Source organism: Lactuca virosa, chromosome 2, assembly GCF_052849685.1.
Source record: "Lactuca virosa cultivar CGN04683 chromosome 2, Lactuca_virosa_CGN04683_v6, whole genome shotgun sequence".
NCBI lineage: Eukaryota > Viridiplantae > Streptophyta > Magnoliopsida > Asterales > Asteraceae > Lactuca > Lactuca virosa.
The window spans coordinates 36,076,153-36,145,968 of record NC_136427.1 but is presented as its reverse complement, the minus strand read 5'-3'; the positions used below and the strand labels follow the sequence as shown (position 1 = coordinate 36,145,968).

The 69,816-nt window shown below is 37.6% G+C and overlaps 3 protein-coding genes and 1 non-coding gene across 5 annotated transcripts in view; all 4 read left to right on the top strand.

Moving 5' to 3' along the window:
* Window positions 1-9,514: 9,514 nt before the first annotated feature.
* LOC145157369 (TMV resistance protein N-like) lies at window positions 9,515-16,456 on the top strand. Its single transcript, XM_079076418.1, has 6 exons — window positions 9,515-10,088; window positions 11,915-11,925; window positions 13,450-14,524; window positions 14,628-14,918; window positions 14,997-15,883; window positions 16,303-16,456. The coding sequence occupies exons 1-6, from the start codon at window positions 9,600-9,602 to the stop codon at window positions 16,454-16,456; spliced, it is 2,907 nt and encodes a 968-aa protein (XP_078932544.1). The 5' UTR covers window positions 9,515-9,599.
* Window positions 16,457-31,107: 14,651 nt separating this feature from the next.
* Window positions 31,108-32,297, top strand: LOC145157368 (uncharacterized). The gene is made up of 3 exons (XM_079076417.1): window positions 31,108-31,187; window positions 31,313-31,848; window positions 31,898-32,297. Exons 1-3 carry the CDS (start codon window positions 31,122-31,124, stop codon window positions 32,295-32,297), a joined length of 1,002 nt encoding a protein of 333 aa, XP_078932543.1. The 5' UTR covers window positions 31,108-31,121.
* Window positions 32,298-54,199: 21,902 nt separating this feature from the next.
* On the top strand, window positions 54,200-54,306 carry LOC145161984 (small nucleolar RNA R71). Its single transcript, XR_013738837.1, has one exon. It is a non-coding gene; the product is annotated as a small nucleolar RNA R71 (small nucleolar RNA).
* Window positions 54,307-65,628: 11,322 nt separating this feature from the next.
* Window positions 65,629-69,816, top strand: part of LOC145159023 (TMV resistance protein N-like) — a 5,951-nt gene continuing 1,763 nt past the window's right edge. For both annotated transcript variants that reach the window (XR_013737440.1, XM_079077914.1), the window contains exons 1-4: window positions 65,629-66,193; window positions 66,738-67,830; window positions 67,921-68,211; window positions 68,325-69,305. Coding sequence is in view for 1 of the 2 variants with exons in the window: in XM_079077914.1 (XP_078934040.1) it covers window positions 65,694-66,193; window positions 66,738-67,830; window positions 67,921-68,211; window positions 68,325-69,305 (2,865 nt within the window). In the remaining variant the exon portion in view is untranslated. The remainder of the gene's footprint in view (window positions 66,194-66,737; window positions 67,831-67,920; window positions 68,212-68,324; window positions 69,306-69,816) is intronic.

Below are 69,816 nucleotides of genomic sequence, written 5' to 3'. Positions count from 1 at the left end.
CGTCGTATTAAGTACCACTTCGGTACTCCCCATGACTCTCTGCCCAACCTCACCCCAACAAATCGGGGTCCTGCACTTCCTCCCGTATAACATTTCGAAGGGAGGACGATCGATACTCGCATGATAGATGTTGTTGTAGGAGAACTCGGCTGATGGAAGGTAGGTATCCCAGATACCACCGAAGTCTAGAACGCATGCCCGCATCATATCCTCCAGAGTCTGGATAGTTCGCTCGCTCTGGCCATCCGTCTGTGGGTGAAAAGCGGTGCTAAAGTGTAGACGAGTACCAAACTCGTCATGGAATTTCTTCCAGAATCTGGATGTAAACCGCACATCTCTGTCAGAAATCACTGAGATTGGCACTCCATGTCGGGCCACAACCTCCCGAATGTAGATGTCGGCCAGCTTCTCGGTCGATATGCTCTCCGGGATCGGTATGAAATGGGCACTCTTGGTCAATCGATCCACGATGACCCATATGGAATCCACTCCCCGCGCGGTCCTGGGAAGTTTGGTGATGAAATCCATAGTAATATCTTCTCATTTCCACATGGGAATACCTAGTGGCTGCATCTTTCCGTGTGGCCTCTGGTGCTCTGCCTTGACCTTCCTGCAGGTCAAGCACCGCTCTACATACCATACTACATCCCGCTTCATGCAGGGCAACCAGTAATCTAGACGAAGATCCTTGTACATCTTTGTCGCCCCGGGATGGATAGACACCTCCAAGATATGGGATCCACTCCCTCCGGTGAAGAGTCAACAATCCACGACTGTCATAGTCGAAGGAGGAAACCTGACCCACAATATGCTCTCTCTTGCGATGTTCCTCTTTCATGGCCTCCTGTTGGGCCTCCCGAATCTGCTCCAACAGTGGAGTCACAACCGTCATCCTCATATAGATATCCCCGATCGGCGCTTCCTTGCGGCTATGCGCGTCGGCCACGACATTGGCCTTCCCCGGGTGGTAGAGGATCTCACAATCATAATCCTTTACCACATCAAGCCACCGACGCTGCCTCATATTCAGATTTAATTGATCCATGAGGTACCTCAGGCTCTTGTGGTCCGTGTAAATGGTACAATGAACCCCACAGAGGTAATGACGCCAAATCTTGAGGGCAAAGACAACCGCCCCAGCTCCAAATCATGCGTCGGATAGTTCGCCTCGTGAGGCTTCAACTACCTCGAAGCGTAGGAAATAACATGGCCTCTCTGCATCAGTACCGCGCCCAAACCCGAGATGGATGCATCGCAATATACTACAAAATCATCCATGCCCTCTGGCAGGGCTAAGATTGGCGCCTCGCACAATCTCTGTCTCAATGTCTCAAATACGGCCTGCTGCTCAGCCCCCCAGCGAAAGACTACGACTTTCCTCGTCAACCGGGTCAGGGGTACGACTATCTTGGAGAAGTCCTGAATGAATCTCCGATAATAACCTGCCAGTCCCTGAAAGCTCCAATCTCAGATGGAGACCTCGGAACCTCCCACCTCATCACGGCCTCCACTTTGGCCGGTCGACTGAAATCCCATTCGGGTTGACAAGGTGCCCAAGGAACTGCACCTCGCGCAACCAGAACTCGCACTTGGAGAAATTAGCATACAAGCTCTCCCTCTTCAAGGTATCCAGAACGTCCCGCAAGTGCTCCTCATGCTGCTCCTACGTCTTGGAGTAAACCAAGATGTCATCGATGAAAACTATCACAGAACGATCTAACATCGGTCTGCACACGTGGTTCATGAGATCCATGAACGCGGCAGGAGCATTTATGAGCGCGAAAGGCATCACCACAAACTCATAGTGACCATAATGCGTCCGAAAAGCAGTCTTCTGCACATCCTCCTCTCTGACCCTCATCTGATGATAACCCGATCGCAAGTCAATCTTGGAGAACCACGATGCTCCCTGTAGCTGGTCAAAGAGGTCATCAATCCTCGAGAGTGGGTAACGGTTCTTCACCGTTACCATATTTAGCTTCCGATAATCTATACACATCCATGCGACCCGTCCTTCTTCTTCACAAATAAAATCGGGGCTCCCCCGGGTGAACTACTTAGTCTAACGAATCCCTTGTCTAACAACTCCTGCAGCTGTGTAGACAACTCCTGCATCTCAGGAGGAGCCAACCGATACGGTGCCTTGGCTATCGGAGGCGCACCAGGAACTAGGTCGATCCTAAACTCTACCTGCCTCTCCAGAGGTACCCCAGGCAGCTCCTCGGGGAATACATCCGCGAAATCTCGTACCACTGGCATATTGCCCACCGCCGCCTTACCCGCCTCCCGGGTATCAATAACATAGGCGACATATCCTGCGCAAACCCTGCTGGAGGTAGCGCCTAGCTCTCGGTGCTGAACATAAAGTTGGTCCCTGCTGTGGCCTCTCGCCCTGAATTACCAGCTCTCCCCCACTTGGGGTCCTGATCCGCACCAACTGCTGCGCGCAGTCGATCACTGCCCCATTGGGGCTCAACCAATCCATCCCCATGATAACCTTGTTCCCCCGCAAAGGTATGGGAACCAAATCTACTAAGTAGCGCTCTTCGTACAACCTCAAAACACAATCTCTGAAAACCTCTGACGCCCGCACTGATCGATCGTCTGCAATCTCAACCTCTAGGGGGCACTCCAACATGCCCGAACACTCAGGGAACCTCTTGCTGAGTGCAAGAGAAACAAATGATCGAGTGGCACCTGAATCGAACAACAACTGTACTGGGATACCGTTCACATGGAACGATCCTAAACAAACATACAACATGACATATCAATATCATAAACAACATATAATAAAAGTTAGAAAGAAGAAATTATACCCGTCACCACATCGGGTGCGGTGCGTGCCTCCTCAGTAGTCAGCTAGAAGGCTCGGCTCCTCACCACTGGAGCCTCTGCCTTGCCCTTCCGGCCATCAGTAATCCGCAGGGTCGCTGGAGTCGGCGCCATCACTGGCGCTGCTGCTGCTGTCAACTGAGGGCAATTGGCCTTTTTATGGCCTCGCTTGTTGCAGTGGAAACACAACAACTCAGATGTCTGAAAAGTGGACGCAGGGGTGGTACAATCCTTGCTGAAGTGCCCCGTATTGCCGCACTTGTAGCAGCCCGATGATCCCATCTTACAAACCCCCCCATGAGTCTTGCCACACCTTCCGCAGCGGCCCCGGCCCTGCTGGCCCCTCGACCTGGAGTCGGATCCCTTGGGCTTCTTTCCCGAAGCCCCAGTCACATGCCCCTCCTCCGCCTTCCTCTTCCTGATGTGCTCTAAGTCAATCTCCTTCTCCCTTGCCCTGGCAATCATGGAATCCAGGGTCGGGCATGCTGACAAGCTGACATGCTCCCGGATGTCAGCTCTCAACATGTCATGGTAGCAGGTCCTCCGCATCTCCTCGTCCCCCGTATACTGGGTCACCAACAATGCCCTCTCCCGGAATTTGGCGGTGATCTCCGCCACCGACTCCGTCGTCTGCCTCATGTCGAGAAACTCCTGGCCAGCTGCTAAAGCTCCACACCCGGCACAAACTCCACCCTAAACATGGTCAGAAAGTCAGACCAGGTCATAGCCTCAATGGTTGCGGCTCCCAAGGAATCACCAACTGACTCCCACCAGTCTCTAGCTCTGTCCCTCAAATATCCCGTAGCGTAACGAACCTTCGACCCCTTAGGGTAGAAGCTCGTCAACTGTGCAGACTCCATGTCTGCAATCCATTGTCTGGCAGCAATGGGGTCCTTCGCCCCATGGAAATCTGGCGCACCACTGCCCCTGAAGTCCTTGAAGGACAGTGTGCGTGATCCTGATTGGCTGAGTGCCATGACGCTCCTAAACGCCCTGAGGCGATCCTCCACCAGCTCTATGATCCCTTCCTTGATCGACCCGAAAATCACCGGGATCGACTCGAGGATGCCTCTCGTGATCTCGGACGCGATGAACTCGCGTAGTCCCTCATCCGCAGGCTCGGAACCTGCACCCGAACCTGATCCTGAACCGGATCCTGACCCTGAACCTCCCCCTCCATGACGTGTGATCATCACCATTCTGAAACAGAACACATAATCGTCAGAATCATACATAAATATCGGGAAGTCTCACACCCTCTACAATTTACCAATTCCATCTTAGCCTTCCTTGACTCGAGTACGGATCCTCTGCTTCCAGTAGTATGGGCCCATACTACCTTCCACATCTATCCGTACTTTCCTCAAGGATTGCTTCGACTTCACCAAGTCCCTTCTACTACTGCTGCAATCTTTTCAAATCCCATCCTAGGCTTACCCTAGGGCAACTCTCAACTCACCCTCCGCCATCAGCTGCATAATAAGTCCGTGCTACCTTCACTCAACTAACTTGCGAATACCATCGCATATCGCTAAGACCAGATAATTCTTCGAACGAGAGGTTCTGCCCTACAACGGTTGGACTCAAACAAGAGCTGCGAAATAGGGCTAAACCTAACCTTCTGAAATTATTTAATCCTCATAATACGTAATGTAATGTATCTACTTATTAGTTAAGTAAAGATAACTAGAACTCCTATTAGCACAAAGCAAGCAACATTCAGGCGTTAAGAAATCCTATCAAACGTACTCTATCCAAGCCATCATATATCTGGCTAATCAGTATTATCTTGTAGCTCAATAAACATATATAGCAGGCATATCAGACATCTTCCTAGATCCTTATCCCACTGGAAACCTTCTTTTTGATAAAACGGTAATCTATACGCACTGGTACTCAACCACGGGGGTTGAGATTCCAACATTATCTATCGCAAACAACATCGGGTTGTTTGGAATCATTCTCTTTCTATTTTTGCAAACATTAACATACATGCATTAATATAAGATCAGACACAAATATTTCAAACCATTTCTTTTTAGAAAATATCGGATTTCTGAAAGCACTATGAAAACTATTCTAAACAAGTACAAAAACCATTTTTATACAAAACTGCTTATGAACTCACCAAATTTTTAGTTGACGCTTTTCAAAACAACTTGTATTCTCAGGAATTCCAGTAGCAGGTAATAAGCTCGGCTATGAGATCAAGTGGTGCGACTTCAAGAAATTTTACTTTCTTACTTTTGTGTAACTGATGAAAATTTTCAATATGTAAACTATGTAAGTGTGTATTTCCAATGTATGATGTTTGGTTGCTATGTTTCATTCATATTCAATTGTTATGATACTGCACAATGACGTCAACCGCTCCCGGACGTTTCCCCCATCTCGGTTCGGGGGTGTGTCACCAAGCCCAATCGATTGTCATAAATCCTAATCCACGATCATATGGAAGAATCATCTTACCTGATGAATCGTTTAGAACAATGGTATGACTACATAATTAGGGGATTCCTTGGCCAGTGTAAGACATAATGGCAACCCAAGCCATCATAGTATTTGATAAATATGGTTTCCCATTTCATATATATCTATTGGTTATAAGTCCATACTAGTAACGTAATTCACAAGATTGTCTAGATTAATCAAGTGTTGTCATCTTACTTTGATAGATGACCAGACATACCCCCGGTTGGCTGATACATACATATAATTTATGGCTGTCTAGAAAGAGGATGTATAACTTTATAATTGAAGATGCTTTATCAGGGATTTTATTTATAACTTATTTACTATTAACTTTTATTTATTTATTGACCACTAAATCTCATGGTTGCAGAAAACGTTAGACGTTAGCTCGTCGGTAGACTGGGGTCTAGGGATTAATCGGCTAGGCGGAGATTAATCGGGGGATTAATCGAGGACCATTAAATATTAAGGAAATGATTAAAAAATTTATAAATCTAACTTTAATCGTAAGCATATAAATAAATAACCATAAAAGTTTAATAATAAGTTTAACAAGCACAACAATTTATCATCCAATAAATAAGAAAAATTATTCAAATTTTAATATAGCTTAAGAAAAAAAGTAAATTTGGGTATTTGTATATTTGAAAACATAGAAATTTTGATTGGAGATAAAATTTAAAATTTAATTTTTAAAATATTTTTTATATATTTGTTGAACATTGAAATACTATGAACTTTTGAAATTTTAAAAATTTTGGTTTAATATTTAAAAACTTAAAAATCTGAAAATTTGGCCGATCAGGCCGCCTAGGACCGATTAGAACCATCTAGCTCCGACTTTGACCACCTTTGACCATAACCGATTAAGTCGACCGATTAGCCTTAATCCTATTCGGTTGAAGACTGCCTAACGATTAATCCCCGATTAATCGGCCGCCTAGGCCGATTTTTACATCGCTGCTAAATCTCATTAAAGCATATAACTTATATGTTTTTTTTATTGACGAATGATCATTCAATATAATATATAAACTTTTATATTATGTACAATTAACCCTCTATCTTTAAATCATATTTCATTTGAGTCCTTCAAATGTATTTTATTTTATATATGTTTTATTTATTTACTAATAAACTATTTATATCAAATAGTTAATGACATTTTATATATGTATATAATATTTTCATGCGTTTTTTACAATTATATCGTATTAATTTTTCCAAACGATGTATTGTAATATATTTATTTTGAAATAATATATTGTAATAATTCTAATTATTTAAACAATACTGTGTGTTTAAAAACTATTAATTAAATGAGGGGACTAGATATATAGAGATAAATTAATTATTACTAAAAAAGGTAAATGGAACAAGTCAACGATTGAAAATGTTATTTAATTAAATCTTAAAGTTAGAGGAATGATGATGTGATAATAGTTTTAACTCTTGAGATAAATTTATCATTGAAGATACTCTAAAAAGGAGTTTATTTATAACATACTAGTTTATAACATGTGGAAACCATGGTTACAAAATTAATTAAAATTCCATAGTGAAAACTCAAAATTATTAATTAATTATTTTAAAATAAATTATTAATTAAGAGATATTTTTAATATATATAATTATAATCGTTGGTTCAAATAAGTACGTGAGATTATATCACCTTATAACATTTATTAATTTTATTTTAATGTTATTAATTTAATATAATTAGAGTGATAAATTTAAAATTTGAAATTTGAAATAGAAAATCAATAGATTGATAAGTGACATGACATTAATTAGGAGACCTAATAGGATAACATATGACAAAAGAACTACTCTTTTATTAGTATAATGGTTTACTATTAACTTTTTTTTATTGACCACTAAATCTCATTGAAATATAACTTATTTGTTTTTTATAGACCAATGACCATACAATATAATATATTTTGAGTGACCAAATATACTTTTATGTTATGAGCAATTAAACTGTTATTTATTAATCATATTTCATTTTAGCCCTTTAATTATATTTTATTTTAAATATGTTTTATTTATTTACTAATCAACTATTTCTATCAAATACATAATGACATTTTATTTATGAAACATAAATTTATAACGATTGTATATTACTTTTAAATCTATTTTATAACTATGACGTATTAATTACTTCATATTAATTTTTCCGAACGATGTATTGTAAAATATTCCTTCGAAACAATATATTGTAATATTTCTAATTATTGATGTGTTTAAAAAATAACTAATTAAAATGATGAGAATTTTGTAAAACATTTTAAATATATATGAATAAATTAGTAAGGTATTGTGGTTAAAAAGCTAAAAAGTTTCAAAAAAAAATAGATTTTATATTTTTTAAAATATTCTTTTTGAATCTAATAAAAAACTATTTTGAGTTTGCTGAATATTTTTTCACTAGTTGGTTTTTTAGTTTGAAAAATACTTTTATTTTTACAAAATTGCAAGAATGGTCCCTATGGTATGTCAAAACTACCAAGTTTGGTCCAAAATGGGTTTGGCTTGCAAAGATGGTCCAATAGTTTCGTTTTGTTGCGAGTTTGGTTCAATTTGATTTGAACTTTTTTGTAAAAACGATTTTACCCCTTATTATTTTATTTTTCATTTTTGTTTTATTACCAACAATTAAAAAATAATTAAAAATAAAACAAAAAGAAAATATCTCTCTCTCTCTCTCTCTCTCTCTCTCTCTTAATGACGATCCCCATTCCAAATCCTGCATCCACGATCTTCCAGATCGTGGATTCAAGAGGTAAGAACAAAAGTTCTAAAATTTCATCAATTTCTGTTATCAGATCATCAAGGGTTTGGCAGTATGTTTCTTATGATTCAAAACTTGACGTGAATTCATCCACGCAATTCTCGATCCCGCCCTAACGCCTCCGATTTTACCGACGAAGGAGACAGAAGAATAAACGAATCGAGTTCAGAGCTCCGTTGTGGATCGCGTTTTCGATCGTTGCGTGATGGGTTGAGGAGTTTGGGAGAATAGATTTGACCTACTTCACCTCAAGAACATGTGTTCATTATCCCTCGTCCTGACATAATCATCAGCATCACAACACCCAAACCATCACCATATCATCCCGAAACCATCACGTGCTTTACCTCAAGAACATGTGTGTATGTGTGTCTTGAATCGATTTTTTGGTGAATAGATTTTCTGGTGGATTTGAGAGGCAGCGGTTAGGGCTGAGCTAAAAGTTTGCTCAATTTTAACTCTGACCGATATGCATATCCTTCTCCTTGATCGATATGCAGTGAAACAAGAACATGGCTTCTTTTCTTTTTCTTTTTTTATTTTTTTGCTGGTGTAGTAAACAACAACAGGGGATGTCGATTATTGAAGTTTATGGAGGTGGGTGAAGAAGACGATGACTGGATGGAGCAATAAAGGTGTTCTTCCATGAGTGGCCAGCATCTATGAGGTGATGAACTTGAAAAACCAGGTGTTCTTCCATCTGATAATTAGGGATTTAACGACCTTGGTGTTTAGAATAACATATTAGCGATTTGGGGCTAGGATTTACAATAAGGGAGTTGGTAAGATCATGAGGATAAAGCAGATTCATAGCAAGACTGGAGATGAATATGATTGTGAATCGATTGTATGTGAGTTTACAAAAGATTAATGTGAATCTAAATGTGCATTTATCTACTTTTAGGGTTTTTTTTTCTGTTTTTCTGAGAGAGAGAGAGAGAGAGAGAGAGAGATTTGTTTTTGTTTTATTTTTAATTGTTGGTAATAAAACAAAAATGAAAAATAAAATAATAAGGGGTAAAATCGTCTTTACAAAAAAGTTAAAACGAAATTGGACCAAGCTCGCAACAAAATGAAACTATTGGACCATCCTTGCGAGCCAAACCTATTTTGGACCAAACTTGCTAGTTTTGACATACCACAGAGACCATTCTTGCAATTTTGTCTTTTTTTTACTAAGTGGACTTATTGGTTTTTCAAAATAATAAGTTTTTTAAAACGGAGATGCTCTTTAAAGCATTAGTCGACAATGACTTGACAACTCACATGCACAAACAAGAAGGATCGTACGCATTCTTTGTAGCGAATCCACACTCCTACACACATCCACTCCTACACACACCCACACTCAATTTTTACATATAATCATGCATCAGATAATGTTTCTCCATCACAGCATACTCTAAAGTCTAAAGGTACGTAACAGTTCGATGACAGTAGCTCTTTTTGTTCTTTCGACTAGCAGCACTATACCTTCAATTTCCTGAAACCTTCAATGGCGTCTTCATCTTCATCATCTGCTATACCAACTAGAATATGGACACATGATGTATTCCTAAGCTTTAGGGGAGAAGAAACTCGCAACAGCTTTGTAGATCATCTTTATACGGCTCTAGATCAAAGAGGAATAAACGTGTTCAAAGACGATTCGACGCTCGATAAAGGGAAACCGATCTCCAGGGAGCTGCTGAAAGCCATTGAAGAATCGAGATTTGCTGTGGTTGTTTTCTCTAAAAACTATGCGGACTCTTCATGGTGTTTGGATGAGCTTGTCAAAATCATGGAATGCCAAGATCAGATGGGACAGATGGTGTTACCCGTGTTCTATCACACAGATCCATCCGATGTGCGTGGAGTGAAACAAGACTTCGATACTGCCTTTCAGAAACACCAGGGCAGGTTTAAGGGAGAGATGGAGAAAGTGAACAAGTGGAGGAAAGCTTTAGCTGAAGCTGCTGGTTTATCTGGCTGGCATATCAAGGAAACAGGCAATGATTGTTAGGATCGAGACACTTAACACACGACTCTAAACACACACACAGCTCACGAAAAACAAGAACACAAGGATGAACATGAGGGATTTAACGTGGTTCGGTCCTTCTCTGACCTACGTCCACCGGTAACTAGGAATTTACATTTCTTGGTGCTAATCTGCACTCTTTCTGTGTTACACTAGATACAAGTTTTACAAATACAGAATAATCTCTTATATAGAGATGGAAATCAGAAGTAGTCAAAAAACACAACTGGGTCTTCATTCAACAATTGTGGCTTCACAACTTCACATTGTTCCTGCCATTTTTGACCAGCTTTTCTGTGGATTCACACTCAACATTTCTGTGGATTCACACTCAACATTTCTGTGGATTCATACTCAACAATCTCCCACTTGAAGCCACGGAACAATCTTCACCTGTGCTTCAACTCTGCATCTGTATTTGATGTTAACTCCTTCCTAGTTACCCTGGCCTTCTCTTTAATTAACCTGAAGGCCAGTTGAAGCTTTCGTTAGCTCCAACACATCAGTCATGGCTAAGTCTGCCACTGACCTGTTCTCTGTCTCCATCGGCTCCCACTGAAATGAACTGCCCGATCCTGGAACATCCTGAGAACAAACGACACTCTCCATGTGAAGCAGATAATCTGGAGAGACTTTTACAGATGGAATACTGGTTCTCTTAACCCACTGTGTTCTGGGTATTCTAGCTGAAACAAAGCCCATGCTCCCACTGCTATGAATGCCCTTGACTGGTTTTTCTGAACCGTTCCAAACACGTTCAACCTGAATCTGACCTGTGACTCTGGGTTTGCCATCTGCAAAGCAAACCTTCTTCTGTCCACGAGACTCTATGAACCGGATTTTGTTTTTCTTCTGAACTGGGACGGTTACTCCCTCAGACGGTAAACTGACCATATATAATGAACCCCTCTTATGTCCACGAGCTATCACAAGATTTCCTTTGACAACCTTCCACTGCCCACTTAACCTCGTGTCCATGTTCATCCAATTGCCCAACAGAAATCAACTGTTTCTTCAGACTTGGAATTACTCGGACATCCTTCAAAGTCCATGGACCGACTGGAGTCTTCAGATCTAAGTCACCTATGCTCGTCACATCAAGAACCTCATCGTTCGCCAGTCTTACCTTACCAAAATCCCCTTCTTTCAGATTCCGCAGTGCTTCACGGCTGTGGGTAGCGTGAAATGAAGCACCCGAATCCATAACCCAGGAATCCACATTGCTCTCCACACTACAGATCAAAACATCATCATCTGAATGGTCTACTGCAACGTTAACTTCTTTCTTGTCTTTTGGACATTGATTCCTAAAATGTCCAACCTCTTTACAGTTCCAACAAGTCACATCATTTCGAGTCCTCGACTGACTCCTTCTCCTGTTCCTGCTCCCACTACCTCTGTTATTTCTTCTACCTCTGACCGCATTCAATTGTTCACTTGATGATTCCCCGGAATTTCTTCGTCTGACGTCTTCGCCTAGAATTAAATCCCGAATTCCCTCAAAAGTGAGCTCTTTCGATCCTGCGGAACTAGTAACGGCTGTAACTGTTCCGGACCAACTGTCAGGTAATGATGATAACAGTAGTAAAGCTTGAACTTCGTCCTCAAATTTTATTCCCACTGACCCAAGTCTGGATAAAATCGAGTTCAAATTGTTGATGTGTACTGTAACTGAACTTCCTTCCCTCATCCTCGTGTTGACTAGTTCCCGAATCAGGAAGACTTTATTTGCTGCCGACGGCTTCTCGTACATATTAGACAATGCCTCCATGATTCCCTTTGCCGAGGTCTCCTTCAAAATGTTGAAGGCAACATCCTTTGACAACGTCAGTCTAATAAATGCCTTGGCCTTCTTATCCAAAGTCTCCCAGTTTGCCTGTGTCATCGCCTCCGGTTTTTCACCTAAAACTGCGTCCAAGTCTTTATGCACTAGCAAATCTTCAATTTGCATCTTCCACCAACCAAAATCTTTCCCATCAAACTTCTCAATCTGAAGCTTATTGCTTTCTTCCATTTTCTGAAAGAACAATGACCTATTTTGCAAGTTTCTGGAAATTCAGGGGCCAAATTGCAAATTTTCAAATCTGCTACAGTTTTGCTACAGTGCCTGCTACAGTGTCTGATGACGTCACCGCTGACGGCGTGCTACAGTGTCTGCTGACGTCACCGCTGACGTCGTGCTACAGTGTCTGCTGACGTCACCGCTGACGTTGTGCTACAGTACATCTGCAGTACTGCTACAGTGTCGTCTTCTCGGGCAGAACTTCGGTGCTACAGTGTCGTCTTCTCCGGCAAGTTCAGGCGCTACAGTGTCGTCTTCTCCGGCGGAACTGGTTTTTCCGGTCAGTATTCTGGCAAACCTTTGACCGGCGATTTGGACGTCTTCCGGTGGTCAAAAAATTCAGAAAAAAATATTTTCGGAATCTTCGGAACGAGACCTTTCCAACGGTATACACCAAAATCGTTTTTGACGAAAAAAAATTTCGACCAAAAAACTGAAAATCACCTTCTGGAGCTAAAACCTTGCTCTGATACCATTTGTTAGGATCGAGACACTTAACACACGACTCTAAACACACACACAGCTCACGAAAAACAAGAACACAAGGATGAACATGATGGATTTAACGTGGTTCGGTCCTTCTCTGACCTACGTCCACCGGTAACTAGGAATTTACATTTCTTGGTGCTAATCTGCACTCTTTCTGTGTTACACTAGATACAAGTTTTACAAATACAGAATAATCTCTTATAGAGATGGAAATCAGAAGTAGTCAAAAAACACAACTGGGTCTTCATTCAACAATTGTGGCTTCACAACTTCACATTGTTCCTGCCATTTTTGACCAGCTTTTCTGTGGATTCACACTCAACATTTCTGTGGATTCACACTCAACATTTCTGTGGATTCATACTCAACAATGATCAGTAAGTTTTCCTTGATCCGTTGCTTCAATTACTCACAGAACTTATGAACACAGTATCTATTGTTTTACCAGGTTATTGTGCTACCAATGATAAGGATCTTGTGCAAAACCATTTGTTATCCCACTGTAGTATGTGCTAATTTCTGTCAACCGATTACGATTTCATATATTTACAATTCAAATCTTTCTGTAAGGGCGAATCTTGCTAGATCTGCAGCTTCAGTTACATACATGGCCTGTGGACATAGTTTATTATGTTCTATTAGAATATTGTGTCAAAAACGATAAGGATTTTGTTCAAAACCATTTGTTATCCAGCTGTAGGATGGACTAATTTTTAGTAACCAATTTAGTTCGTTTTCATCTATTTAGCATGCTAACCTTTCAAACCCGTATAGGGGAGAATCTGCCATCATCATCGAGATTGTGGAAAAGATCTTATATGGTATACGACCATGTGATATGGAGAAAAATTTAATTGGTATCGCGTCTCCTATAGATGAATTATATTCACTATTGTGTATGGAAGCAACAGAAGAGGTGCGCATGGTAGGGATATTGGGAATGGGAGGAATTGGTAAGACAACTATCGCCCAAGCTTTATTTCGAAGAATTGCTCACAAATTTGAGATTTGTAGCTTTGTTGAAGATGTCAGAGAAAATAGTTCTGGTAAAAAAGGTGTACGTGACTTACAAGAACAGATTCTAAGAGATACTCTAGTGACAGATCGCCATGATTTTCTGGAGGGTCCTGAGCATGGAGCCGATGTGATACGAAGACGACTTTGCAGTAAAAAGGTTCTTCTAGTTCTTGATGACGTAGACGATGTTGAGCAGTTAGAGTTCCTAGCTGCAACACGTGTGTGGTTTGGTGCTGGAAGTAGAATCATTATAACCACTAGAAACGAGCATTTGCTATCAGATGCAGATGTCATTTACAAACCTGATTTTTTACGTAAGAGTGAAGCTGTAGAGCTCTTCTGTAGGCATGCTTTTCGGAAAAGTAGCCCTCATGAAGGGTATGAGGAGCTCTCAGAACGTGTAATACAGTATGCCGGCTGCCTTCCTTTAGCCCTGAAAGTTTTAGGCGCATTCTTCCGTGGAGGACAAGTAAGTGTGTGGGAAAGTGCTTTAGATAGATTAGCCGAAGCACCGGATGGTAAGATTCATGACAAACTGAAGTTAAGTTTTGATGGGCTGCATGATCTTGAGAAAAAAATATTCCTAGACATTGCATGTTTCTTCAAGGGGAAAGAAGTAGAACATGTAACTAGAGTACTTGATAGCTTTGGTTTTCACCCAGTGAAAGGGATTAGTGTTCTTATTGAAAAATGTCTTATAACCGTTTATAATAAAAAGCTAGATATGCATGATCTCATACAGGAAATGGGTTGGCAAATAGTTCTTGAGAGTTTCCTGGATAGCAGGCTATGGAAACTTGATCAGATCCATGATTTCATCAAGGGAAAGAAGGTGAAATTAATTACTGTCTTTAAAAGTTGCTTTCTTCGTTTCTATTCATTTATGTTTCTAGAATGGGTACACGAATTTGATCATAGCTAGTTCTCTGTAGCAGAAGCGAAAAGCAATTGAAGCGATAATGATGATGGACAATGAATACCTTGTTGATGACTATGATGCGAACTTGGCTACTCGTGCTGATGTTTTTACAAACATGGAAAATCTTCGGCTACTTGATATTGATGGGAAATTCACTTCTACCATACCTACCTTTCTCCCCGACGAGTTGCGATGGCTTCGTTGGACTGAGTACCCATTCATGACTCTGCCATTAGCTGATAAGTGTAAGCTTGTTGGGCTTGAAATAGCCAATGGAAGCATCAACCATTTATGGAAGGGGCAAAAGGTATTTAGCTTTCTATTTGTATTGATTATGAAACGACCTCAATATTAAGTTTTTTTCAATTTCTGTTTTACTTGTCAGATTCTACCAAACTTGAAATTCGTTCACCTCGAATTGTTGGACAGCCTCACATCATTTCCACATGTAACTGGGGCCCCAAATATAGAGAGGTTAATCTTGTCACACTGTTGGAAATTGGAGGAGGTTCACGAGTCTCTTGGATCTCACAGAAGGCTTGTTTACTTGGACATGAATGGTTGCAGTAGGCTCATGCGTCTTCCATCCAGGCTTGAGATGGAATCCTTGGAGACTCTAATTCTCTCTGGATGCAAGAGTCTTGAAAGATTCCCGGAAGTCTCCCCATGTGTGGTTAAACTATCAGAAATAAATCTTGATTCTTGCTCTAACATAATAGAGTTGCCGTCATCAATAAGACATTTGTCTGGATTAAGATTCTTAAGTCTCGCAAACTGTGTGAAGCTTAGCAACATACAAAACTCAATTTGTGGCTTAAAATATCTCAAGTGCCTTCGTCTTCACAACTGCGTGAAATTGAAAAATCTTCCAAAGAAGCTTCGAAACATGAAATTGTTAGAAGAGCTTTGGTTAGGATTTGATGAGTTTAAAAGTCCAGAGATGTATGTAGAGATGTCTATTGGTTTTCATAGTTTCATAGGTTTGTCGTCCTTAAGAAAATTAAATCTTAGTCGGAGACAAATTGGAGAGGAAAGTTTCCCTGAAAATCCCGATGCATTTTCCTCCTTGGAAGAATTATATTTAAGTCGCAACTCTAAATTAGTCCGGTTACCATCATTCATTAGCCATCTTTCTTGTCTTAAACGCCTGGAGTTGAATGAGTGCTGCAGACTTGAAAGTTTGTGTATGCTTCCATCAAGCATACAAGTGTTGAAGGCAAATGGTTGTACCTCATTGAGAAAGATTGGAGATCTATCAACGGAGGGTAAATGGTTGTACAAGATATGGCTAATTAATTGCCAGCAACTCTTAGAGGATGAAGAAAATCAAAGATACCTTCATAAGATGTTCCAACTATCTTTCATTAAGGTCTCTCTCTCTCTCTCTCTCTCTATATATATATATATATATATATATATATATATATATAATAGAAAAACATAAATATAATACTGTTGTTTTCCAAAATAGAGTACGGGCTACCATCCCGTACTATAATGAGGGTGTATTAGATTAGTGCCACAATAAAGTACGGTTAAACAACAACTGTACTCTATCTCCACAAGACCTCCACATGTGATCCACACATAATACACACTTTATTAGCCGTATTGTATTTTATTTAACCGTACTCTATTCCAAAATAATAGCCCCTTTTCCACAATTAACCACAATATTAATCGTGCTCCAGCAACATTAAACAAACCAACAACAATTACATTGTTAATGAGACATCCATTGCATTAATGAGGAAGCAAAAATATAAATTGAAAGGTAGCACTCAAGAAGCCAACAAAGGCAAATTGCTAGAACTTATTCAACATGCACAAAACTCTCTTCAATAGCAAATCAAATACTAGTTCTCTAAACACATCAAGCCTCAAATCCTTTTAGGCATCGGTTCCTAGGAAAAAAAGTCAAAAACTAATTTTAAAAAATTGAATGATATAATAGAAAAACTAAACAGTTAATTGGGAGTACATTTTGTTAATTTAATTTGTATATTTTTCAAAGAATAATGCTATAATAGGTAAAAGGGAAAGTACAGACTATAATAAACAAATCATAGTTCATTGTTATTTCTTGCATAACAACATTAACGCTTTATAAAATAAATCAAAGTTCTTTTTTTGGACATGATTTGTTCTTTGTAGAACATGATTTATATAACATGGAAATTAAGTAATTGCATGCAACATATGAGATATAAGATGTATTAAATGCATTGCTTATTGCTTAGTACAGTCTACACCACAAGGCTTTAAAAGTTAGACATCAACAAAATACCATTGATCAAATGATATCTTTAAGTTGTAACTATTTAGCCCAAGACTTGGAATTGAATGGTTAAATAATAGTACTGTAACATCCGGATTTCTAGGTATAATATTTTAAATTGAGAAACTAGGAGGGACTCGACGAGTTTAGTGCCTAAACTCGTCGAGTCGCGTAGCGACTGGTGACGTGGATAAATGAGTGGACTCGCCGACTCAATGAACCGACTCGACGAGTCAGCGCTGTGGACATAAACCCTAATTTTCTCGGGCTTGGGCCTATTTAAAGGCCCTTATAGCCTCCTTGACACCTCCCATCAGTGCCATTCATCCCTTGAGAGAAACCCTAGAGTCCTTTGTGAGCAAGAGAGAGATAAAAGCTAATTTGAGGTCATTTCCTTGAAGAGAAGATCAAGAGTGTTGCAAGGATCAAGGAGGAGAGTTGGTGGATCAGTTTCATCTTCATTTCAAGCTTCAGATCTGGTATAAACTCATGCCTTCCTTTTGATTGAGTAGATTTCCTTTGATTGTGAAGTTAGGGCTTGTTTCACCATTTTGTTGGGGTTTTGGGTGCATCCAAACCCTTTTTCGAGTTATTCTCTAGATCTGGACCTTGTGAGGTCCAGATGATCAGAAAGTAGGAAGCCATGATTGAGTAACCTTGGAGCTTTGAAGCTATGAAGCTTTAATGGAGACCTAATGGTATATAGAGCAATATTGTTGGATAAGGTGTCTAAGTCCATAACTATTTCTGGTATGTACTTGACCCGACCCGGCATGGTCCATTTGAGTTGCATGGCACCATGCAATTGGATAAACTAAAATGAGAGAAATAACACTTATGGTTTATTAATATATTATAAGTTCTAATATATTAATAATATTATTTAATTAGTTTGATCAAGAATTAATTTAGAATTAATTAAGTGATCAAAAGATAACTAATTAAATATATGGGTAGATTATGTAAATCTTCCATATCTTATATAGTGGGCTAAGAGGCTCCATGGATTATCAAGTTGGGTTCCACCCATAGGATGCTCCATGGGAGTTACAAACCCATGGGTCATGGAAATGAAGAGTCATGACACATTAGGGATTACATGGTGTAACCCTAGATGTGTCAACACTATATAAGAAACCCATTCTCCACCAAAATTGGCGACACATAAGAAACAAGAGGGCTAGAGCTGATTTTGCAAGTGTAAGATTCTCTCAAAGTTTACTCCTTTGCATTTGGTGTTGTGTGAAGCATTTGAGGCATCACACTTGGGGTGCTAGGCTCACAAGGTTTCAAGGATCATAATCAACAACAAGACAAACATAGATCCAAGGTTATTAGGGTTGCATGTACACTTAGGAAGTGTTAGAATGCTCAAAACCCATTAGTGGTGTCAGAGCCTAGGTTTTATTGTTGTTTTTTTTTTGTGTGCATACAGCTTGAAAAAAAAATCGTTTTTCTGTTTTCTGCTCGTATGAAAGTTTGCACATTTGTTGCTGGAAATGGACTAGAAACATTACCCTAAACTGTTTTGATGTTTTAAAACTTGTTTTAGATGGTGTAATGTTTATGCTAATCCATTTACAATGACAATTATTAAAATTACAAGTTTTTTTTTTAAGTGTAATTTTTGATTCTTGAAAGTGTTCATATTCATGTTCTTGAACTTATGAAGATTAGATGATCATAGGAATTGTTTGTAACCTTCATGGTAGTTTAATTCATGATCATAATGTGTTTTAATGGAGTCCATAACTTGTCCTCAAGTTATGGAAAACCAAAAGTCTCACTTTTATTAAAGCAATTAAAAGAACACAAGAGTTATAAAAATGAAGAGTCTTCATTTTTATTACTTAATTAATTCATAAGTTATAAGAAATGAGAAGTTTTGGAAGTTTACAAAAACTTGCCCTCAAGTTTTGAAACATGTAAAGTCTTGATTAAAACTTTAGTTCCAACCCTTAGAATTTTAAAAGTTAAAATTCAACCCTTATACTTTATAATATTATAAGTTACTAATATATATATGTATAACAACAAGTCGTCTTACCGCTAGTACGCCTCATTCACGAAGCCGGTCTATAAGGGGGGGTATAAGGTTGTTGCCTATAAAATGGCAACTTAATGGGTGTCCACTCTCACCCACCGCTTCCTTGATCGGTGGAGGGTCGTTAGCCGAACGGGTAAGACAAGGACTTATAAATTCTCATTAAAAGTATGATGAATATTATAAAGTAACTAAATGCTTTTATTAAATTCCCAATCTTAGTTACTTTAGGAAAATGTGAATAAGGTGCTAATCCATGAAATTACACTTTACACTTTGTTTAAGTCGTTGGTGGAGCGTGTGTGGTTAACCGACACACTAACTTGGACTTAACAAGGTAGGTAAAGGGTGACTTAAGGTTACCATAGCATCGGTGGAGCGTGTGTGGTTTACCGGCACATCGATTGAGTGATAAACCTTGAGGGTACCAAGTGATTTGCATGGTTACTTCACACCTCGTTTTGTGATCCTCGGTATCCCAGTCACAAAACTTGGAGGGCACACTCGAGATTAAAACATGCCTTTGAAAAGTTCATTGAATCTCAAAAGAATCTAGGAATTTCTAAGAACCAATTAAAAACCTAATATTTATATTTCGTTTTTCATGGTGGAAATTGGTGAATCGTCATTCACCTACCTTTCAAATATGTTATAGCTTGGATTACGGCATACCTCTTCTAAGTTATAATATATTGTGATTGGATCCTAGCCTTAATATTACATTTGGGTGTTTTATTAAGGACTCTCTTAATATCTAAACTAATCGTGTTCTCTTCTTTCAGATGTCTTCAAACAATGCTGCTTCTGGCTCTAATCCTAATGGCTCCTTTACCCTTATGAACTTGTGTGGGAAAGTCACTTTTGATGGATCCAACTTCAATGAATGGATCATAAACATCAGGATGATTACCCGCTACGAGGACAAAGAATATGTCCTTGACAAGGAGCTTAAGGAGATTGATGAGACCACTGCAACTCCCCAGGAGATCGCTGACTTCCGGGCACATGAAAGGGATGCTACAAAAGTGGCATGCATCATGTTGGCCACCATGACAGTGGAACTCCAAAAGTCCTATGAGCACTTCTACCCTTTTGAAATGCACCAAGATCTGATGGAAAGATACCATCAAAGTGCACGACAAGAGAGGTATGAAATCATATGCTCTATCATAACAACCATGATGAAGGACGGGGAATCCGTCACGAGCCACATGCAGAAAATGCAAAGGTATGTGGATCGGTTGCTGAAGCTTAATGTGAACTTCCCTGAGGAGCTTGCAATAGATATCATTTTGCACTCCTTACCATCGTGCTATGATCAATTCCGCATGACATATCACATGAATAAGGAAGAGGTCACACTCAGCAAACTTCAGGGACGCCTCAAGACCGCAGAAACAGATCTTAAGGGTAAGTCGGTTGTTAACACTCCTACTCCAAACTCCGCCCTGGTTTTGGTAATCGGGAAAGGTAGAGGGAAGAAGAGGAAGAGCTCTTCGAAGGGTACCAAGGCTAGGACCCTTGATGGCTCTTCTTCAAGTGGAACCAAGAAAGGTTTCGTCACTCCTTCTTCTGACCCAAAAGAGGCTGAATGCTTCTATTTCCATGAAAAGTCACATTGGAAGCGGAACTGCCCAAAATACCAGCAAGATATGAAGGATGGGAAAGTTAAACCCAACCATGCATGTATTTAAACTATCTTATCTAATAACTCACCCCATTCTAACTCTTGGGTCCTTGATACCGGTTGTGGTATTCATATCTGTTCTGATTTGCAGGGACTAAGAAGAAGTGAGAATGTGGAGCATGGAAGAATAAACTTAATCATGGGGAATAGGAAAGCTTTACCTGTCGCCAAGATTGAAGTTTATACTTTATTGCTAAGTAGTGGGTTTAATTTAGATTTGAATAAGTGTTGTTATTCGCCAGAAATGGCAAGAAATATTATTTCCTTTCATGCATTGTATAAACAAGGTTTCACCTTTTCATTTGATAATGAAGTTGGTGTTGGATTAATGTCTAAGTCCATAACTATAATTGGTAAGACTTGACCCGACCCGGCATGGTCCATTTGGGTTGCATGGCATCATGCATTTGGATAGACTATAATGAGAGAAATAACACTTAAGGTTGGTTAATATATTATAAGTTCTAATATATTAATAAGGTTATTTAATTAGTATTGATCAAGAATTAATTTGGAACTAATTAAGTGATCAAAAGGAGACTAATTAAATATATGGGTTGATTGTGTAAATCATTCATTCTTATATATGTGGGCTTGTGATCCAAGATTCCTTATGTTGGACTAAGTCCATGGGGTGACCCATGGATACTCCATGGAGGTTAAAATCCATGGAGCATAAGGAATGGGTAAAGTTATGTGTTACATGGTGTAACCCTAATAGCCACCATATAAAAGAATCCCATGGCTAAAGAAATCGTGCACTAATGTGTGAGTGTGAGGGCTAGACGATTTCAAGGAGTGTTCAAGTTTCTCTCAAGTTATTCCAAGTGTATTTGGTGTTGTGTGAACCATTTGAGGTGTCACACTTGGGGCACTAGGCACTCAAGCTTCATGGAGACATTCTACATCAAAGAGGTATGTATTCTATCTTGTTATATTTATTATTTTGTATGCTAGATTAGGATAATACCTTGGATGTTCATAATTGTATGTATAATAGAGAAAACATAGATCCAATGTATTTAGGGTTGCATGTACACTTAGGAGTGTTAGAATGCTCATAACCCAACAATTGGTTCGATTAATGCTTTCTTTAATAATGTTCTTTATTTTAAAGCATTACCTTGTGATGGTGTGTATGAAACTGTATCTGTGGTTGATAACTTAGGAAATAATGTATTGTGTATTGATTCTGTTAATGATAATAACTTGGATAAAGCATCATTATGGCATTGTCGTCTTGGACATATAAGCAAGAAACGCAAGGCCAACTCCAAAAGGATGGAGTATTGGAGTCATTTGACCTAAAGTCAGATGATAGTTGCGAATCATGCTTACTTGGAAAAATGACAAAGTCACCCTTCACAGGTTCTTGTGAGAGGGGTGAAGGTTTGTTGGATCTTATACACACGGATGTGTGTGGGCCCTTTAAACATGCCACAAGGGATGCTAATCGTTATTATTTGACTTTTACTGATGATTACAGTAGATATGGATATGTATACTTAATCAAGCATAAGTCAGAGACTTTTGAGAGGTTTAAAGAGTTTAAACAGGAAGTCGAGAATCAATTGGGCAGGAACATTAAGATGCTTCGATCCGATCGAGGTGGTGAGTATCTTAGTTCAGAGTTCCTCGACTATCTTAGGGAATGTGGGATTGTCTCACAATTGACACCTCCCAGGACACCGCAGTTGAATGGTGTAGCTGAGAGGCGTAATCGAACCTTGTTGGATATGGTTCGTTCCATGATAAGTCGAGCTTCGCTACCAATCTCATTTTGGGGGTATGCCTTAGAGACTGCCGCCCATATCCTTAATCTAGTTCCCACAAAGAAAGTTGCCAAAACTCCTCATGAGATGTGGACTGGTAAAGTACCCAAACTAGACCACATTAAGATTTGGGGTTTCGAGGCTTTCGTGAGACGCGAGACTCATGATAAGCTCGAACCTCGAAGTGAGAGGTGTATTTTCATCGGCTACCCACAGAAATCCTTTGGTTACCTCTTCTACAGACCTAGTGAGAATGTGGTCTTTGTAGCTAGGAGGGCTTTCTTTCGAGAGAGAGAGTTCATAAGCCAAGGAGACAGTGGGAGGCAAGTTGACCTTGAAGAAATTCAAGAGTCAAGTGGTGAAGGAACTTCAAACCCTAGCACTCAACTTGAGGAGGAAACTTCTGTTGAGCCAATTGACAAGTCTGTACCTCTGAGGCGTTCCACAAGGGTTAGGAATGCACCTGAGCATTACTATGGATTCCATATTACTGCGGAAGGTGATACACTTATCAGTGATGAGACACTGATAGGTCTGGATGAACCTAACAGTTATGCGGAAGCCATGGCAGGCCTTGAGTCAGCCAAGTGGAAAGAGGCAATGGACAACGAGATACAGTCCATCTATGAAGGACCTAGGAGAAGCTGCCTATATTCTAGGGATAAGGATCTTGAGAGACCGGAGTAAAAGACTAATTGGAATTAGTCAGAGTACCTACTTGGATAAGGTACTGAAGAGATTCAGCATGCAGGACTCCAAGAAAGGAGAGTTACCCATCCAGAGTAACGCCAGATTGAGTAAGACACAAAGCCCTAGTACTGAGGCTGAGATAGCAGAAATGAGTCGAATACCTTATGCTTCGGCTGTAGGATCGATCATGTATGCTATGACGTGTACTCGACCTGATGTAGCCTTTGCTTTGAGCATGGTTAGCAGGTATCAGGAGAACCCTGGCAAGGCACACTGGACTGCGGTAAAGAATATCCTCAAGTACCTACGGAGGACTAAGGACTGGGTCCTTACCCTCGGTGGGAGTGAAGACTTGAGAGTTGTAGGGTATAGTGTTGCTAGCTTTCAGACTGATAGGGATAATTTCCGCTCTCAGTCAGGCTGGGTCTTTACCTTAAATGGAGGAGCAATTTCTTGGAAGAGTTCCAAGCAAGAGACAGTGGCTGATTCAACTTGCGAATCAGAGTATATAGCAGCTAGCGAGGCAGCAAAGGAAGCGATATGGCTGAAGAACTTCATTGGAGACCTTGGAGTTATACCAGCTATTAAAGAGCCAATGGAAATTTTCTGTGATAGTGAAAGTGCAGTTGCCTTAGCCAAGGAACCAAGGGATCACGGGAGATCCAGACACATCGACAGAAAATACCATTTCATCAGACATCGAATAGAAGAAGGACTCCTCGTGGCAAAGAGGGTATCATCGGATGAGAATCCAGCAGATCCCCACACGAAGGGACTGACTCGGGTTAAGCATCTCCAGCATGCTCGGAGCATAGGGCTGAAGGATGATATTAGATTTAGTAGTTAGATAACCTTGAAATTTGTAAAGTGTAATTGACATTAGATGATGAATAAAAGGTGTTTTATTTATGAGTAAAGTGTTGCTATCTCTTGTCGATCGTTTACTATATTTCTTTTGCATGTTTTGACTTCCAGAATAATTATGTTTGGTATATCATATTATTCGAACCTCCACAGTCGGTCATATGTCGGAAGTAGGTATGAATCAAGACTGTCATGATTGGTTGCAGAGGTCTAAGTTGTTGGACATGGCTACAACACTCATGAGTGCTCATAAGTTCTGAGCATTGGACTCAACCCACGCTCACTGGAATCACTTCATGGAATTTATCTCGAGTGATCGTGAGACGGTAATATCATATAAGTCTTCAAACCTAGAGATATGATTTGTTACTTATGAGTTGGTTATGCATTGATTGTATGTTAACGCATTGGTAACTCGATGTTATAAAACGTGCTTTTGTGTATAATTCAATGAGTGGTAGAACAAACATATGAGTCAAAGTTTATCTGTTCCTTCTTGGATTAGAAGCTGATATCTGGGCCCCTCGATGATTTTGTTTTGACCTATGTACCGGGCCCGGTCAGAACTAAGTTGATGTGTTCAATTAAGTTCTTTGTCAAACAAATCGAAAATCGGGAAACAAACTGCTGGACAATAAGTAAGACATTGTTCCATGTATTTGTCTGGCTGATATCTAGAACAGAGGATTATATGATCACTTATCTTAAATGGCGTATCATCATCTTCTCAGTTCCGAGAGACCTTGAAAGAGCTACGATTGCCGATCGGTTCCTGAAGTATTGCAGTTATAGTTATTAGACTTATCCAAGTGGGAGACTGTTGGATAAGGTGTCTAAGTCCATAACTATTTCTGGTATGTACTTGACCCGACCCGGCATGGTCCATTTGGGTTGCAAAGCACCATGCAATTGGATAAACTAAAATGAGAGAAATAACACTTATGGTTTATTAATATATTATAAGTTCTAATATATTAATAATATTATTTAATTAGTTTGATCAAGAATTAATTTAGAATTAATTAAGTGATCAAAAGATAACTAATTAAATATATGGGTAGATTATGTAAATCTTCCATATCTTATATAGTGGGCTAAGAGGCTCCATGGATTATCAAGTTGGGTTCCACCCATAGGATGCTCCATGGGAGTTACAAACCCATGGGTCATGGAAATGAAGAGTCATGACACATTAGGGTTTACATGGTGTAACCCTAGATGTGTCAACACTATATAAGAAACCCATTCTCCACCAAAATTAGCGACACATAAGAAACAAGAGGGCTAGAGCCGATTTTGCAAGTGTAAGATTCTCTCAAAGTTTACTCCTTTGCATTTGGTGTTGTGTGAAGCATTTGAGGCATCACACTTGGGGTGCTAGGCTCAAAAGGTTTCAAGGATCATAATCAACAACAAGACAAACATAGATCCAAGGTTATTAGGGTTGCATGTACACTTAGGAAGTGTTAGAATGCTGAAAACCCATCAAATATACACCATGCATGAACCCCAAGATTAGACCTTTACGTGACTTTTGGATGCTAGAAGGCTAGATCTATGGGTTAGAGTTCCAAATCTGATCTCAGGAGTCCATATGAGTGATGCAATGGAGATAACTCGCCGAGTCTATGAGATGACTCGACGAGTCGGATCGGGTTCGACCCAGTACCATTGACCCAGAGATAACTCGTCGACTTGGGGGTCAACTCGACGAGCTGAGTGAATCCTCGTGAGAACAGTGAAGAAATACGATTAGACTCGGCGAGTCACATGGGTGAACTCGGCGAGTCAGGTCAACCTTGTCTGTTGACTTCGTGAGTGGGTCAGTTAGATACTTCTGAAAATAGGGAAGGGTAAAAAGGATCTTCTACTTATCCCAAGGGTTAGAGAATGAGCAAAGAGGACTATAGTTGGAAAGGGTAAAATAGTGATATTAATTGAGATGTTCGTTTATTGTGTTAGGTGAAGGCTAGTCCGGATTACCAAGTATGCATCTATTTCCTACTAGTCACGAGGTGAGTCTTCTCACTATACATACCTTGAGTGGTACCCTACGTGTGACCGGAGGGTCTTATATGCATAATCTGTGTTTGAGATGCCGTGTTATATGTGTACTGTGATATTCTGTTTATTACTTTGTGATATGTATGATATATTTATTTGAGTATTGTGCAGAGGGATCAAAGGATCCAATCTGAGTTGTGGACTGGAGGGTCCCACTGAGACACATTGACCAGAAGGTCTTATTGAATTACAGCCTCGAGTGGCTAATGAGCTGTGTATGGTATTTTGGGGAACTCACTAAGCATTTATGCTTACCGTGTTATGTGTTATGTGTTTCAGGTACTTCCGAGGACCGCGGGAAAGCTCCGGCATGATTGTACACCTGCATCGAGAAGGAGTGATGATCCTGGATTTAGAATAAATGTTTTTGGAAAACTTTGTGAACACTTTTTGGAATTATGATATGACTTATGTTTTATGAATCTAAAAGCGAAAATTTGGTTGAAAATTTTTGGTTGTTACAAGTACTAACATGTTGTTAATGTTGGGGAAGGGACTATATGGTACTAGATTTGTCTGAATCATCATCATCATTATCACCTGCAACCTACGTTCATGCAGCAAGCTCAAAGTTAATCAAACAAAACTACGATATATTAATGATTAAAAGATGACTTCTGAAAAATATTTCACAAGTTTTTTGTTGTAGGATTCCAAGCTCTTATCATATTCCTTCTTCCTTTTGTTAGATTTATCTATAAAAGGTGTTGTGTCCTACATTCACATCACAAAAAAAAAAAAAAAAACAGGTAAATACTACATCAATTTTCTATATATTCTTATAAGTTTTAATTCTAAATGTTAAAAGTTAAAACCTTTATTCAACGAACCTACAAATGTTATTCTATATGGTTATTCTTATTCTACCTTTTATTGCGCATTATGATTTTGCCTCAAAAACTAAACATATAATACTTACTGAACCTGCCATTGACTTCCATTTTGCCACACCAGCTTACCAACTTGATAATACGCAAGTGAAATTCAAATCCAAAGGTAAAAATTGAAAGCATAAACTCAACTCAATTTAGATAGAGAATACTTGAACAAAGCTTAATAAATTTCGAGGCAAATAGCAAAAAGGAAGATCACTCATAGCAACAACAGAGTTGTGTTCAAAGTTATCTTCTTTGAACTGCTTTCTAAAGTCCTCCCTTCACAACACATTAGCAAAAGGAAAAATATCTAAATATTGGAAATTAAAGTAAAAGTTAAAGCTAAAAGATAAACTAAAAACAATTACTAACATGAATACAAAGAAAGTGCTAGCAGAGTAGCAGGTCCCTTGGGTTTATTGGGATCCTTAGCAGCTTCCCCTTGGCTGCAGTTTTCTTTACAGCCAACCTAAAATTCTAACAAAAAAATTGTTAAAAAAATACCAAAATCATGATCATGGGGAAGAACAAAAACCTCATTTCATTGAAGGTAAAAAAAGCAACATAAACCCTAACAGATGGCACTATGAAACATAATATAGATTAAATCGTACTTGGTATCAACTTTCCTCGTAGCATGGCTTGATTTGCCTCCTTTCGTCGTTTGATCCTGAATGAAACAACCAAAATAACAAACTAGGTAAAAAATCAAGACGAAATTGGTTGTAAGTGACAAAAATTAGAGCCGACATTGTGGAAAAAGATAGATAACCGAATAAAAACAAAGATCGAGAGACAATAAAACAACAACCCTATCTCCGATCCGATCTTCCATACATATGATATGATATGCGGTACATATGATCCTTTTTGCCTCACAAATTCGAGCGTATTCCAATAATCGATCATACATCCCGAATTCCCGAACTGATATCCAAAAAAAATGAAAGCCTTTCTGTTTGGTTAAAAAGAGGGAGGAGACGATGCTCCGGTGGTCGTCGGGATGAGGAGAGATGACGGTTTAGTGATTGTATGGAGGAGAAGAGATGGTGGTGAGACGGTCGTAAGGAGGAGGAGAGGATCAAGTGGCAGCTTGGCGGTGAGATGAAAAGACGAGGGCTCTGTTCCTTTCACCTTTTTTTTTTTTTTGAACGGCGGGACCGAAAAATAAAATATTTGAAAACCTAATTAAATATGTATAATGGTATATGAATCGTATAATACATGTTTAATAAGAGCCGTACATCTCTTTCTAATACGGATTTCTTACAGCCGTATTATATTATGGTGTATTGTATTAACCATTTTCCAGTAGTGTCTCCAAATGTCAATGGTCGTTGGACTTAACACATTTAGAAAACAACATTTTAATCACACATATTACATGTCATAAAAGGGTACAAATAACACGCAAATGCATGTCATTAAAGTCCCTATCATAAGGAAAGATGACACATAATTGCGTGTCACAAGCAAACGACACACATTGGGTTGTAAAGAAAGACGACATTTATTATTGTGTGTCATAATTTTGAATGTTTAAAAAGATATATTTATTATAATTTTCCAATTAAATAACAATTAATGTCTCATAATACAAAATAACATATCATACACAAAAAACAAAAAAAAAAAGTCAATTCATTTCACAATATATAGTATGTCAAATACAAATAATCATTCTAATGCTAAATAAATTGAATGCATTTTTTTTCATGAAATCATATCAATTCCCTTGACAAAACACCATCCCCAATTAATACATATGTTTAGACCAATTACATAACACAAGTAGACCTATTTACGTAACACAAATACAACAGTTACAACACGAGACCCAAAAGATCTACGAAGATCCTTTTCTAGTAATGTGATTAACTAATAAAAAACATATTCTAATATATGATCACCTCTTATCTTGAAGGTGCTTTGGTTAAAAGGAGAATGAGACCCCATTCTTTCCTTAATCGCAGCAAGCTATGACTGTGTAGGTTGCTAAAAATGTAATTTGTAAAATTAAATGAAAAAAAATAGTATGAAATCTCATCTAAACCATCATATTAATTCAAGTTAAAAGCTAAACCTCGTATTCATGTTTGTCAAGATCAACATTGTCTTCACAAACCTGTACACCATGACTAAAGGCATGTTTTCAAGTAGTGATTTCATCCACCAAGTCCTGTGCGCCCATATTTCATTAAGATTCACAATACTAGTAAGAAAAAGTGAAAGAGTACTAATGTTGACATAATTATAGCCCAAATTAGCCAAGGCAGATGAGATAAGTGCATCATTTTCATGTATGTCAGCTAATTGGTTCCGTAAAAGAAATAGTTAACACTATAATTTTGATAAATGTTGTGAAATAAGAAAGTTAATATTGAAATGACAGAATTGACCTTAATTTGATATGATAAGATTGTAAAAGCTCTTCATTTAAATTTACATTCTCTCGCAGAAAACATGCTAACCTTTTTCTCAAATCATCTACTTCGTTCTCTAAACTAGCTTTCCTAATTGGGTATTAATATCAAAATTAAAGATAGTAAGAATGGGACAATGTGTTCATAGTTCTTGAATAATGACGTACCTTTGAAAATGCATTTTGGTAGCATCAGCAGTATAACTAGCTCTAGAATGTTGCATACACATGTGCTGAATATCATTACAATGTTCATTGCCCACTACAAAGGAATATTTACAAAATAGAAGTTCATAAAACATACAAGAGTCACTCAATGAATTGTATCATGTAGAAATTCTTATCAGTTTGTATTTGATTTCAGATGAAGTGAAAACTAACGTCTTGAAGTGGTTTACTCTTGGTTGGTGATATTATGTTGAATATTTGTAAGATGTTAGAAAAAGATATATGATAATTATGTATTTTTAATCATATAAATTAGCATATATGTATGTTTAGTGTATGTATATGACGTTGAAGATAGAGTATGCATGTGAGGTTGAGATAGAGTACGTATGTGTGGTTAGATATAAATGGTATTGTGTTATATTACCATCATAGATGGAAATATATATCAAAGTTGCAGAAAACGTTAAACGTAAACTAGTCGGTGGACTGGGGTCTAGGGATTAATCGGTTAGGCGGAGATTAATCGGGGGATTAATTGGGGACCATTAATTATTAAAAAAATTATTAAAAAATTTATAAATCTAACTTTAATCATAAGAATATAAATAAATAAGCATAAAAGTTTAATAATAAGTTTAACAAGCACAACAATTTATCATGCAATTAATAAGAAAAGTTATTCAAATTTTAATATATCTTAAGAAAAGAAGTAAATTTGGGTATTTGTATATTTGAAAACATAAAAATTTTGAAAATTTTGGTGAAAAACTTTAAAATTTAATTTTTTTTTAATTTTTTATATGTTAGTTGAACATTGAAATACTATAAACTTCTGAAATTTTGAAAATTTTGGTTTAATATTTAAAAATTAGAAAATTAGAAAATTTGGCCGCTTAGACTGCCTAGGACCGATTAGGACCACCTAGGACCGATTAGAACCGTCTAGTTCCGACTATGACCCCTTTAGACCAAAACCGATTAAGCCGACCGATTAGCCTTAATCCTATTTGGTTGAAGACCGCCTAGCGATTAATCGGCCTCCTAGACTAATTTTTACAACATTGATATATATATATATATATATATATATATATATATATATATATATATATATATATATATATATATATATATAGAGAGAGAGAGAGAGCTAGGTTCAAATGTGGATTGACATCTATTGTGTGGACGTGTGGATAATGCTATTCTGTGAGAATGACAAAGAAAATATGTTGGTTGATAATATGAATAGGTTCAATCTTATATAATTATTGTAATTATTACGCATTTTCACTAATTAAATTGTCTATAAGGTTATTATAGACTTTTTTTAATTATTCTCATTCTGTCAGAATGTTATCAGGATGTTTATTGAGACGTATTCTGTAAGATTTAAAATAAATAAAAAACGATGCATGAGAACAAAAATTAATTAGAATTAGTGAGAATCCATTAAAATAACAATAGTTCTGTGAGACTGAACGTATTCACATTATTAAACAACATATTCTCTTAGTAATTCTTATAAAATAACATTATCCACACATCCACACAATAGTTGTTCATCCACATGACCAGGGTTGGATGACTTGTTAGATGCAACTTCATTTTAGCTTGTTCCAAAGTTGACTTTGCCTTTAACAGATATGTGTAAGCTTGTTGGGCTTGAAATAGCCAGTGGAGGCATGAAACAATTATGGAAGGGACGAAAGGTATTTAGCTGATGAAGTCAGTTTCTTTCTTTTTGTCCATTATGGCATTATAGTTATTTACATTGATAAGCAAAGGTTTTTACTTGATATTAGTTTTTTTAATCAATTTCTGTTTTACTTGTCAGATTCTACCGAACTTGAAATTTATCCACCTCGAAGGCATGGACAAGCTCACATCATTTCCAGATGTCTCTGAGTCTCCGAATATCGAGAGGTTAATTTTGTCAGGTTGTAGGAGTTTAGTGGAGGTTCATGAGTCTCTTGGATCTCATAGACGGCTGGTCTACCTGGACATGAATGGTTGCAGTCAGCTCAAGTGTCTACCATCCAGGCTTGAAATGGAATCCTTGGAAACTCTAATTCTCTATCATTGCAAGAGTCTTGAAAGATTCCCAGAAGTCTCCCCATGCATGGTTAAACTATCACAATTAGATCTTTCTTTTTGCCCTACAATAAAGGAACTTCCATCATCAATCATAAATTTGTCTAGCCTAAGCTTCTTGAATCTCGAATACTGTTCAAATCTTGAGAACATACCAAACTCTATATGTGAGTTAAAGTATCTTAAATGCCTTCACCTTCACAACTGCAAGAAACTGAGAAGTTTTCCAAAGGAGCTTGGAAGCATGAAAATGTTAGAAGAGCTTTGGCTAGGATTTAGGTACGAAAATTTTGCAGGGCCACATATATATGTCTGTTGGCTTTCATAGTTTGACAAGTTTGTCTTCTTTGAAAAACCTAAATCTATGTTGGAGACAAATTGAAGAGAAAAGTTTCCCCCAAAATCTTGATGCATTGTCCTCCTTGGAAGAATTATATTTAAGTGGCAACTCTCAGTTAGTCGAGTTACCTTCAAGCATCTGCCATCTTTCTCGTCTTAAATGCCTAGAAGTGAATGAATGCTCCCGACTTCAACGACTATGTGGGCTTCCATCAAGCATACAAGTAATGAAAGCAAATAATTGTATCTCACTGGAAAAGATTGGAGATCTATCAAAAGAGTGCGACTGGTTGTATAAGATATGGCTGAGTTATAACCAGAAACTCTTAGAGGATGAAGAGAATGAAAGATACCTTGATAACATGCTGAACTATCTTTCATTAAGGTAGTTCGTCTCTATGTGTTTAATATCATTTAATTTATTTAGGACTGGACGGTGACCGGAATAGAGAAGCTTTTTTTTTATCAGTCATAGTGTGGTCCCAAACAACATGTTTTGTTATGTCCTGTGTAGCAAATCTCCCCATATCTTGGAAGCAACTTTTATATTGTTTAAGAAAGCTTGATTGATTTGGTTAATTACAGAAATGTGCTGCTGTAAATCATCGATTAAGTATTACTATCCCTGGAAGTATGATTCCAAGCTGGTTCCAAAAACAAATGGATGGGTGCAGAATAGGACTTAATTTATCTCACAAATGGCATACTGAGATCATGGGTTTCGTGGTATGTGGCGTGTTTACTCACTGGTTGGCAAGGATGGAGCAGCCATTCCTAAGCCGGAGGTTAATGCAACTGAAACAGCCGAGAATACGAATCTGTGGATTAGCTATATCCCGTTGGGTTTCATTCAGCAGATGTACCATGATATTCCACCTGAAGACTGGTCTCATATTCAAGGTAATCTTGACATGACGGTAGCATTAGGACTTGTATCTCTGATTACGTTGCAGTTTCCAAAAAGAGTATCTCTGATTACGTCAACGTTGTGCATACTGATGATATGCAATACAATTATCCCAAGACCATGATGCCATTTAGCAGTACAACCTCAACAAAGTGCAGCACGAAGCACGTATTTGCTTTCTCACCTCTTCCTTAGATGGTGGTATCTGGTCCTTTTATTCCAAGGTTACCTCTTTTTTCACTATCAGATGTTTTGCCCCTGTCTTTCAATATACTCTTTTTTTTACTAGTTGGATTGGAAATGGTAACTTCCTAATTGTGTTAACTGATATTCTGAATCATGAGAATCCTGCTTTGGAAATTAGGAATGCTAATTTGAGAAAGAAAAGAAAAAAGAGGGTAGATTAGTGGTTTTGAATTTACAATATCTATATACTATTAATTAGTATCTAATACATATATAATAGTGCGTCCTAATGATTTTAAGACCAAAGTCATAAACCCAGGAAATGAAAAAGATTAAACTTACAACATCTAGAAGCAACTTCTACAACTCTTTAAGCATTAGGAAACACAACTTTAGTGAAAACCAAAAAACACGCACACGGTTCAGTTATTGTATTTGTATTGATTTTTCTTGATCAAATATTTAATGTGTTTCATGTAAAATTGTTGTTGCAAAAATGTTTATTCCTCTTCAACTTACATGCCATCCGTTGATTTCCAGGCCAAGAATTTTTTGTTGTCTACTATTCGAAGAAAATGATACAAATAACAATTACAGTCTCCAAAAGCAACAACTGCGATTCCTTGAGGCTGAAAGCCAACATGAAGACAACTGTCCGTATATTTAACTTGTTCAGTCCAAATCCAGTGAGTACATAGGAGAACCCCAAAAGTATACTTAAGAAATTATTCTATATACAATTCAAAGTAAATCTATATTCCTGGAATTTTCAGTTGTTTTTTTTTAATATAGATGTTAAAGTAGATACGGCTGTTCTTGGAATCCCAATTTGTTTCTTTATTATGTTTAACAGAATCTATCTAATGAAGATGATATATGCTTTGTTTGAAAGAAGCTATATATGTAATAATGAATATCGTTTTTGCTTTGTTTGAAATAAATTATGGAATTTCCTTTGTTTTTTTATACGGGGTAGTATATATGCTTTGTTTTGGAGTTATTAATTGTTGCTGAGATTAATTTGATTAAACAGAAAGCAACTGTTGAGATGTAATAAGGCAAAACACGTTTCATACTCCCTCCGTTCCAAAATTATTGTCCACAGATAAAAAACACACAGATTAAGAAAAAATTAATTACCATTAACTTTATTAAATGAAAAGACAGTTTTACCCCTTTGTTGCATTTAATTCCATTGTAGTTGCATTTAATTCCATTGTAGTTTAACTAATAAATTGAGGGGTGTTTTGGTAATAAAGATATTTATTTTTAGAAATATAGTATTATTTTGGAACAAACCAAAAAAGAAACATAGATTATTAATATAGGACGGAAGAAGTATCACTTTTCATGACTTTCTTTTGATAATAGTCTAACTTTATTATGCTTTTTCTTACTTCTGATATAAATTCTCGGTATCATTTATATTCTATAGTTAAATGTTCAAAAAACCTTTGAAGGGTATTTTTTATTCTAATAAAAGAGTATAACTTGTGCCCCATGACGTTATATCCTTCGTTTTTTTTCCCGCTCAAATATCTTATACTCCATCTATACTCTATTCGATTATGATGAATCCCGTAGAATCAACAATCAATTATCAACGTAACCCAAATAAATCAGAAACTATTTTCTTTCATATCTAAATTGGATATTGTACGTATGTGGACTTCATATAAATGTTTTTCAGTTTGGTATGTTTTTCAATTCTTTTGTTGCTTCTATCTTTCAAAAAATGTTTGCACAATTTATTCTCAAAGAAACAAAAATGCTAGTAGAATTACAATCATTCTTGATTCTTATTTGTAGGGTTTTTAATTTTTCCTTGTGTATCTTTTTATTCGGTTTCTTTTTTTTGTGTTTTGGTACTATTTATGTATGTTGCCATGTATGGGTTTGTATGTGTCTAGTGATGCGAACTCGAAATCTGGTCATCGGGTCTTGGTGTTGGATTTGGATAGTGGATCGGGATAAGCGTTGTTAGTAGGTTCCTGACTAGATTCCTAGATGCAATCAGCTAACAAGATTATTAGAACTGGCCAAGGGATGAATGAGGAGATGGTTTCTCTAGGCTCCGACGATCAAGTTAGATCGGTATGTATGAGGAGACGGTTTCTCTAGGCGGGAGGGAATCATCTTGGTGATGCAATGTGTGTATGTACTGAGGGTTGATCTAGCCATCAGAGAGAGATCTATCTCAGGAAAAGCCGCCCACACAGATGAGGAAGTGTTCTATTTATTGGGGACAATTAGGTCAAGAAGAATTACGCCTTGGGCCATCTCAATTAAGGCCTAGCTAGTTGGAAGCTATGCAAGCCAGTTGGGCAGTCACGTGATGGTGCTAGGCAGTCATGATGATGCAGTCAAGCAATGCTGACCAAGCAGTGTTGGCCATCATTGCTGGTAGGCAGCCAGGTCGTCATGCTATTGGGCCTTGCCAATTGACCCAATATCATCAAGTTCCCTTAGTCTAATGTGATTGGTTTGCATTAAATTACATTAGATCGAGTAAAAAATATGCATCGACGTAATAAGAACAATAGACCGCGCTCATAATAGGAACAACAGACCGCACCCATAAGAGGTTGTAGCCCTGTTTCGTTGATGATTCCGGGACGTAATCATCCTAAGGGTGAGATAATTGTAACGTCCGCAGATCCGGGCTAGTCAATTTAGAGACGATGAGCATCAAAAGTGAGTTTTTGATGGAAGATTATTTAGAGGAGTAATCTTAACCAAGTTATAGTATATGTTACAAGGGTTCCGTACATATAAAGAATGCCGAAATCCGAGTTATAACGAAGAAGTTATGGCCCGTCGAAGTTTCACGATAAAACCGGCACAACACTGCGAGACGTAAGTAGTGAATTTACGATAGAGTGATTTTTAGCCTTAATAAACTAAACGAAAGTTGTAGTATACATTAAACCGAGAGCATGCATAAAAAGAACGCCCAAATCTGACTTCGTATGAGGAACTTATGATTTTTCTAAGATTTGGCTTAGCAGTGCACAGACCGAAACTCGAATTTTAGATCGAGCGATTTTTAGCCAACGCAACCTAAATGAGAATTGAAGATCTCATTAATAGGGACTCAACGATAAAAATACAGACGAAAACGGAGTCCGTACGTAGAAGATATGAATTTTTCGCAATCATTTAACAGTATAATCTCCTCGTACTGTTAAATTTAAAATCGGTCGAGAATTAGCCGACATAGTCAAAATGAAAGTTGAAGATCTTATTTTTACCTACGCGTGGATATAAAGAACGTCACAAACGGAGCTCGTACACGAAAGTTATGAATTTTTTAAATCGGCTAATTTACACCCTGTGTGTGATGCCACGTGTCAGCGCCAGGCTCAACCTTGATGTCTCCAGCTGGCTCACGACGTGAGCATCATTGGTTCACAACGTGAGTGACCCTCCAGCCCCCTATAAATAAGAGGTGAGGCTTCCACTCTTCCTCACACCTTCCAACTTTTTTTTCTCTCTCTAGAACCTCTCTCTCTAGCCCTTAAACCCCCCAAAAGTCCTAGGGAACCTCCGTAGCACGAGGCGGAAGCCCCGGAGCGCCCGACGGCTCCGAGAAGAAGAGGCTTCGGTTCAGAAACTATGTTTCGGCGGAGCTCGGTTTAGAGAAAACCCCACTGTAAGTGAGCTACGCCTAACCTATCTTTAGTATAGCTTATGTGTTAATATAGTAATGTTATTAGGACCTTATAATGAGTATTTGGGCTATTATTATGAGTTATATAAGTGTCGTTATAATATCTTTTTAACCACTCGTGGTACGAGGAATCTGGTTTGGAGGGCCGTCGGGGTTGCTGGATTCAGAAGTGTTATATGCCAAAATGATCCAACCCTCCGGTGTTTTATGTCTGACCCCTATCTGTACATAGTGGGTGAAGAGTATTGTGTTAACGCTTATATAATAGTAATAATAGTTAGACTATGAATTAGTCTCGTTGAACCTTAGACTAAACTCTAGTAGTAATGATACTAGGTTTTGTCGAAAGAAGCTGTTTTGAGTAAACGAAGCGCTGTCCGAGTACCGAATCACCACCTTATCAGGTGAGTGCATAGTCTCTTTCATGAACATGATTTTAATACAAGTATTGATTGAAGTATTAATTATATGTTTATATGTGAGTTAATTGATGTTGCCTGAAATACGTGTTAAAGAACATACCTGATTATACATGATGATTTAGGATAAAGAGTAAACCTAAATTAATTATGAGGAATATTGGGTAGTATTTTCTTATGAGTACGAGTGAGTTATACTCAGAGAATAGAACTTTAGTATATGTCATTGATCCGGGAGCATGGATTAGACATAGTCATTGTCCCTAGTCCGAGAGTATGGATCGGTCATAGTCAACTGTCATTAATCCGGGAGTATGGATTAAGACATAGTCAGTTGTCCTTAGTCCGGGAGTATGGATTAAGACATAGTCAGTTGTCCTTAGTCCGAGAGTATGGATTAAGACATAGTCAGTCGTCCTCAGCCCGGGAGTATGGATAGGACATAGTTATTCGTCGTTAATCCAGGAGAATGGATTTACACATAGACACTTGTCCCTAATCCGAGAGTATGGAATGGGCACAATTATTGATCCGAGAGCATGAATTAGATCCGAGAGCATGAATTAGATCCGACAGTATGGGTTAAGTAAGAGGTAAAATTTAAGGTCCGAGAGTATGGATAGTCTCGTTGTAAGGATTAACGGGGTGGGATAAGACTTGTTTATATATATATATATATATATATATATATATATATATATATATATATATATATATATATATATATATATATATATGGTGAAATTGTATATTTTGTGAGTTCTAAATTATATATATATGATATAACATTGTGGGATTGAAATCCCTATGTACTCACCAGGTTTCCCAACCTGACCCACTCAAGCTTATTTGTATCACAAATGTCGATATGAAGTTACTTTACACTGAGAGATTTAAAAGAGACGTAGATCACTAGTGTAAATGAATCTAAGTTATGTTTATGCTTATGTTTCTATATTGACGATGACATCCCAATGTTTTGAAAATGAATAAAAATACATTTCCTCGGAAATGCTTTGATAACGTATTTATCATGTTTTTCTTGGAACAAATTCCGCAACATTTTATTTAAAAGAGGTACTCTGATTTTTATAAAGCATAAACAAAATCGGTCTTTTCTGGCCGTGAAAATGGGGATGCCACAGTTGGTATCAGAGCATTAGTTAAAGCGAACTAGGAATAAGGATTTATTTCTAGACTTAAACTTAGAATGCTAAGCAATGATCATGAGGAGTGTGTCTAATAAATTTTAGGTAATACACCTGAATAGACACAAGCACTATCTTATTTAGGGAAAATGCCTAACATACTTTTATGTGCTAAATGATTAATGATATGCGTTATATGATCGGATCTATGGTCTGTTGCCAACCGGATCTGGAAACTTTATGTGTTCAGGTTTCTAAACGTTTAATTACGGTATTAGAACTGGCATATAAGTTTTCGGAGTGATAAGAAGATTTATACGTCAGTCGTAAATAAAAATTTTCCTATCTTAATTCTTGTCATTACACACCAAAATGTCTAATTCGGTGTATAAGATCAAAATGGAAAGAACCCGAAGTGGAGTTGGGAACGCGAACGAAAACAGGAATCAACCTCCAGTGATTGAGAACATACCTGTTGTGGTAGCCACCCCTGAGCCAATCATGATGGCCGGAGTACAGGCGATGATCCAAATGATGTTGGATCGTCAAATGGAGGAAACCATACGTTTAATTCAATAGAATCGAGAGGAAGATACAATACCGATCGAACAGCCCGAACTGAATGATGGGCAGTCGGAAGGAGGGAACTACAGTGGGACCGTTGGTTAAGCCAACCCACCAATAGTTCGACGAAACAACCAAGATGACGGAGACGAGAGGAACGGATGCAAGTACAATGATTTTCTAACTTGCAAGCCATCGACTTTCACGGGAAAGGAAGATCCGATCGGAGTTATGGATTGGATCTCGGAGATTGAGTTGTCCTTCATGACATGTGGTTGCAAGGGTAAGCTACAAACCATGTTTGCAGTGCGTCAGTTCAGAGGAGGCGTTGTTCGCTGGTGGAACACCCTGGGGAAGAATCTAAGCCCCAATGAGCCCCTACAACTGACTTGGGCAGAGTTTTTGGTGCATTTCAAGTGCAAGTATTGCTCAGCTCAAAATCTGCTCGAGCTAGAGAACCAATTCCTAACTTTAAAGAAAGGAAGCATGTCCATCGATGAGTACACCAACAACTTCATGGAAAAAAATGGAGTTTGCTTTGCGTCTTGTCCCAGACGAGCTGACAAAAATTGACAAGTACGCAAAGGGGCTTCCATGGGAGTACGCGGTGCCAATACGCCAGGCACCTACTCTTGAGGCAGCTATCTGGGCTGCTAAGTCTGTTGAAGAGATGATCAAAAGTAGAGCCACCAACAAGGTCGAAGTTGGCGATAAGAGAAAGTTTGAAGGATCCACAAGGTCTGACGAGAAGAGAAAATTCTCGATGTCTGGAGAAGGAGCACAATGGTGTGACAAGTGCAGAAGGAAGCACATTGGAAAATGCTCTAAAGAGATGACCTGCTTCAAATGCAGGAAGACTGGTCATTATGCCAACGAATACACAACCAAGAGAGAAGTCTGCTTTAGGTGTGGTGAAGAAGGACACTACAAGCAAAGTTGCCCAAGGAGAGAAGAAGCCGCAAATCCAAATGTGCCGCCAAAACCAAAGGCAAAAGCATTTCAAATGATCCTTAACGAAGCAGATGAAAATGCAAGGAATTAGGAGTGAGAACTCATATCCGAAGATCAAGTTATGAAATAGCCATGCGGATAGTATCAGGAGGTGTATCCTATTAGAGGCATAGTCTAGGGTGAACTTGAACACCTATGTAACCGTTTCAAGGAATAATATAAAACCTTCGTTTCGCTATCTGATGTGTTAAGTTGTTGTGTGATTTTCTTGTATGGTGACTTGAAAACTACGAGACAATACTTGGAACGAGTATGAGTAGGTGTGAATGGTAGTAGAGGCATATACTACCAGAAGCACAGGACTCGCACTTGGATCAGGGAAAGTCATAAGGTTACTAAGAAGCTAGTAATTGATTCCGTTTTATTCAAGTATGTCGTTACCATTGTTTCGGTAATGATTAAGAAGATGGTTGTTATTTCGACCCTAGAGGTCATATCAAATCGAGTCCGACTAAGACGAGCATGTTACATGGATCAGAGAACCAAGTTCGATGTAGCATCTGACTTAAGCCAAAAGATTTAAGTGAAATCGAAGCGATTAATAGAAATATCGTGAGTCGCCGTTAAAGTAAGAAACTTGTAGCTAGAAGTGCTACATGCTATAATGTGATTATATCACATTAGAACATGAAGGAAAGTACATTCCATTCCGGAATTTGACTCTAAGAGACCCGAGTCTAAGCGTTACGACACACGATGAAAGGTCATTAGAACGTGACCCAGTGGTCTATTGTGGAAATCAAAACAACTTATCTTAGGTTTGTTAAGAAGAAGAAGGAGTCTCCAGCAAGGATTGAGATTGTGACTTGAAGGTCATAATTTGGAGTCTAACGTGAGATAGGGAGCAGGTGCAAGATCGAACACTGCATGCGGTCAAGAAGACCAGGAGTTAGATACGCATTAGAAGAAACATATAAGTTACGATTATTACCTAGGATGAAGAGATAACGTATGGAGTCATTATACAGCCCTGTTTCGTTGATGATTCCGAGACGTAATCATCGTAAGGGGGAGATAATTGTAACGCCCGCAAATCCGGGCTAGTCAATTTAGAGACGATGAGCATCAAAAATGAGTTTTGATGAAAGATATTTAGAAGGAGTAATCTTAACCAAGTTATAGTATATGTTACAAGGGTTCCGTACATATAAAGAACGCCGAAATCCGAGTTATAACGAAGAACTTATGGCGCGTCGAAGTTTTGCGACAAAACCGACACGGCACTGCGCGACGTAAATAGTGAATTTACGATAGAGTGCTTTTTAGCTTTAGTAATCTACACGAAAGTTGTAGTATACATTAAATCGAGAGCGTGCATAAAAAGAACGCCCAAATCTGACTTCGTATGAGAAAGTTATGATTTTTCTAAGATTTGGCTTAGAAGTGCACAACTCGAAACTCGAATTTTAGATCGGGCGGTTTTTGGCCAACATGACCTAAATGAGAATTTAAGATCTCATTAATAGGGACTCAACGATAAAAAGACAGACGAAAACGGAGTCTGTATGTAGAAGATATGAATTTTTCACAGTCATTTAACAGTATAATCTCCTCGTACTGTTAAATTTAAAACCGGTCGAGAATTAGCCAACGGAGTCAAAATGAAAGTTGAAGATCTTATTTTTACCTACGTGTGGATATAAAGAACTTCAAAACGAAGCTCGCACACGAAAGTTATGAGTTTTTGAAATCGACTAATTTACACCTTGTGTGTGATGCCACGTGTCAGCGCCAGGCTCAGCCTTGGTGTCTCCAGCTGGCTCACGACGTGAGCATCATTGGTTCACAACGTGAGTGACCCTCCAGCCCCCTATAAATAAGAGGTGAGGCTTCCACTCTTCCTCACACCTTCCAACTTCTCTCTCTCTCTCTCTAGAACCTCTCTGTAGCCCTTAAACCCCCCAAAAAGCCTAGGGAACCTCCCTAGCACGAGGCGGAAGCCCCGGAGCACCTGACGGCTCCGAGAAGAAGAGCCTTCGGCTCAGAAACTCTGCTTCGGCGGAGCCCGGTTTTGAAAAAAACCCGTTGTAAGTGAGCTACGCCTAACCTATCTTTAGTATAGATTATGTGTTAATATAGTAATGTTATTAGGACCTTATAATGAGTATTTGGGCTATTATTATGAGTTATATAAGTGTCGTTATAATATGTTTTTAACAACTCGCAGTACGGGGAATCTGGTTTGGAGGGCCGCTTAGGTTGCTGGATTCAGAAGTGTTATATGCCAAAATAATCCTGCCCTCCGGTGTTTCATGTCTGCCCCTGTCTGTACATAGGGGGTGAAGAGTATTGTGTTAACGCTTATATAATAGTAATAATAGTTAGACTATTAATTAGTCTCGTCGAACCTTAGACTAAACTCTAGTAGTAATGATACTAGGTTTTGTCGAAAGAAGTTGTTTTGAGTAAACGAAGCGCTGTCCGAGTACCGAATCACCACCTTATCAGGTGAGTGCATAGTCCCTTTCATGAACATGAGTTTAATACAAGTATTGATTGAAGTATTAATTATATGTTTATGTGCGAGTTAATTGATGTTGACTGAAATACGTGTTAAAGAACATACCTGATTATATATGATGATTTAGGATAAAGAGTAAACCTAATTAATTATGAGGAATATTAGGTAGTATTTTCTTATGAGTACGAGTGATTTATACTCAGAGAATATAACTTTAGTATATGTCATTGATCCGGGAGCATGGATTAGACATAGTCATTGTCCCTAGTCCGAGAGTATGGATTGGACATAATCAACTGTCATTAATCCGGGAGTATGGATTAAGACATAGTCAGTTGTCCTTAGTCCGAGAGTATGGATTAAGACATAGTCAGTTGTCCTTAGTCTGGGAGTATGGATTAAGACATAGTTAGTCATCCTCAGTCCGGGAGTATGGATAGGACATAGTTATTCGTCGTTAATCCGGGAGAATGGATTTAAACATAGACACTTGTCCCTAATCTGAGAGTATGGAATGGGCACAATTATTGATTCGAGAGAATGAATTAGATCCGAGAGTATGGGTTAAGTAAAAGGTAAAATTTAAGGTCCGAGAGTGTGGATAGTCTCGTTGTAAGGATTAACGGGGTGGGGTAAGAGTTGTTTATATATATATATATATATATATATATATATATATATATATATATATATATATATATATGTATATATATATATATATGGTGAAATTGTATATTTTGTGAGTTCTAAATTATATATATATGATATAACATTGTGGGATTTAAATCCCTATGTACTCACCAGGTTTCCCAACCTGACCCACTCAAGCTTATTTGTATCACAGGTGTTGATATGATGTTACTTTACACTGAGAGATTTAAAAGAGACGTAGATCACTAGTGTAAATGAATGTAAGTTCTGTTTATGCGTATGTTCTGTATTGACGATGACATCCCAATGTTTTGAAAATGAATAAAAATACATTTCCTCGGAAATTATTTGATAACATATTTATCATGTTTTTCTGGGAACAAATTCCGAAACATTTTATTTAAAAGAGGTACTCTGATTTTTATAAAGCATAAACAAAATCGATCTTTTCTGGCCGTGAAAATGGGGATGTCACATTATCTGGGAGGGGATCTCAAGAGGACGGTATGATGATCAAGTAAATATATTTTGGGAGGGATGTAGTGTGCGTATTAGTCTTAGGGAACTTAATGTTGAGAGTGTGGCTGTTGGCCTTATATAGTAAGGCCGGAGCGATGATTCCTCTTATAGGAGACAAGAGAGTTAGTCCTGATGCGGGACAGTGATTCCCATTGGTGGAGGTATCCTTTGCTTCGTACCATGGACTACGATTGGTTCAGGGAAGATGTTAGTAGTGGTGCGTATACCACTAAGGTTGTTGGATAATACCATTTTCTCTCTAGACGACTTTCCAGCCGTCTATTGGTTGGGGGAAGGTGTTGAAAATTTGCCCCCGTGGGATTTGCTTTCCAGGCTGGCACACGATCGCTCCCTCCCAGTCTCTAGAGTGTGTTTCGAGGCGTCACCGCCTGGCATAGTTTGGCGTACCCCAAGAGGCCGTTATCAAGTCTCCGTAATCTTAGCCATTATGATGTAGGCTTGCTTAGTCATAATGGTTGGACTAGTCTATAAAGATTTCATCAGTCAGTTGAGTATCCGTCTGCCGGCTTTCAAAGACGTCACCTTTTTCAAGGTCACATTGGTTTTTTCATAATTTAGGGTTTTTCCGCCTCCTTTTTGAATCCTTTATATTTTTCTGTGTTTTCTTCTATCGTACTCTTTCATTCATCTTCTTTCATTCGTTTACCCATTTCTTATTTGTTATTTTCGTTAATGTTCTTATGGGGTCTCTAGCCGGTATCCTTCTTACCCTTGATTAGCGGAATGTTCTTTAGAAGCGCTATGAATTTTAGCTTGAGGATGGGGTCATGATTCTGGTGGAGGGTTTATTCATTACTGCTCTTCCGGTCGGTAAAGTTGGGATTTACATCAAGCATTTTGATGCGGGTTATCGGTTGTCGTCTTCAGGATTTCTATCGCAGCTTCTAGATCATAATAAGATCCATATCGATGAGCTTGTTCCTATCGGTTGTAAACAAAATTGTTTTTAGGGCATCATGTCTTGTCTAACTTAGAGCACTTAGGATCCACATGGACCACTTGGAGTTGGAGTGGAGCATCCAGAAGGAGAATGGAGCATTAGTGATGTGCCATTACAAAGAAGATGTGCCACTTTGGAATCTTGATATGCCACCATGTTATATGATATGCCACCAAGTGACAGGATATACCACGAAGTGATAGGAGATGCCACAAAGTGACATGATATGCCACCAAGTGATATGAGATGCCACCAAATGACAGGATATGCCACAAAGTGACAGGAGATGTCACCAAGTGACAAGATATGCCATACAGTGACAGGATATGTGTGACATACCTAATTTTTATGGTCATTTTAAAACTTTTTATTTATGCTTATTTAGAAAATAGTTTATTTATAAATTCGGAATTTGTCCCATAAAAGTATTTTTGAATAAATGTTTTTCATTGATAATTAAAAACTTTGAGATGTCATAACTGATACAAGAAACATAAGCATAAATAGGTCTTATTGTATCTTAGATTAACAGTCTACATCTCCTTGAACTCTCATCATTCATGTACCTTTGTATCGCTACCTATGATACAAAGAAGCTGAGTAGGTCAGGTTGGGAAACCTGATGAGTACATAGAGTTTTCAACCCATAATAATATAATTAGTATGTTTAATTATCTATCAAACAATTAACCCAATTACCCATACCCATTTTCTTCTATATTCAATTATGTGGAACTATCCTAAAGATCATCGCCAACATTGCATTTTCTTATATATTCATCACTCATGAATTCTCATAAGTTTCATTGCCTAACATCACATTTTATATTATCATCGATAAGGAATTCTCCAAATATTTATCACCCATCATGACATTGACAATACTACTTTGGGGATTCCTCCGCAATACATGCCAGTAGAGTACATCACATGAATACGTAGTTCGTATATCGACTAAACTCGTAATTCATCACCTACATGTTGCAAACTTGTCTGTGTTCCACTGGACTATTTAGATTAGTCTTTCGTCGTCATCTATACTCTGTTAGATGACTACATCGCAAACATCGCAATCATTGCAAGTACAAGTCATGTCATCTCCTATATTTTTATTGTTAAGGACCTTTCCTAATCATTTTTCATCTCTCATCACCCATCACTACCCTATATATATATATATATATATATATATATATATATATATATATATATATAGGGTTAGGATCAAATGTGAATCATAAGTATTGTGTGAATGTGTGACAAAATTCTGGTCATTAGATTCAAAAGAATGAATGAATGTGATCTTAAGATACATGTTATTAACACGGACTATCATGTGCCATATAATTTCTATTATAAATTAAAAAGGCAACTAAAGAGAGAGAATTGAACATTATCTATATTTTAAGCAACTAAGTAAAATTAATTAATAAAAATCAAATCTCACATTTTATTAAAACATATTTTTTGAGAATACGTATTCATTCAACACGTATGAACATGTATTTTGATTCCTTTATTCTTAAAGAATGTGAGTTCATTCAATAGTTTTTTTATTGTTTCATTCTATAAGAATGCAATTTTTTGAGATTCAATAGTTTTTTTATTGTTTCATTCTATAAGAATACAATTTTTTGAGAAGTAACATTCTTAAAAAATACACATCATATATTAGACAATAACATATTATTCTTTAATATAATCAAGAACACGTACTTTACAAAAAAGAACAATTCTTATAACATAAACTACCATTTTTATAACATAAAACAAGAATATATACAACATTTTGAAGAATATAGAAAACTTTATATACTAAATTCTTTAAGAATTTTTCATTATTCTTGAAGAATATACAAAAATTTATAATATATACTATATATTTTTTGTCAAAAGGCTAAAGTAAAAAAACAAAAAACCGTACATTCTTATGCTGTGTTCGTCATTTTTATCATCTTTCTTCATCTCCGACGAGTCCACACTATCTGCAACATTCTTGAGCCATTCTTGAACCATCAGTCCTCCTCATTTAGCCTTTCATTCTTAAAGAACACACCGTTTTTAGTATTCAATTCTTAAAGAATACCCTACATTACAACCAACATATTTTTTTCCTGTTTTTATCATGTACAGATGTGAAAAAAAAAGACATAAATATCTAAAGATGCAATTGCATGGTACTTAAATGTCAATGAAAACAAGCTCAAATAACATAATAAAGCAAAATACTTAGTAGATTCAGTTTAGAAACAATGCCTCTTGATGCGTGCAAATAGCTACACCTAATTTTATATTTATAACCTAACTAACTTAACTAACTAAATTGCAACTAGGGAAATTATAGAATAGTCGGGTAAGTCGGGTGTCGATCACAGGGAACGGTGACTAATTAATCTATCTACTACTAAATTAACCTAATTACTAATAAAGAAAGGGGATTTATCTAATTTTGCAAATTTAGATGAACTTAATTCTTTAACACAAATTCAATCAATAAACAAAACACTTCTATTAGTTCGAATCCACTTTCCCTCAATGGTTTATAAATTAGCTATGACAATTACTGTTGGTTGCCAATTAAGATATTATTAGCAATTTAGTTCTAAATCTACTAACATTAATTAATTCATGTAAATCTATGTATGGTCACACAATAGCTAACACAAAATCAATTATTAAATAGAATTGGAGCAATTTAAGATTGATTTGACAAACACACTTATGGTCATAATATGAGTTCTCTAGCACAACCTAATCTTAATAATTAAATTACTTATCTAAGAATTGTTTGATCTTAGCTCTAATAACGTAGTGTTCACTGAATTATTAGGTATTCAAATTCATGCAGATTCATATTCACTAACTACACTGAACAAGAATTTAAAGCAATCAAATATTAAATCAAACATGCTAGGTTCAATCAATCAAACACAAGTCATAACCAACAAGTAAATTAAAACAAAGTTATTGAAACCTTGAGTTCCAGCTTCATCTAGCTAACAGAAGCAGCTAGATTTAGCTGCACATACTAGCAAATAAACTCAAATAACTCATACTAAAAAACATAATTAAAGTACCGAAACTAGAATCCGATTATGAACTTCTCTTCTCCTTTGGTGTTGAAAGCCAATTCCAGACCTTTTCTCCCTCTGAATTTCGTCTCCAGGAACCCTCCAAGTTGGCCAAAAATCCCCCAAGTCGTAATGAGCAAGAGTATATATAGTTTCTGATTTTTCCGCACTCACGTTGTGAATAGATATGTCTCACGACGTGAATATGAGATATATGTGTTGGACAAGGACTCCTCTTCGCGTTGTTTATCTTCTGGAAGATTCGTTCTTACGTCGTGAATCCATAAACCTCACGACATGAATACGAGTTGAAACGTAAGCATCTTCTTCTTTTAATCTCCAAGCCTCCAAAGTTCCATGTTTTGTCATTTTTAGTCCTTTTCTCCAAAAATGCTTCTATTTGGCTGCAAAGAACAATTCAAGCTTATAAGTACCATTATTCTATGCTAATAACCAAGGTATTAATAAAAATGTAAATATATATTGCCTAAAAACATGTATAAATATGACAAGATCAAAATACCCCACACTTATTCTTTGCTTGCCCTCAAGCAAATCTAATTTTTAAACTCAAACCTTCATCACCAACACCACATAGAACAATCCAACTCAAGCTCAGCAATTATGCGAAGACCTCAACGCGTGCATTTGTGTCTAAAATTTTCCTAAAGACCCCCCCCCCCCTCCCTAATTCTAAATACTCACAATCCTCATAAACACTCGCCCACTTCTCTTGAACAACGCTCATTTTATGCATCCCTCCGAATCCATCCTCAGAAAACTTACTTAACCTCAAGATATTTTTGCAAAGCTACCCAAGCATACATAATCCAGAGAATTACAACTTTTAGATACCACAATATGGTGCTCTTGAATTCTTTACTTCTTTGACATTTAATCTTCAATTTCTCTGAATTCACCACCTTTTTGTGTGATTTTTGGTATCTTCAGCTTTTTGAATTTCTTCAGAATTTTTGATCTTTTGATCTTCATACTTTGATTGATCCAAAAATTCTTTCAACTTTTCGGTAATTTCTCTCTCTTTTTTAACATGTACTCACTTTTTTCACTCAAAAACCTACATGCTTAAGCAGGGGCGCTTAACTTCAACCCTTATTGGTTAAGGCATTAGTCTATGTGCAATGACTACATAAGATTTCCTGGATACATTTCAGGTACAGGCTGCTAAACATATTGCATCCCTCAAACTAAGCGAGGTTGTGCTTTTGTCCCATGATTTCACTAGAATAAAGGGGGCCACAAATGCACTATAACGTATATTGGCTCAACTAAACATTTGAGCTGTCATCGGATCATCCCATACAACACTAGCAACTTAAGTTCAAATTATTATTATTACTAGATCTAATTATTAGATTATTATTTCAAACCTATGTATTTATTTCTAACTTTTTTAATTTTCTAAATTTTCTAGGAATTTACTTTTTTCTTTACTTTTTCGACCCCCTACCCCACACTTATTACATACAATGCCCTCATTATATGCATAAAACTAATTAAAAGGAAGAAAAGGGAGAAAAAAGAACAGACTTCCATGGGATAGCAGTGGCGTGATCGAACTCCAATCATGTGGTTGAAATGTGCATCTTGAAAATGGACTTCTTCTAAATAGGAACTTGGATCTTGAACTCGCGGAATATGTAGATGTGCCATGGAATCGAAACTTCAATCATCAACAAATGTGGTGGAAATCGCATGATGGTAAAGAACAATGTGGGAAAGCATACGCCACATTGCATAATAGACAAAACGAGCCATAATTGTTGTCATGATAACTCCAAAAAGAATGGTGGTGAAGCATGTAGTAAATGTGAATGAAAAGGCTTCATTTTTGTGAAATTATACGATTCACGACGTGAGTAATAATGATCACAACGTGAAATCGCTAAAACATGAATTCTGAAAACCCATTGTAACTGAGCTCACGACGTGAGGAATAAAGCCTCACGACGTGAAAACTGGGCGACAGAAAATTGAAACTGCCCATTCTTCCTTATTGATTTTGGCATTTCACCTCAATATCTTAATGGATTAAGACTCGTCTAAATGCAAAATATAAATGACCCTTCTCTAACTCTATCCTTCCTCTCGACTCTCCCCACACTTATTTCGAATTATGGGTCTCGACTCTCGACTCTAAACTCTAAATGACGCTTTGCTAAACGTAAATGCCCTCATCTCGACTTTCCTTTCCCGTGACTCCTCTAGCAAATCTGGAAATAACCACCAAAGAAAAGAGAAAAGTAACATAATAATCTAAAGAGTTTTACAAACCAAAACAAATTTCAAAAATAAAAGAAAAAAAAACAAATCAAACTAAATCGAACTAAAAACTAAAAATAAACAAAATAAAATGATCAATCGTTATCTTCATCGTCTTGAGCTGCACTCGTCCCGGCTCCATCGCCACCACGATTCTGGTACTCACTCCACCTTGGGAAAATTGGGTAATGGTAAACCAAGTGTGGTGGTTGCTAAATATTAAAATGCCGCACCATGTTCTCCATCGTTCCACCAACCCAATTAACACTCAATGACAACTGATCAAAATAACCCACCATGTCTCCTCCAAAATGGGATCCTCCCAATGGTACATTTTGTTGCACCGGTTGTCCTCTATCGTCTCTTCCTCTAACATTCCTTCGTCCTCTTGGTCTTGGTTGAGGAGCGGGTTGGTCATGTTGCTCGGTTGGTTGCTCATCATCCTCTTCACCATCGGAATGCACAATCCCCTAATGCGTCCCATAGTTGGTCACCACCTTCATTGTCTCCAAATACCCCAAGGAAAACTCACTCCTATTCATGCAAGTCAAGGTCCTCGTGATGTCGGGAATTATTACACCATAGGACCGAGCCAAACGGGTCACAAAATGTCCCCCACATAGCGAGCTCCCAGGTCAGGAACTCACTGCAGACTCCGCCAAGTAACGAGCCAAAAAGTACGGGAGGTTGCAACACATGCCCGGCTGCAAAATAGACCATAAAAAACAAATTTATCTTTGTAACCTTGTCTCCATGGCGCCTATGGTTGATGGAAAAAGTGATGAGCCGGTGAATGAGACAGTGAATTGGCGACTTAATACTACTTTTCGGTGACACCCCGGAATTGAACACCCCCGATGCGATGTTGCTCGAGAACTCGGACCCAGAAACTCCTCCCTCATATCCACAAACAGCCTCTCTTAAGATCAAAGCAAACTCCAAGGACATAGCCTCATGTGTCTCATACAATCCCATCCTCCATGAAAATTCAACCAGGCTACACTCCCGGTATTCTCCTCCTACGCGAAAAACCAAGGCCTGCGGATAATTGGGGTCTTGAACATTCTCATGAAATGTTACAGTTGAGAAAAACTCCACACATAATTCCTTATAGACCCGTTCTTGAATAGCAAACAAGTTGTTCCACCCTTTGCATGTGAAAGAGTAGCCATTCCCCAAAAATAACTTTGTAAGAAATGGGTTTAACCGATCAACCAATCCAACCTCCCTCAACCTTTGCCAATTAACAGTCGGGGAAACAGCGAACTCATGGTTGTGTAGCCACCCCAAACGGTTATTCCATCATGTAAGAACATCTCGTGACACCGTTGTTGGGAATACATAAAATGGGTGCAAGTTGGCCACCCCTACTGGAATTTCGCGCCTTGAAGCCATTTCCTACAAAAACAGAGAAACAACAACAAGCCAAACAAATATCCAACATATTAGATAATTAAACAGAAGCTGTTCTGATGGCGTCCATGATTCACGTCGTGAATTCCTAGGAATTCACGTTGTGAGTTTGTCAGTCAAACGGGAATCGGACACGGCTGTTATCAAATCGATCCAAACTTTTGGTTAGGGTTTACTCCTAGAACAACTCTAAGCATATTCCAGTAACATGCATTGGGTATAACATAATTTTAGGGCAACATGTCATCAATCAAACTAAACATAAACCCTAGCACTATATTCAATAAATAAACTAAAATTAGCCATTAGAATTAAGAAATAATTACCTTAAAGGGTAGATTACGTAAGCTAAAATGGATTTTGTGTCGTATATAGCTGCAATCGGAACAAGGGGGACCAGAAATCGTTCTCACTTCATGGGGAATAAGAAATGGGTTTGGTCAAAGTGGTTTCTGCCTTTAATCAGTGGTCCCGTGTGATTCAATATTCACGTCGTGAATCCATTGGAATTCACATTGTGAGTTCGTCTTGAGCTTACACATTTGGGCCATCCAATTAATCATCAAGTGGAGTTATTGTGTTATTGGGCTAACGAAAAAACGGGCTTCTAAATGGGTTAACAGGAAATGTTGGGCTAATATAATTATCAGACTAAAATATTTTGTACCCCCATGTCTCACCTCGTGAGCCAAACGTTCTCACGTCGTGAGTTTGATCTGATCAAATAATTTTCTATGAAGTCTATCTTCTTGTTTACTTAAAACGTTAATTAAGTACCAATTAATTCGGGGACCCCACACTTAATGTATTACCATTCAATATTACTTAGACGATGATATGATGAATTTTCCTAAAAAAAAAAAAAACTAGAAAGAAATCAAACCGGCCTCGGGTTGCCTCCCGAGAAGCGCTTCTTTTTGATGGAGTCGTGAGCCGGACTCCGTGCCTCCCTACATTGAGGTGTCAGATTAGTCCATCACCAACTGAATCTTCTGCTCCTTCCATCGCCTCTTGTAAGCTTGGACACGTCTAATATACGCCTTCTTCGAGTTCTCCTTTTTAGCTTTCACCTTGTCCACCTCAAGCTTTCTTTTGATCCCTTTAGTCTCCAATTTTTCTTCATTCTTCTTAAGCTCCAAAGGAATATTTTCTTCTTTTACTACCGGACTCGTCTCCTTAGATGTAACCTCGTCTTCATCCTCATCACTCAATACTTCATCGCTTTCCTTACTTACCCAAGAAGTTGGATATGTATAGGCAATGACTTCAACTAAAAACGGGACGGATGCTCTCAGTTTTGTTCGTTTGACTAGTTGAATTGTTTTCATCTCTTCTTCCATCAACTTCTCCAATTCCCCACGTTCATCATCTCCATCAATGTTACAAATTTCGTTTTGAACACCATTTCCCTTGAAATCTTCTTCTATTCCAAAAATTTCCTTCTCATCTCCAACTCTTAAAGTGAGCTTGGTTTCGCGTATATCAACCAAGGCTCCAGCAGTATTAAGTAATGGGTGACCAAGAATAATCGGAACATCGGGATCTTCTTTCATATCTAAAACCACAAAGTCTATTGAAAAAACGAATTTCCCAATTTTCACTAGAATATCTTCCACAATGCCCCGGGGTTGTGTCACCGAACGGTTTTCCATGTGAATAGTCATTTGTGTAGCCTTCAAATTCTGAATATTCAACTTCTGATAAAATGAATAAGGCATCAAATTTATGCTAGCCCCAGAATCGGCTAAAGCATAAATCTTCATATTATTCCCAAACTCACATGGAAGAGTGAGGCGTCCAGGATCTCCAATCTTCTTAGGTAACTCTCCCATCACTACTTTTGAACTTTGCTCACTTAAAATAACTTTGGAATTTTTATTCAATTGTTGACGAGTGTCTATTAAGTCTTGTAGGAACCTTGCATACTCGGGAATTTTGGCTAACGACTCGACAAAAGGAGTATTAATTGGTATACCCTTCACATGTTTTATGAACTCCAAATGCTCCCTTTCCAATGGACTAAGATCAGCTTGGGACGGAAACGGTAAAGGCGGACGATAAGCCGGAACAATTTTCGAAGTTTTCTGTTCAGACTGATCCCACGTCGTGAGCATAGCGGGCTCACATCGTGAGTTTGGTATTTCAGCAGAATTTTGATTTTCGATCTTTAACTTCTTCGGTTCTGGTTCGGGCTACCTTGGCTCCACTTCTAATGCTTCTAGGAACTCAGAGATGAACTCTTCTTCAGTCTCGATCATCATAACATGGGATTGAGCATTCTTTTCGGGAAATTGTGAGGATAATTTGTTACTCACCAAAGTAGGTAGTTGACTAATTTGGACTTCGAGATTATGGATCGATGCTTGATGATTTCTTAATGAAACTTGCTGGTCAATCATCATTTTCTGTTGTTCTTTCATCATTTTCATGTGTTCCTTTAGCACTGCATCGGTATCATCATGCCTTTTCTCGGAAGCTTCCATAAATCGGGTCAACATGTTTTCCAAATCTACTTTCTTCTCGACTGGTGGTTCCTCTTTTTGGTAGAAGCCTCGGCCTGTCTGCTTATATTTCTCTTCCTTCTGCTTCTTGTATTCATGATATGGCAACCACTCCTTGTTTGGTTTTCTCCAATCTTCATCATACTTATCCCCACTCAAGTAGCAAACTTGAGCCTTCTTGTTCCCATATTCATCCAAGTTGCAATCCTTAGTCAAGTGTGGACCATTACACCTTTCACATCCAACTATTATAGCATGAATTGATTGGTCCATTTTTGTCATTCTCCTGTCCATTGTATCAAGCATGGACATTACAGCAGCCATGTCTGCAGAATTTCCACCCCCGCTTCCTTTAACTCCCTCATTTCTTGGATTATGGTACTCATGAGAATGCTTTCCAAATTCTTCAACTAACTCCTTAACCTCCCTTGGATTTTTCCTTGTCAGTAGCCCTTGAGAATCAAGGAGTTGCCTTGTCAAGACATTCACCCCATCATAGAATATGGACACATCTTGTTGAATGTTAAGGTCATGTTGAAGACAATTCCTTAGCAACCCTTTGTAGCGCTCCCATGCCTCGTAAAGTGACTCCCCTGGCTGTTGCTCAAAACTGGCTATCGCCTTTTTGATTTTAGCTATCTTGGATGGTGGGCAAAATTGGTCTAAAAATTGTTCGCGCATCTGAGCCCAAGTAGTGATTGTACCAGGTGGAAGTGCTTTTAACCAATCTTTCGCAGGTCCTTTAAAAGTAACGGGAAGCATCCATAGCAAGACGGTATCTCTATTAACATTCGAGACATTGAAATAATCTGCAATGTCATTGACCTCATCTAGATGCTTAAAAGCATCCTCATGATCTTTTCCATAAAATGGAATATCTTTTAGTGCGGTAAGAATGTGTCCTTTCAGCTCGAATGTGGCAGTAGCGGGAATTGCGGGTTGTATTAACCCTGGACCAACATCGTCTCTAATACGCTTCTTGTAAGCTCCCATGGACATCTCTTCAATGTTCGCCATCTCGTTTCTTGGCTCGTCTTTGGGTTCGCTCGTATATAGTCCAAACTCAGTCTCGGATTGGTATTCAGATTCGTTTGGATTAGGAATTGGATCTAAAATTTCAACCGTGCTCTTGTCCTTTGAAGGTGTGCTTGACTCTCCGGTCTTCTTCCCTGACTTTATTCCAAAAATTGATTTGAAGGATGGCTTCTTCGGTGTTTGATCTTCTTTCAAATTCTTATCCTTCTTTTTATGAAGGGCCGACTCTGGATCTTCAAGTGGTGGCACCAAAGGTGTATTGGAACTTCTGGTCATTAACTTCTGCAATAAAACAAAAACAAAAACGTAAAACCGAACAAAAACTAAATAAAAATAGCCTACTGACTGGTCACCACGACGTGGTAAAGATTACCACCTCGTGTTGTCGCAGAAAAAGTACCAGAAAAGAAAAACGAAGAAGAGCTAAAAACTACTGAACTCACGTCGTGAGCCTAAGGCTCACATCGTGAGTTGGGTACTGAAACAAAAATTTAACTGAAAAAGTAACTTTTTGCAGGTTTTACCCCACAAAAAGGATCGATTAACCTAAAGCAAATAAATTAACTAACAATCAAGCCGTTCCCCGACAACGGAGCCAAAAACTTGATGCGTGCAAATTGCTACACCTAATTTTATATTTATAACCTAACTAACTTACCTAACTAAATTGCACCTAGGCAGTGTACCTAGTCAAATTATAGAATAGTCGGGTAAGTCGGGTGTCGATCACAGGGAACGGTTTTAACTAATTAATCTATCTACTATTAAATTAACCTAATTACTAACAAAGAAAGGGGATTTATCTAATTTTGCAAGTTTAGATGAACTTAATTCTTTAACACAAATTCAATCAGTAAAAACACTTCTGTTAGTTCGAATCCACTTTCCCTCAATGGTTTATAAATTAGCTATGATAATTACTGTTGGTTACCAATTAATATATTATTAGCAATTTAGTTTTAAATATACTAACATTAATTAATTCATGTAAATCTATGTATGGTCACACAATAGCTAACACAGAATCAATTATTAAATAGAATTGGAGCTATGCAAGATTGATTTGACAAACACACTTATGGTCATAATATGAGTTCTCTAGCACAACCTAATCTTAATAATTCAATTGCTTATCTAAGATTGGTTTGATCTTAGCTCTAATAACCTAGTGTTCACTGAATTATTAGGTATTCAAATTCATGCAGATTCATATTCACTAACTACACAAAACAAGAATTTAAAGCAATCAAATATTAAATCAAACATGCTAGGTTCAATCAATCAAGCACAAGTCATAACCAACAAGTAAATCAAAACTAAGTTATTGAAACCATGAGTTCCAGCTTCATCTAGGTAACTGAAGCAGCTAGATTTAGCTGGACATACTAGCAAATAAACTCAAATAACTCATACTCTAAAACATAATTAAGGTACCAAAACTAGAATCCAATTATGAACTTCTCTTCTCCTTTGGTGTTGAAAGCCAATTCCAAACCTTTTCTCCCTCTGAATTTCGTCTCCAGGAACCCTCCAAGTTGGCTAAAAATCCCCCAAGTCGTAATGAGCAAGAGTATATATAGTTTCTGATTTTTCCACACTCGCATCGTGAATAGATATGTCTCACGACGTGAATATGAGATATACGTGTTGGACAAGGACTCCTATTCGCATTGTTTATCTTCTAGAAGATTCGTGCTCACGTCGTGAATCCATAAACCTCACGTCGTGAATACGAGCTGATTACGTAAGCTTCTTCTTCTTTTAATATCCAAGCCTCCAAAGTTCCATGTTTTGTCATTTTTAGTCCTTTTCTCCAAAAATGTTTCTATTTGGCTGCAAAAAACAATTCAAGCTTATAAGTACCATTATTCTATGCTAATAACCAAAATATTAATAAAAATGTAAATAAATATTGCCTAAAAACATGTATAAATATGGAAATATCACCTCTAATTATCAAAAAGCTATTAGGATAAAAAAATAACAAAGGCAAACCCAAGGTGAACCATGAACGGAAAAAAGTGAAAAGGGAGCAGATGAATTTGTAAAATTGCTTAAGAAACACCAGGGGAAAAATGTCAACATAAGTTCATCCTTTGAAATAGTGTGAGTTATAAAACCACAAGAAATAGAATGTAAAATGGGCATCAACAAGCAAATATAAAATGAGTAAGGGAGCAGCACCAAAAAAATGAAGATTTGAAGCTAGATGAACAGTTAAAATAACCTGCAACATGGATATGATGTATCAACACTTCTACCCCATATTTACCACTAGTTTCCTTCAGACTGAAACAGTGGCAACAACAAAACTGTTAAATTAGTTAAATGAGCAGCATCACAACACCAATAGGGAAAAAATAGATAATGGAATTACAGCTTTAACTCAAATTAACTTGAAGACCTGCACAGAACATATTAGAGCGAAGAAGTATCGAGAAGAAAAAGAACAACACCAAAACCTCAATAAAATAAATCCAACAAGTAATATTTTGCTTCTTAGATTCTGATTCCTAACCCACCAGAACATCCTTGGAAACACTCGTATCAGATTCTGTGCCAATGAATATTCTGAGGCTTTTTGTCACACGGTTTGAAGGCGGTAAACGGGTGTTCTTTAAGAAATATTGATTTGAACAAGTTTAATCAATTTTACAGTATGATTGAGTTGAGTAGTGATGCAATAATACGGTGTTCACGTACCTTGTTTGTAACTCCCATTTTGTCAGGAAAAACTTTTGCTAATTATTTCAATTATCCATGAGTACGCTGGGTGTACACAAGGTACACACAACGTACTCCTATGCATCCGTGAAGCGAGGATGTCCCTTACGTATGTTGGGCATACCTACGCGTACACAGGGTGTACGCGAGCCAAGAGCAAACCTTAATTTTTAGGGTTTGCATCCTATTTAAGCTCATTAATCCCCTCAATTCCTTCACCTTATCAATCTCCATTACCTTTTTGAGCTAATCTCGAAACCCTAGCCATCTTGAGAATATTCTTGAGCTTACTAAGAGTTTTTGGGTGTTCTTTTGTGATCTTGAAGAAGAAAAAGGCTTGAGGAGAAGCATTAAACAAGAAGGAGCTTGTAGATCCAAAGGTTGTTCATCATTTCTAGCTCATTCGAGGTATAAAGTTTGAAACTTGTTCATTCTAAGTATAGATCTATGTTTAGGGAAGAACTTAGTATATTTTGGTCCCATAACTTTGGTCTCATGGAGTATTGACTACTCCTGACCATTTGAGTTGTCCTTTTAGACTCTTAGGAGTGCATGAAGTCATAAAGTTGGTGTAACTCCCCGAATCCCATGTATATAATTTCCACATTATTTATGTTCATTTGAGAAGACCTACTCGACGAGTTGATGCCACGACTCGTCGTGTAGGGTCGAGTTTGGCCGCGTGGGTTAAGTGACCAACTCGGCGAGTCAGAGGACAGACTCGACGAGTTGGAGCTGGCGGATGAAACCCTAATTTCCGGGGTTTTGCACCCTATTTAAAGGATCATTTGGCCCCTTTAGCCTCCCTTACAGCCTCCCTCAAGTCCAGAAACCCTAATTCGTGTGTGCTCTCCATTTTGTGTGATTTTAAGCTTGAAAAGAGGATCTTGGTGAGAAGGTCTTGGAGTTCAAAAAGATTGAAGCAAGGAGAAATTATAGATCCGGGTTCTACCTCATTTTAGCATCACATTGAAGGTGAAAAGTCGTTACCTTGACTCTCCTTCAACTAGATCTCTCCATCTTGGGGCAAGATCTGAGGTTGCAACTTCAGATCTGGGTTCCTTTAGCCTCTCATTATCATAAAGTTAATGCCTTTGTTAAGCCATGGACTTTTCCTTGCCTTAAGTTCCTTCTTTAGCTTAGTTTTTCCCAATAAGACCTTGCATGCACGTAAAGTTTGCAACTTTACGTGATAACCAGGCACTAGGAGGTTAGATCTGCTGTTTGGAACGTTGGAGTAGCTCAGAATCGACTATACATGAATTGGAATGCATGGACTCGACGAGTTGGATAATCCAACTCCATGAGTTGAGGAAGGTTTGCGGTTGATTGATTCTGCATGGACTCGGCGAGTCTGGGAGATGACTCGACGAGTCAGTTAGGGTTTTCCCGAAAGCTGTACGCGCATAGACTCGGCGAGTTGGTTGGAAACTCGGCGATTTGAGTCGAGTGATTTCTGAATTTCTAAAGAACTCGACGAGTGGCGAGCTGCACTCGACGAGTAGGGTCAACATGAACTGTTGACCTTGACCATTGACTTTGACTTTGACCAAGGATGGAATAGTTGACTTTTACGGGGTATTTTGATAAATATAGGTGTTGGAGTCCGTGGCGGCGATTCGAGAGTTTGAGCTTATCACTTCAGTTTGATACTTGCGAGGTGAGTTATCCTCACTATATCAACAGGTTCTAAGGCACCAAGGCCAGCCCTTTATGATTTTATCCTGGTTATAGGATGGTTGCCATGTTAGTGATCTGTTATGATTATATCCTGGTTATAGGATGGTCGCCATGTTAGTAAACTGTTAGATCTATATGATTATATGTACATGCTAGCTAGCGTATGATATTTATGTGCACATGTTGGTTGGTTTGGGGAAAGGGTTGAGGCAGGTCCTGCTGTGTGCAGTAGGCCAAGACACCCTGGGCGGACCGGGTAGACTGCAGGCCCGGGCCGGGCAACCCTAGTCAGGCGGAAGGCCTATCGAGCGGTCTGGATAGGCTGAAGGACCCGATGAGGGCGGTCCAAACGTGTCGAGGGCTCGGAGAGCGGTCCAGATAGACTGAGGACCGAGATTTGGTCCAGTCAGACTGATGGCTCATCATGCATGTTGTTTGTTTATATGTTATATGATATGGTTATATCGGTATGGTGTTGGTATTTTGGGGGTAACTCACTAAGCCTTCAAGCTTACATTTTATCGATTATTATTTCAGGTACTTCTGATGATCGCCGGAAGGTGAAGGAGTGATCGTAGTGCACCTCCTCATGTTATGATGTGATTCTGGGAAACTCTAATATTAAACTATTTTGAAGACATAATTGAAATAACTATTGGTTTTTGAATATCTTTAAAAGTTTTAAATTGACATGATTTTTATGGATGTTACAATTTGTATCTTGGAGGTTAGAACTCAACCATGCATGAGTTGGTGACCACTTAAGAGAGATAGTTGCTTAATCCATGGTTTGAGTCCCATTAATTCATGCAAAAGCATAAAGTTTGCAAAATTATGGCTTAATACACTTTAATGAACTTAGATTTGAATTTTTTTTGTTAAAATCTTAATGGGTTAAGACAATTGGAGTGGTTTGGCTGTCCGACCAGTACGCCAGGCATACACCTGAGTACGTTGCACGTACTGGGCCAACGCCTCGATTCCTAATCAGCAACGTACGTCGGGCGTATGAGCCAGGTATGTCATGCGTATGTCTGTCTGTGGGCCTTTGGATTTTGGGCTCAGGATTAGATGGCCTTTTGCCTTGATTGAGTTTGGGCCTTAGGCCTATTTGTGGTAGGTCATTTGTGGGCTTTAGGCCATCATGGAGCTCTTGGGCCCATGTTGGGCCTTAAGGTCCTTTTTAGTTGGACTTGGAATGCCTTTTGGGCTAGTTTGGTCTTGGGCCTTGGTGGGTAGGCCCAATAAGGCAAGGATTAAGCAGCCTTTTCGCCCTTAAAGTCAGGATTTTGGGTTTAGACTCGTGGATTGGATTATTGTCCTAATTTCTGATTATGGTTTCTTTACTTGTAATTTAGGAGAGGACTTCACGAGTCAGTAGTCAGAGTGTGATTTGATAACTTCAGTCTGAGGTGAGTTTCCTTCATTGTATCCGTGGATCGTAGGCACCAATGTCGGAGGCTGAAAGATGTCGAAGGGTGTGAAATAGACCTAATACCGGTTGAAAGATACCGAAGGGTGTGAAATAGATCCAATATGTTTTTGACTGTTATATATGCATGGTTAGGGTATTTTGGGGGAACTTACTAAGCTTTGTGCTTAAGGTTTTCAGTCTATTTTTCAGGTACTTCCAGCTCAAAAGGGAAGGTCCCGACCTGATCGCACTGAATCCATCTATGTTTTTCTGCATCACAAGATTTTGAGATTTTGTACTCTGATAATATTTTACTATGATATACTTTCGACTGTTTGATGTGATTATCGTACCATCGGAGTGAATTTAAAATGAAAATTTTATCTGAGAATTTTAGGATGTTACATTGTCCCAATTCATGGGCAAATCGAGATTTATGGCAGCGATAATGTCGTTCTTTGTTGTAGATAGTGTGTCGGTTCAGATGAACCGGTCCGACGATGTTGTTGTTGGCTGATCTGGGATTTTTGGTGATGGCATGTAGTGATGTTGAACCTGAAAAATGATAACGTGAATTCGTTCTTTATCTTTATAATTTGTAACTACTCCGTGATTTAAGGGGAATCATTATAAATATAGAATTTGTTTTTGTTTATTATAATAATTATAAGTAAAATTCTGAAAATCTTGATTGGTGCACAATTGGTTATACATTTATACAGTACTTCGAGTTTATATATATAAACCTAACTCCTTCTCTCCTTCTCCCCCTCTCTTTCTCTCTCTCTCTCTCTCTCTCTCTCTATATATATATATATATATATATATATATATATATATATATATATATATATATATATATATAGAGAGAGAGAGAGAGAGAGAGATAAGATCGGGGGAGGACTCATTTTAAAGTGATGACTCGTGAGGACACCTTAAAAATTGAAAAAAATCTAAAAAAAATACAATCATAAAATCGAGCATAGTACTATATCCGGGAGAAAAAAATTGGAAAAAAATATTTGCATCATTAAAATTGAAGCATAGATCATTTTTATGATCTATGATTCAACTTTTATGATCAATGATTAAATTTTAATGATGAAAAATTTTATTTGCAATTTTTTTTCTCTCGGATATAGTACTATGCTCAATTTTATGATTTGTATTTTTTTTAGATTTTTTTTCAATATTTTTAAGGTGTTCTCACAAGTCCTCACTCGAACAGGACTATATATATATATATATATATATATATATATATATATATATATATATATATATATATATATATATATATAGTGAGAGAGAGAGAGAGAGAGAGATAGGTTCAGGTGTTCAAAGTAATTATTGTGTGATTGTATGCATAAATGTGGGCCAATCAAAATTAAATAAAAAATTAAATAATTAAATAAATAAGGGTAATTTAGTAATTTGATTAATAACTTCCAAAAATAATCCCTATAATCATGGTATTGACTTTTAACCTAATTTCTCTAGGTTTATATCTAGAGTCGTTCCCTTCTTTATCTAAAAACCAAATCTTGGACGATCTGCAAAATTGGAATAGACTACAAAATCGATCTTGAGTTCTACAAAAATCGATTGACATCGCCATCTCCGATCGCCATCAACAATTACTCATCGACGTCATCTGCTTGCCATGTCTACTCCGTCGCTCATCGCTCACTATCGTCGCACACCTCCACATACACCAAGAGAGGTCGTCGGAGCCTTGCTGTCATCTCCACAAACTGCCACCCTTCACCGCCACTCCTATATAGCAGCCCCTCTGGATGCATCTCCTTTAATCCACCATATCACGTCCTTCTTGTATACATCAGCCCCTTCATATGGGCTATTGAAATTTTACTTTCATATATGTGTGTCATCGAGAACTAATTTGAATGGGCTATTGGAATTTAATCTAAGGTGACATCTTTTTTTTTTCTAAACCTAATTGACGCCTAGTAAGCCTAGTAAATTTAGTGGACTAATTGTGTTGAAGAATCATCATCTTAATATGAGGTATCATCTATTTTGTTTATGGATTTTTGAACAATTATGCTATTAGAGTAGTAATTGTTGGTGTTCTTGTAAAATTTTGAATATATTTTGAACCCTTTTTTTAGTTTGACTTTTGTGATCAAAAGGAAAATATGTTTTGATAAGTTGTGATGATATTGTTATAAATTGAATTATATTCTGCTTTCCATTAATTTAGACCTGCGAAGTTTTACAAAATCATTATTGGTTTGGAGTTTTATGGCGTCCAAGTTGTCACAAATTTTACTCCTCCTTTATGTGTATTATTCATATATTTGTCCATCAACTTATGAAACTACTTTCTAGTAATCACTTAGTGGTTTGTATATTTTATACAATTCCAATTCTATCGGAATGAAATCACAAATTAAAATTCTATCGGAATGGAAACACGAATTCTAATTCTGTTGGAATGGAATATGGATATTTTCTCATTGAGTATACATGTGCTAAAATTTTTGGTTATTGGTTTTGGTGCAGTTAACAAGTCCGCATATTTTTCCAAAGGAATATAGTTTTTTATTTATCATTTGCTAATGCGTTATTGGATTCTAAACTACAATTGGATTTGTTTTCACAGAAGTTGATGTTTGAAGAAGTTGACGCTTGAAGAAGTTGACGCTTGAAGAAGTTGATGCTTGAAAAACGGACAACAAAATTGAAAGTGTTTCTTAGCAACATTATTCTTTTAGAATGAATTAGTGTATTTGTTAGATTTTGATGTTTTTTTTTTCGATTTGAAAGTTTTTTAGTTTTATTCTTTTACAATAAATGTAATTCTTAGCAATTGTTACATGTATTCTATAAGAATTAATGTAATTTTTGTTTTAATTCTTCAATTGATGGTTCGAGAATTTTGTTATTCTACAAGAAATTTTTAAAGCCATGATCAAGAAATATGTTCAAGAATTTTTTTATTATTTTGTGGTTCAAGAATATTTTTATTTTTGAACATACTCAAACATATCTGTCAGAATATCCGAATTAAAAACCTTATAATTTGTAAAATCGGATTTTTAAAATTAATAGAATCTATGATCCCTTAAAATATGAAAATTTCCTTTATTAAATTTATATTAATTGACTAAAATACCCTTATAGTTAAATTAGATGGTATTTTTCAATTACATTTAATTCAATAAGATGTATTAATCACTTTCTTAAAATAAGTAAAATGATTGACCCACAATCATTCATACATTCACACAATAATTAGTTAGAATATAATAACCTAAGCTTATATATATATATATATATATATATATATATATATATATATATATATATATATAACACTTTTTGTAAAATGACATTATATAAAGATATGGTTTGGTTCGGTTTATTTTTTTGTTGTAAACAAAAAGCAAAACCAACCTTGAAATTTTGGTTTTTAAAAATATAAATATGTAATCTAGTGATAAAAATAGACATTTTAGTTATCATCATACAACGAATGAGAAGGCAAACGGGCAACAAGTTGCGCCGCTAAGCCCTTTTGATGGTAAAGCCAATTCTTTTGAAGACTACATCCATAGATCTAGGGGATATAACATTGCTATGCATGATCCGTTGTAGTCTATTAAGAAGTTCCACCGCATCCGGCGCAAGGAAGCCAAACGTATCAAATGCAAATGGTATGAACGCGTGTTGATTTTCCATACACGGTTTCTCATGTTTGGTGACCTTGCATGTAGCAGCTTGTCCCGCCGTGAAACCCCCGACCCTCAAACTTACGAGAGGGGATACCCCAGTAAGGTCCACACATGCGTGTTTCCCTCCAACCCATCCAAAAATCAAAACGTCAGCCGGTCTAAGGGTTGACCTTCCTTCTGTCGGGTCAGTCAGGAAATTCATAGGAACCTCTTTCTTGGCGGAAACCCCGACACGCTTACATATGTCGACCTAAGATCTTATCCTAACATGCATGATAAACAAACATGTAAATGAAATCCCCAATAAAGTGGGAGTCTTCGTATTATGGTAACCCAATGTCATATTTCCTTGACACATAAGGTTCATATCTTCATTCTTTAGGGCTTGAACTCTACGGATCTTCATGAAGCTTATTCATGTCATCAGATGATGCAACCCTTGATGACCATGAGTGGTACTGATGTAATCATTGACAAATAACAATTGACCATCAGTTGTACTGAATGCAATCACACATAAACAACAATTAACTTGTCCAATCAGATAGACGTCCCAACAAAACTAAAAAGAAATATATAAGGTTTTACCTTCGAGATCCTAGATTATGCAAGGATTTCAATATGAGTTTCAACAAGGACCTCAAGCTTTAATCAGGAAGGTTAGAGAGAGAAATTTGTCCATGGAGAGAGGATAAGGATGAAATCGTTTTAATAAGGATGGAAAAGAGGAGTAGTGATCTAATTTCAAAAGTTTAGCTAGACCATTTTCATGATTAGTCCCTCCATTTAATAACCTTACTCTATGACCATTTAATTGAGAATTTAGTTAGTAACTTATATTTACACAATGAGTCCTACCCCATCAAGATTCCTCTCAAATAAGTCCTAGTTCAAATTAGTTAAGTCAAAGCTTCTAATTTAGTTTATTTTATTTTAATTATTTAATTATTTTATTTATTATTTTTAAAGTATATATATTTCACTAGAAATGGACACACTCCTAGGCCCTAAAAGAAGATTGCACATTTTTAAAGTATATATATTTCACTAGAAATGGACACACTCCTAGGCCCTAAAAGAAGATTGCACATTGTGATTCCTTTTTAGATGAGATATAGTACATAAAAGTTTTAAGCAAAATGTTTCTTTTGAGGACAACATGCATGTATGGTGCTATCCACTTTAAGTTTAAATCACGTCAATATGATAGCCATACCACGTTTGGTGCTATCAACTTGTAGATGTATAAAATTTTCATTTTTTCCAAGATTCCTTTGGAAACGAGATAAGATTAAAAAATAACATCTTCCCCCTATCAAAGACCCCACTAGTACATATAATAATATTGACAACATCATAAATTTCAAATAGAAAAAGGAAAGTCGTGTTAGAGGTGAAAGGCCATCGCCTCTTTTTGTGCATTAATTCCACTGCTTGCATTTTGCCTCTTCAATTCCTTGAAGCCTTTAATGGCGTCTTTGAAGTCGTCATCTTCTGTACCACCTAGAAGATGGAAAAATGACGTGTTCCTAAGCTTTAGAGGTGAAGACACTCGCAACAACTTTGTAGATCATCTTTATTCGGCTCTACTTCAAAAAGGAATACGTGCCTTCAAAGACGACGAGGAACTCGACAAAGGGAAACCAATCTCTACGGAGCTGCTGAAAGCCATTGAAGAATCAAGGTTTTCTGTGGTTGTTATCTCTAAAACTTATGCGGACTCCTCATGGTGTTTGGATGAGCTTGTCAAAATCATGGAATGTCAAGTTCATATGGGACAGATGGTGTTACCCGTGTTCTACCATGTAGATCCATCCAATGTGCGTGGACAGAAAAGAGACTTTGATACTGCCTTTCAGCAACACGAGGACAAGTTTAAGGGAGAGATGGAGAAAGTGAATAAGTGGAGGAAAGCTTTAGCGCAAGCTGCTAATTTATCTGGCTGGCATGTCTCGGAAACAGGCAATGGGTTAGTTTTTCTATCTATGCTTCACTTACTTACGGACACCTAATCATACCTACTAAAATCTCAGTACCATTATTTCTCATTCTTGTAAGAAATGCACAATCAAAGAATTCCAAGGGAGTAACAGAAAAGACTTTAGGAACAAAGTACATAACTGTATATTAGTTTATTTTGTTATCATTGTTGCTGAAACTTGCCTTCGAAAATCTTCATATGGTTTTATAAATATGTTTTCATCTATCTATCTCCTACATGATCAGACACACAAATGTGAATTCCATGGAGTTATGGGTAAAGTTTAATTTTGGGATATAGTTTCTAAGGTTCTGTTGGGTTATTCTGTTCTCAGATATACGAATTTTCTGCAAAACCATTTGTATAAACTTTGGGCTAATTTCCTTTTACGAATCACGAATTCAAATTTCATCTTAGCATATTGTAGTATTTACATAAAAGAAAATGAGAATCATGTATTATGTTCATCCAGAATTAACTACTCACAAATATGCATGTCACTTAAACTTGGTAACAATGTTTAAATCTGTAGGGGAGAATCTGCCATAATCACGGAGATTGTGGAACAAATCTTAGAAGGTACACAACCTAGTGGTATGGAGAAAGATTTGATCGGTATCAAGTCTCGTCTAGATGAATCATATCCATTATTGGACATGGAAGCAACAGAAGAGGTGCGTATGGTAGGGATATTGGGAATGGGAGGAATCGGTAAGACAACTATTGCCCAAGCTTTATTTCGAAAAATTGCTTGTAATTTTGAGGGTAGTAGCTTTGTTCAAGATGTGAGAAAAAATAGTTCTAGTAAAGAAGATAAATGCGCTTTACAACAGAAGATTATAGGAGAAATACTAGGTTCATGGAAAATTTTGACATCCAAGTTGTCTCGTGTGGATCCCGTGTATGGAGCCGAGATGATACAGAGAAGATTTTGCAATAAAAAGGTTCTACTTGTTCTTGATGATGTGGATGATATTGAGCAATTAGAGTTCCTAGCTGCAACACGTGAGTGGTTTGGTTCTGGAAGTAGAATCATCATAACCACTAGAGACGAGCATTTGCTATCAGATACTGATGCCATCTATAAACCTGATGTTTTACTGATGAATGAAGCTGTTGAGCTCTTCAGTAGGCATGCTTTTGGGAAAAGTGGTCCTTTGGATGGGTATGAGGAGTTGTCATATCGTGCAATACACTACGCTAGTTGTCTTCCTCTAGCCCTGAAAGTTTTAGGATCATTCTTCCGTGGAAGACAAGTAGGTGTATGGGAAAATGCTTTAAATAGACTTGGAAAAACATCAGATGATAAAATTCTTGAAACGTTAAAGTTGAGTTTTGATGGGCTAAATGGTTCTGAGAAACAAATATTCCTAGACATTGCATGTTTCTTCAAGGGCAAAGATGAAGAACATGTAACTAGAGTACTCGATACCTTTGGTTTTCACCCAGTAATAGGGATTAGTATTCTTATTGAAAAATCTCTTATAACTGTTTCAAATAAAAAGTTACATATGCATGACCTCATACAGGAAATGGGTTGGGAAATAGTTCGTGAGAGCTTTCCAAATAGCAGCTGCAGGCTATTTCAACTTGAACATATACATGATTTCATCAAGGGAAACAAGGTAAATTTATCCAATATCTTTACAAAGTTGCTTTCTCTTTTGCTTCTAATTAATATATCCTAATAAAGATGCCTTAATTCTTTGTTGCAGAGTCCAAAATCGATTGAAGCCATAATGTTGATGGACAATGAATATCATACTGTTGACTATGATGCAAAGTTGTGTTTAAGTGCTGATGTTTTTGCAAGCATGAAAAAGCTTCGACTACTTGATATTGACAGGAATTTCACTTCTACCCAACCTACATTTCTCCCTGATGAGTTGCGATGGCTTTGTTGGAATGAGTACCCGTTCTTGATTCTTCCACTAGCAGATATGTGTAAGCTTGTTGGGCTGGAAATGGCCAAAGGAGACATCAAACATTTATGGAAGGGGCGAAAGGTATTAGTGAATGAAATCACTTTCTTTGTTCATGTCATTTACATCTATAACGTGTATGTGTCAAATTCTATATGATCTCAATATTTAGCTTTTGTTTCTGTTTTACTTGTCAGATTCTTCCGCACTTGAAATTCATTCACCTTAAAAGCTTGTACAACCTCAGATCTCTTCCAGATGTGTCTGGGGCCCCAAATATAGAGAGGTTAATTTTGTCAGATTGTGATAGTTTGGAGGAGGTTCACGAGTCTCTTGGATCTCATAGAGGACTTGTTTACTTGGATATGAATGGTTGCAGTGAGCTCAGCCGCCTCCCATCCAGAATTGAGATGGAATCCTTGGAGACTCTAATTCTCTCTGGATGCGAGAGTCTTGAAAGGTTTCCAGAAGTCTCCCCATGTATGGTAAAATTATCACACATAAATCTTCATTCTTGTTCTCAAATAAAAGATTTACCCTCATCAATTCGATATCTGACTAACCTAAGCTACTTGAATCTCACAAACTGTAACAATCTTAAGGACATACCAGATTCTATTTGTGAGTTGAAGTATCTTAAGTGTCTTCATCTTCACAACTGTGTCAAACTAAAAGATTTTCCAGAGAAGCTGCAAAACATGCAAATGCTAGAAGAACTTTGGTTAGGATTTGAGCGTGATCACATAATTGGAAGGCCACTGAAGAGTGTTGGTTTTCATAGTTTCACAAATTTGTTATCCTTGAGAAAATTAGATCTCAGTTGGAGAGAAATTGAAGAGGAAAGCTTCCCCAATAATCTTGATGTGTTGTCCTCTTTGGAAGAATTATTTTTAAGTGGCAACTCTAAGCTAGTCCAGTTACCTGCAAGTATCTTCCATCTTTCTCGTCTTAAACGCCTAGAGTTGAATGAGTGTCGCCAACTTCGAAGGTTGTGTGTGCTTCCATCTAGCATACAATTATTGAAGGCAAATCATTGTATATCATTGGAAAAGATCGGAGATATATCAAAAGAGGGCGAATGGTTGTATAAGATATGGCTAATTCAATGCAAAAAACTTCTAGAGGATGAAGAGAGTCTAAGATGCCTTGATAAGATGTTGCAACTGTCTTTCATTAAGGTCATCCCTCTATCTCTATTATCCTATTTAATTTACATAGGCCTTTTTTGTCAAGCCGGAAAGGATTGGATGGGAAAGTACTTTTGCAATGTTTGTCCCATTAATGTCTGGTCCATAAACACAGTACAACCTGTCCTGTAGTTGTTGGAGTTAATAAGCAATTCCAATATTTCCTCAAGTTTGTGTAACAACAAATCCATGGAGGATCATTCTTCCCGATCATCATGTAATCATCTGTTGGATTTAATCTAACATAAAGAACTTGTACGATCATTTGCATCGGGAAGAATGTAAAGGAGAATTTCTTTATTAACTCCACAAATATTACAATTTACATAGCACACATATATATAGACTTCAACAGACACAACCCTTCTAAACGTTGCATCGTTTTCTTCAACCATTGCACATCTTCATGTTGACCATCACAACTTTTCAAGGTTGACGTTTATTGATTGTGTTAACCAACTTAACTTCCATAGCAACCGAATTTATAACTGCATATATAATA

Coding starts and splice junctions, on each gene's coding strand:
- LOC145157369 (XM_079076418.1), top strand. CDS start 9,600: ATGGCGTCTTCATCTTCATCATCTGCTATACCAACTAGAATATGGACA. Junction 14,525..14,627: donor ATTTCATCAAGGGAAAGAAG/GTGAAATTAATT, acceptor TCTCTGTAGCAG/AAGCGAAAAGCAATTGAAGC. Junction 14,919..14,996: donor ATTTATGGAAGGGGCAAAAG/GTATTTAGCTTT, acceptor TTTACTTGTCAG/ATTCTACCAAACTTGAAATT.
- LOC145157368 (XM_079076417.1), top strand. CDS start 31,122: ATGTGTAAGCTTGTTGGGCTTGAAATAGCCAGTGGAGGCATGAAACAA. Junction 31,188..31,312: donor AATTATGGAAGGGACGAAAG/GTATTTAGCTGA, acceptor TTTACTTGTCAG/ATTCTACCGAACTTGAAATT. Junction 31,849..31,897: donor GAGCTTTGGCTAGGATTTAG/GTACGAAAATTT, acceptor TGGCTTTCATAG/TTTGACAAGTTTGTCTTCTT.